General features: G+C 42.1%; 3 protein-coding genes across 3 annotated transcripts; all 3 read left to right on the top strand.

Annotated features, from left to right (window-relative positions):
* The first annotated feature begins 19350 nt into the window (after window positions 1–19350).
* On the top strand, window positions 19351–29780 carry LOC140077076 (uncharacterized). The gene is made up of 4 exons (XM_072123943.1): window positions 19351–19535; window positions 24886–26610; window positions 27215–27273; window positions 27999–29780. The coding sequence occupies exons 1-4, from the start codon at window positions 19475–19477 to the stop codon at window positions 28002–28004; spliced, it is 1851 nt and encodes a 616-aa protein (XP_071980044.1). The 5' UTR covers window positions 19351–19474; the 3' UTR covers window positions 28005–29780.
* Window positions 29781–36529: 6749 nt separating this feature from the next.
* Window positions 36530–45056, top strand: LOC140076426 (uncharacterized). Its single transcript, XM_072122957.1, has 8 exons — window positions 36530–36732; window positions 37974–39182; window positions 39502–39822; window positions 40993–41442; window positions 42356–42907; window positions 43604–43954; window positions 44751–44969; window positions 45049–45056. Exons 1-8 carry the CDS (start codon window positions 36675–36677, stop codon window positions 45054–45056), a joined length of 3168 nt encoding a protein of 1055 aa, XP_071979058.1. The 5' UTR covers window positions 36530–36674.
* A 5197-nt stretch (window positions 45057–50253) lies between these two features.
* On the top strand, window positions 50254–53955 carry LOC140076865 (uncharacterized). The gene is made up of 5 exons (XM_072123623.1): window positions 50254–50529; window positions 51290–51601; window positions 52547–52708; window positions 53356–53416; window positions 53876–53955. Exons 1-5 carry the CDS (start codon window positions 50451–50453, stop codon window positions 53877–53879), a joined length of 618 nt encoding a protein of 205 aa, XP_071979724.1. The 5' UTR covers window positions 50254–50450; the 3' UTR covers window positions 53880–53955.
* The last annotated feature ends 18134 nt before the right edge of the window (window positions 53956–72089 follow it).

A 72089-nucleotide genomic window follows, 5' to 3' on the forward strand; every position in this document is an offset into this window, starting at 1 on the left:
GCGTTCTCTGCGCTGGATTCGGGTCCGGCCGGGATTTATTAAGGTAGTTCCTCCGCCGTCCACCAGGTGGCGCTGCTGCGCTGAAAAACGCGCTGGAGTTCACCGGCTCGGGCTGAGTGAAGGTAAGTGCAAGCTCCGTGACAGATTTTTTGTTTTAAATGCGGCGGTTTTTCCGAATCAATCGGGTTTTCGTTTGGCCATGCCCCCCGATTTCCGTCGCGTGCATGCCAGCGCTGATGCGCCACAATCCGATCGCATGCGCCAAAATCCCAGGACAATTCAGGGAGAATCGGCGCAAATCGGAAATATTCGGGTAACACGTCGGGAAAACGCAAATTAGTAAATGACCCCCAGAATGTTTTTCTGCCAGGAGAACAGTATAAATACCCTTCTCATCATGAGTATAAAGTCAGGGAGGCAACAGTGTCATATTCTACATTGGCATTAGGACAGGTCCATTCCTATTAAGGGTGGATTAAGACCACCACGGGCCCTGGGCAGTATGGATATTATAGCCCCTACAAGTCTAGAATCACTTCCTACATCTGGTACTAGAATCAGCTTCTTGGAGAATGGAGGATGCGTCTCTTCTGCTACCTTCAAACTGCGGTTTCAGGACCTTCAAAGGTCCTGAATTGGCTCATAAGTACACGTGTATTGAGAGCAGGAACAGATGTATGAGGATTTTATGGGGGAAGGCCTACTCATGGTTTGGTTTACCATGGGCCCCATGGAAGGCTTGGGCCCCGGGCTACCGCCCAAACCACCTATAGTATAATCCATTACTGTTGTTGTCATGTAAACAAAATTTAACAGATTTTATGTAGGATGTTGAGCGTCCAGGGCTCTACTATGTCATCATAGAGAAGTTTAACAACGGTTTTTTATTTTCTTTTTTTGTCTACGAAAGCACCTTCCATAACATATAATTATTTTATAGTCTGTATTATTTATGAGTGTGGCAGCACCAGTTTTGAGCAGTTTTTTAACATTTTGAAGGAACAGTGCAGCCCTCATGACCACAGGTGAATGTCTTTTGGAAAGGTTTTGCATCGTGTTACATTGAGTTTGCAGGACCCAATAATGAAGCAAGGAGACCTGTCACTTATAGCAAACTGATTCCCTCCATCCAAAGTCACAAATCTGAGCCCGATCACAGCTCTGGATTTTTATTCTATTTTCTTACTATATAATAATATATATATACTATATAATATAATATATATTAGATATTGGCATTTGTTTACTTTCTAGGTTAATTTTGCAGAATTTGGGTACCACAGTGACACCAAGAGGCAAACAATGGGTATGACACCACACAGAGAAAATTACCCTGTAAATAAACTTATGTTTTATATCATTTAATTAACTTTTTTTTACCCATAGTAAATTGTATAATGGGTAGTATTCATTTTACATTTTATTAATATTTTATTTTTTATCATAATCTAAAATAATATTCTGGTAATAATACAATAATAATCTGAATTTCTCCTGTTTGTTTCTTCTGTATTGGTGTCCTCTGGACACCAATGTGGTTGAAAGCTGTTACAGAGCAGGGAGGAATAAGTTACTGTTTGAAGGGAATCTGTCACCAGGTTTTACTCCATAATACTAGTCCCCTCAGGTCGGGAAAGAAAAAATGTCCTTTCTAGAATTTGCTCTTTTATGTGAAATCTCCCCCATTTATCTATTAAAAATCTCCTCTAAAATCCAGCATTTTCATATGAGATAAGTCAATTTGCAGCATGAGATGAGTCAATTTGTGGTTGCAGCAGTAGTGTCACTATTTTGGGATCTAAAGTGCCTAGAAACGCGCTCACCCTATAATCCGCCCCTGTTTACACACTGGGGCTTATTTACTAAGAGTCCATGGATTGCATTTTTGTCGGACTTTCCGGCATTTTCGGGGATTGCCCGGCTGGGATAGATATATTTAGAAGGGGATTATGTCGTACGCGATCGGATTTTGGCACAATCGTGCCAGCTTTAATGCAACGGAAATCGGACTGCGCACGGAATTTAACTTTAAAATTGTGTCGCAAGCCAAACACTTACATGCATCGGGAAGAAAATGGTGAACTCCGGCGGACCTGAGCGGGGAGCGACACATGCAGGATATCGGGCGCACGATCTTAGTAAATTGCGGCACAGTACGATATCGTCGGAACAATGCACTTTGGGTGAACACCTCGGACAGGTAAGTAAATGTGCCCCACTGCGTCAGAACTACATATAGGAACACAATTCATTGAGGAGGCGTCTCCCGACTGCTTGTGCACAATGCAAACACGTGGTGACCCTTCCAAATCACAAGTGATGAGAAGAAACTCCTCCGCACTGCGCAGGAATTGCAAAACGCTACTAAGAAAATGTATTTACATGTGATGAAGTATTTTGTCCAAATGCATCATGTGAACACAGCCTGAAGCAGGTTATGATTCTAATGCCAGCAGCGGACCATTAGAGACACTCCTCCTGGGTCTGGCGCTGATCTCTTCTAGTAACGTGTTGGGGGCTATGGGCAGAGGCGTTAGCTTATCAACACCAATAGGGGGCGCAAGCACTGAGAGAGCCTAGGACAGCACCAACACTATGTACGGCCCTGCCCCCGGCAGCTCAGGTGACAGCTATAATATGTGATACCCGGCTATGCCACGTACATTGTGCGGTGCCTGGTAAACATTGGCGCTCCTGTGCGAACACATCTCAAGGCAAAACATAAAATCAATATTCTGTTCTGTTTATTTTGAGATACAAAACTTCACGAGACTCTAACAATATTCCCGGGCCGCACGTCACATGTGTATGGGGGAAGGTTTAGTCTTTGTAAAGTAAAACACTTTACGCGGTGATGGGACCACAGTCTTTTACTGCCCCTGCACATTCACAGCCCTGGAGGGGACACAAAGGCCCCTACGCTTAATCATACACAATATCTTGTTATTACTAGGAGGGTCCTATAGGGTGGGTGCGTGCGGACTATACACTCACCGGCCACTTTATTAGGTACACTTGTCCAACTGCTCGTTAACACTTAATTTCTAATCAGCCAATCACATGGCAGCAACTCAGTGCACTTAGGCATGTAGACGTGGTTAAGACAATCTCCTGCAGTTCAAACCGAGCATCGGTATGGGGAAGAAAGGTGATTTGAGGCCATTGAACGTGGCATGGTTGTTGGTGCCAGAAGGGCTGGTCTGAGTATTTCAGAAACTGCTGATCTACTGGGATTTTCACGCACAACCATCTCTAGGGTTCACAGAGAATGGTCCGAAAAAGAAAAAACATCCAGTGAGCGGCAGTTCTGTGGGCGGAAATGCCTTGTTGAGAATGGGCAGACTGGTTCGAGCTGATAGAAAGGCAACAGTGACTCAAATCGCCACCCGTTACAACCGAGGTAGGCAGAAGAGCATCTCTGAACACACAGTACGTCGAACTTTGAGGCAGATGGGCTACAGCAGCAGAAGACCACACCGGGTGCCACTCCTTTCAGCTAAGAACATGAAACTGAGGCTACAATATGCACAAGCTCATCGAAATTGGACAGTAGAAGGTTGGAAAAACGTTGCCTGGTCTGATGAGTCTTGATTTCTGCTGCGACATTCGGATGGTAGGGTCAGAATTTGGCGTCAACAACATGAAAGCATGGATCCATCCTGCCTTGTATCAACGGTTCAGGCTGGTGGTGGTAGTGTCATGGTGTGGGGAATATTTTCTTGGCACTCTTTGGGCCCCTTGGTACAGCGCCACAGCCTACCTGAGTATTGTTGCTGACCATGTCCATCCCTTTATGAGCACAATGTACCCTGTAACATCTGATGGCTACTTTCAGCAGGATAATGCGCCATGTCATAAAGCTGGAATCATCTCAGACTGGTTTCTTGAACATGACAATGAGGTCACTGGACTCAAATGGCCTCCACAGTCACCAGATCTCAATCCAATAGAGCATCTTTGGGATGTGGTGGAACGGGAGATTCGCATCATGGATGTGCAGCCGACAAATCTGCGGCAACTGTGTGATGCCATCATGTCAATATGGAGCAAAATCTCTGAGGAGCTTCCAGCACCTTGTTGAATCTATGCCACGAAGAATTGAGGCAGTTCTGAAGGCAAAAGGGGGTCCAACCCGTTACTAGCATGGTGTACCTAATAAAGTGGCCGGTGAGTGTAGGTGCATGATGCACCTGGAATAATCGGATTGGGGCAGCACGGTGAATCAGTGGTTAGCATTACAGCCTTGCAGCACCGGGGTCCTGGGCTCATGTCCCAGGGTCAACATCTGCAAAGAGTTTGTATGTTCTCTCTGTGTTTGAGTGGTTTTCCTCCGGGTCCTCCCGTTTCCTCCCACACTCCAAAACATACTGGTAGGTTGATTAGATTGTGAGCCCCATTAGGGACCAATTTGGAAAGCTCCTTGCAGCGCTGCATTGTCTGTGTGCACTGTATAAATAAAGGATTATTATTATTATTGGACAGAAAGCTGTGGGGGATCTGCATGTTGTTTGAACCCCTGTAAAACAATTAAAGGGTTCAAAACCTTTATAAAAGTTGTTTAACGTACGTTGTGGGTTGTAGTTTCTATAATGGGGTAATTTATGAGGTTTTACTATTATTTAGGCCTCTCAAAGTGACTTGAAATCTGAGCAGGTCCCTCAACAGTCTGATTTAGCATTTTTTATGAAAATGTGAAAAATCGCACCTAAACTTCTAATCCTCATAACCTCCTACAAAAATGAGAAAATGCATAAAAAACCCTGTCCACATAGCAGACGTTCGGTAAATGTTAGTAATTAAAGGGGTATTCCAGGAATCAGCATAATTCATATACAAGTGGGCACTCAAAATATAAGCTAATGTGTAATTAGTTGTTATTTAAAATGTTGCTCCTGTTAGCAGAAAATGCTGGTGACATACACTGCAATGAAGAACTGAAATGCTACCGGCCCTTTAATCAGTCCGTTAATTTCCTCCGCGCGGTCCGTTGCAGGACAGAAGATGGCTGCTGGTCACATGTCCACATCACATGTACTGTACCTGCCTGGGCAGGGTCATGTGACCACCACTATGTTTGGCTGTAGTCGGTTGGTTGCAGTGCATCCAGTGTGACTTGTGTTGTGATAATGGCAGTTACACATCATTACTATGGTAACAGAGCAAGAAAACCTTTTAGATCATCACCTGGAGCAGAGGATAACAGGTAGGAGGAGTTACTGAGAACTAAAGGATCATGGAACTTGTAGTTTCCAGTGGCGGCCATCTTAGTGATAACTCCACCTACTTTAGAGAGGCCATACATTATGTAAATCATAAAATCTAATTATTTAAGCTCCGTTTTGTGACTAATGACATTGAGTATTGTTGTATTCATTTATTTATATCATCATGGGTTTTTGTGTCAGACGTTTATATTCCCGGAATACCCCTTTAAGTTATACTACTATGAAAGTAGAGAATTTTCTAAAATAGAGAATTTTTCAGAATGTACGCCAAATATCCATTTTTTTCATAAGCAAACTCAAAAAACTCAAATTTTTCAACTAACACAAAGCGCAAACTGTCATGAGAAAACAGTTTCAAAGTTACCTAGGTTCCAAAGGTATAACCATTTAGAGTTTGAAAAAATGGGCCGTGTCGGGAAGGTAAAAAGTGGCCAAGTCGTTAAGGGGTTAAAGGAAACCTACTTATTATGGTACATCCGGTTATAGGTGCATCTAACCTATGTAAGGATAGACCTTTTTAGGGCTTATCCTTTACTCCACTATATCTTTTATTATCTTTAATCGGGGAATATGCAAATTTTCTATATAGGCTACTGGGGTGTGGAGTAGCCGGAGCTGAGGCTACATGGCGTGACTACTCCACCCCCCAGTAGCCTCTTTGATCCTCCTACCAGATAGCTGCAGCGTACATCTACAAGGAGCTGTGCGAACTCATCCGCGAAACTGGAGCTCTGCACATGTGCAGAACGCTGGCCAATCTCCGAAGCCTGAGCTACCACGCATGCGCAGAACTCCGGGTTTCGCAGACGAGTGCTGACGTGTGCTCCTTGTAGCTGTGCCCTGAAACTATCTGGTAGGAGGATCAAAGAGGCTACTGGGGCGTGGAGTAGCCGCGCCGTGTAACCTCAGCTCCGGCTACTCCACGCCCCAGTAGCCTCTTTAGAAAATTTGCATATTCCCTGATCAAAGATAATAAAAGATATAGTGGAGTAAAGGATTAGCCTTAAAAAGGGCTCTCCTTACATAAGTTAGATGCACCTACCAACGGACCTACCTTAATAGATAGACCCGTAGTGGTAGGTTTCCTTTAAACACAAAAACACTAAATAATAATCATAATCAGTAAAATGTTTTATTTCTATAATTCTTCCTTGCTGAAGTCGTATTTGTTACTGTTACCCTGGACATATGATTCGATGAATTTGAAAAGCGTTCATGTATTCTAAGATGTGTGAGTATAACATAATGTTATATAATTATTATTGTAGTTTATCACATTCTTCTTTCCGTGTTATTACACTTCGCCCTCAGGCTGATACGACACTCGTTTTGCTGCATTTTTGTTTCTTAGATGTTACATTTACGTCTCTATAGTTAATGACTGAATTGTGTTTTTAGTTTTGTTTCTGTTTAACTTTTTAGGGTTTTTATGTTTTTGGCACAAAAACATCACCCGAATACCATAAAACAGTTTCATAGTGTTTTACAAACTATAAGGTGATGGGAAATAGAAGCATCAATGGCAGGTTTCCTGTCCTGTAGGTTTTTCTCACAGTAGAAGTTATTAACCTTCTAAGATCAGTCAGAAGGAATCAGGCCGGACAACATATTATTGGAATGTGAAAGCCCGGCTTGTGTATAGGGTGTAGTCACCGCTATGCCATGTGTCTATCACTCACCTATTATTAGTGATCTTCTACTACGTCAAGCACGGTACAATATCCCGTCACGATTAAATGTCAGCCTGATCCTATATGACATCTCATCCCATGAAGCTGTGGTTGTATTGGCCAAAAGGATTGAATCTTTTCTTTCCATATCACCATATAGGAGGGAAATGCATTGGTCACAGTTTTCCCCACTAATAAAATACCCAGCAGCCTCCCCTCACTAATGAAATGCCCAGCAGCCTCTTCCACTGATGAAATGTCCAGCAGCCTCTTCCACTTATCACATGTCCAGCAGCCTCTCCTCACTAATGAAATGCCCAACAGCCTTCCCCCACTAATGAAATGGCCAGCAGGCCCTCCACTAATGAGCTGCCCAGCAGCCTTCCCTCACTAATGGAATGCCTAGCAGCCCCCCTCACTAATGAAATGCCCATCAGTTTCACCTCGCTAATGAAATGCTCTGTAACCTCCTCCACTAATGAAATGTCCACAAGAAGCCACCACTAATAAAATGTCCAGCAGCCTCTCCCACTAATGAAATATCCATCAGCCTTCCATCATTAATGAAATGTGCAGCAGCCTCCCCCACTAATGAAATGGCCAGAAGCCTTCCAGCACATGTCCCCACCATATAGTGTAGCCCTGCACACTGCCGCCAGTATATAAGTATGTACAGCACACTGCCCCCAGTATAACAGCTTCCTAGCGTATGCCCCCACTATACAGGGTAGCCCAGCACAACGCTCCCAGTATATAGGTAGCCCAGCACATGCCCTTAGTATATAGGAGCCCAACACACAGCGCCCAGTATATAGGTATGCCAAGCACATACCCCCAGTATATATCAAGCCCAGCACTACCCAGTATATAGGTAACCCGGAACCTGCCTCCAGTATATAGGTAGCCCAATGCTCACCTCCCACTATATAGGTTAGCCCAGCACATGGCCCCAGTACATAGGTAGCCTAGTACATCCTCTCAGTATATGGGTAGCCAAGCACACTGCCCTCAATATAAAAGTAGCCCAGCACACTGCCCCCAGTATACATGTAGCAAGATATGCCTAGCACTCTGCATCTAGTATATAGGTAGCCCAGCACATGCCCCAAGTATATATGTAGCGAGCAATAGTGGATTATAATATAGGCAGTTTGGGCGGTAGCCTGAGTCCCAAGCCTTCTAGTGGGCCCAAGGCCACCCGAATCACCCAACAAATTTTATACTTAGATGGACCTTCACTCATGAAATCCTCATACATCTGTTCCTGCTCTCAATACACATGTACACATGACCTTTGAAGTACCATTGCAGGACCTTTGAAGATCCACTAAAGGTCCTGAACCTGAAGCTTGAAAATAGCAGAAGGGACACATTCCATTCCACACATCAGTAGCCTGATTCTAGTACTAGATGTAGGAAGTGATTCCAGACTTGTAGAGGTTATAATAGTCATACAGCCCAGTGTCTATGTCAGTTTTAGTCCGCCCCTGGTATGGAGTTACAGTCCCAGAATAGGCTACATGTTAGGGCAATCTGTTTCATCCTATGTAAGGCTGCATTTACACCCCATTCACAAGGAAGACTTTGGGTCCACCATTACCCTGATGACTGGTGGTCCCAGAGGTCTGACATATGGGGTATGGGGGTGTCTTAACACATAAACCTATACTCTGTATAAATTTATACATAAACAATCACTAAAAGGGACAATACCTCAAAAAATAACCTAAGATTAAGACTATGTGCACACACTGCATCAGAGCTCCAACGGATCAGAAACGTATCCATAGAGCTCCATGACACACTGCTTGTTACTATTATAATAATGTCTTCCAACCAAATATCCTTCCACTCTCGTTAAGTTATTCAATAACTCTCTATTCATGTGTCCTGTGCAAGAATTCTTCATCATCCATTCATCTTGTTATGAATTCACTTCAACTAATTCACTGTTTACGAAAGGCGTGGGTGGACCGACCATTAACTCTATGTGAAAATCTCAGTAAGGGTATCTAATGAGCCACTAGTGACCTAATGTGATGGACCCCAACGTACCGATACGTTGTGTCCTGTGAGCTTGGGGACCCTCCTAACAGAAGAAAAGAAGACCCAAGTAGTTAGAAGCATCGGAACCCACAGACATCTCAATACATACACGGATCTTTGGAAACATGGTGGACAACTCATTGTTCCTGCCAGTAAGTAGTCCACCAGAGCTCCAGACACTATGGAGCACATTTACTTACATTCCCGCTGGAGTTCACAGAAAGTGCATTGTCCGATGATAATGCGATTCACTAAGATCGTGCACCCGATGTCCTGCATGTGTTACTTCCACGCTCAGGCCCGACAGAGTTCACCTTGGTATATGTAAGTGCTTGGGCTTGTGACACAATTACAAAGGTAAATCCCGCGCTCAGTCCGAATCACTCGGATCGTTCAACGGCACACCACCCGATTTGTGTCGCATGGAAGCCAACACAGCCGTGACAGAAACCAATCACAGTGCAGACACTTCTTAAATACATGTGCAATCCCCAAATACGGTGCTCAGTTCGGCGAAAGTGAGCAGTGTGACCCTTAGTAAATGAGCCCCTATGTAGCTTTCTGAACCGGTTAATCAATAGGGTTTATTGAGTGAGGGACATTTTAAGCTAACACTTGACACTCACAATAAGCATCTGGATTGGACCACAGAGCTATGGTAGAACATTACCCATCAAGATGAGTCACCTTTTACATCATATGTACACCTTGATATCTAAGTCTCTCTTACCGGTATCGGTGTGATTAGTATGGATATTTTATCACTAATCGCTACCCAAACTTTTTTTCTTTTTAAACTGTATTTATTGAATAATTTTCCGTTTTATGAAAAAAACAAAACCCCAAAATAGGATCATTAATACAAACATTGTGTCTGGGACCCATAGTAGAGAGGGGAAGGGAAAGCAAAGGGGGGTTCATCAGGTCATTAGGTTTCATTTAGTTCCGATTGATAATTCTAGTTCTCTCCAGCCATTAGTGAGATCCTCATCCAGCTTAAAGGTCCAGATTCATAAAGTATTGGCTGGTAAAGTGACATCTTTGCAAGATAGTTATATCCAATTCTGGGGGGAGAGAATGTCGGGGGAAGGGGGGGGATACAATATAATTATCTAAGAACATCCTTCATGGTCATCAGTGGTGGTGACCTCTTAGCAGAATCATACATTGTTCAGAAATGGTCCGAGGAATATAACAAAGAACTCAAGGTGGTGACTTGGCCTCCAGACACCTAGATCTCAATCCATCAGTAGGATGTGATGCAGAGTCAAATCCCAAAATTTTCCAATTTTGAAGGGTCTGCCTTCAGTGAAGTCCATTCTTCAATGGTGATGGCACATAGAACAAGTGGTTTGCAATGTTCTGGACAATTCTATTATTTATGGATATATAATTGCTTAGGATGTGTGACTTTACACCACTCTATCCTGACCCCTAACCAGCTGTTCTATGTACATACTACGAGGGTGCAACATAAAGTTCAGGACAGCAAAATTTCTCGCGAAATACACATTGGAATGAAAAACTAAAGATATATGTGTCCAATGCTACCAAACTCAACTCCCTACGGGTGGACGGGGTGAAGCCTTAAAATCATAAATGGGAACCCCCATTTTTTATTGCAGATTAGTATTGCCCAGAAAAATGTACATTGGTTAACTCAACGGTTCAAGTCATTTTCATTGACAGATGGTTCTGGAATCGCCCAAAATCAAAATGGGTAAAAAAAAAAAAATGTTGAAAAATATGGGAACCTCAAGAAATCAAAAAAAAAACAAAAATACAAAAATCATTGTAATTTTTCTTGGTGAATCCAAATCTGCAATAACATAAATGGGGGTTACCATTTAAAACTTTAAACTTGCAACCAGCCCCACCCATCACGTGGGGGCCTGAGTTTGGTATAATTGGATAGATTTTTGGTTTTTGAATGTGTATTTTTAGTTTTTAGTTTTTCGATCTGATGTGCATTTCAAGAGACCTTACAATGTCCTGACCCTTTTCTTACACCCTGTATAACATTCTTTATCTTTAGCATCACCCTGAGGAAGGGCGCGGTCTAGTCCGGTCACATGTAGAAACAATTTCACTTTCTGAACTAATAAATGTTTTTTTATGAAACTTTGGACTCTCGGCAGGTAAATAAAAGCTGTAATGAAAGACCCTGCGCTTCTGCGTTCTTCAGCTTTTCCTGTCACTTATGTGTGGCCCATGGATGGCCGGCAGCTGAAGTCATTACAATCTGGTGCATTTTGAATGCAGCTCTGGATGTGACTAGAGCGTGAGTAGAGATATGTTGCAACTTCTCGCTCTTCTGATTCTCAAAGGAAACTTCGTTTTATGGCGCTGATGCTACATCACGCGCCCTGTCACCCTGCTATGCAGACAGATTGCAGGGCTCGGCTCTGACCGGTGTAGCACCCAGTCCTGTCCTGTGACTTGTAGCTGCGCTTGTATCTACAGCAAACACAATAATGACTTCAGTCAATACCTGTCATTCTCTCTGTGCTATTTATAGCAACTTACAGAATGTAACCTGCCATAGAAATTAATATAGGAGGGGGGTACAAGACCCCATCCTTGTCCTATACCTTTAAGAGGTCTCAGGAAGATTGTTGTGACACTGAAACATTGTATGTGAGTGCAGCTCTGGAGTATAATACAGGATGTAACTCAGGATCAGTACAGGATAAGTAATGTCAGGTATGTACACAGTGACTGCACCAGCAGCAGAATAGTGAGTGCATCTCTGGAGTATAATACAGGATGTAACTCAGGATCAGTACAGGATAAGTAATGTCATGTATGTACACAGTGACTGCACCAGCAGCAGAATAGTGAGGGCAGCTCTGGAGTATAATACAGGATGTAACTCAGGATCAGTACAGGATAAGTAATGTCATGTATGTACACAGTGACTGCACCAGCAGCAGAATAGTGAGTGCAGATCTGGAGTATAATACAAGATGTAACTCAGGATCAGTACAGGATAAGTAATGTCATGTATGTACACAGTGACTGCACCAGCAGCAGAATAGTGAGTGCAGATCTGGAGTATAATACAAGATGTAACTCAGGATCAGTACAGGATAAGTAATGTCATGTATGTACACAGTGACTGCACCAGCAGCAGAATAGTGAGTGCAGCTCTGGAGTATAATACAGGATGTAACTCAGGATCAGTACAGGATAAGTAATGTCATGTATGTACACGGTGATTACACCAGCAGCAGAATAGTGAGTGCAGCTCTGGAGTATAATACAGGATGTAAATCAGGATCAGTACAGGATAAGTAATGTCATGTATGTACACAGTGACTGCACCAGCAGCAGAATAGTGAGTGCAGCTCTGCAGTATAATACAGGAGGTAACTCAGGATCAGTACAGGAAAAGTAATGTCATGTATGTACACAGGGACTGCACCAGCAGCAGAATAGTGAGTGCAGCTCTGGAGTATAATACAGGATGTAACTCGGGATCATTACAGGATAAGTAATGTCATGTATGTACACAGTGACTGCACCAGCAGAATAGTGAGTGCAGCTCTGGGTGTATTATATTCTTACATAAGTAATATATCAGTATTTTATGCTTATTTCATAAATTGGAAGGTAATTGGAAACGACACTGATCAAAATTTAGAGATCACTTTCAGATACCTGCAAGTTATTGGTGATAATATTTGCAATTATCTGACAAACCCTATCTAACTGGTGCCTAACTTTCAATATTTCAATGACTTTGTAAAAATGATGTGCAGATCCAAAGTGACTGCAACCCTCTGGCAGCAGATTGGTTTCTAGAATATTGCATCTTTACAACATCACCAACTCATTCAAGTACCCTAAGAAGGCTGGTCGTCCCCAAAAGACAAATGCAAGAGAGGACTGAATAACGCAGAGAATCTCCATGGGGAATTGTTTCATTACTACAGGTGGATTTGCTCGGCAGTTCAACACAGAACAGGGTAAGGATCTGTCTTGTCATACAGTGTCACAATGTTTAAGAGCATTTGGACTGAAAGCAGTGATCAAACATCTAATTAGCAAAATGATTTAAAAGGCTGGTGGATCAAACATCTAATTAGCAAAATGATTTAAAAGGCTAGACTGACCTTTGCTGAGGAGCATGATGTGTGGACAGAGGAATAGTGGTCCACAGTTCATTTTAGTGATGAAAACAAGTTTAATTTATTTGGATCTGATAGGAAACATCAAACTAAGGAAAGAGTGAACCCAAAGTGTGTAAAGAAGTCAGTGAGAGGTGTTGGAGGAAGTGTCATGGTTTGAGAAATGTTTTACAGCTTACAGCTACATGGCAGAGTGAATACAAGTACGTATCAGAACCCTCTTCACCAACACGTGGTTCCTTCCTTCCATCACTCAATCAGCTGCAATTTTCATGCACATGGTGCGTGTCACAAAGCAAAATGAGTAATGCAGTTTCTTGAAACAGAAAACATTAAAAGAATGAAATCACCACAGCCCAGAGTCCTGATATAAACCCAATAGAAAACATCTGGAAAATCCTTGGTGACAAAGTTATAGTCAAGAAACCCACAACAGTCATAGATCTATGAAAGAGACTGGAAGAAGAGGGGAGCAGATCCGTGTGAGAGACCAGTGGTGTCCTGTGGCTGGGGCTGAGGTCCTGTGCTCTCCCTACTGACTGGTGACTGCTGGGACCTGCAGAAATGTCATTATATTCCCTGTGCTCCAGTCATTGCTGTTCTCTAATTATCATCATCACTTATTTGTAAAATAAAGGTTCTTTGTTGATACTTTGGTGATTTTGTAAAACCCTGCTCTAGTGACCTGGTGACCCCTTACAAAAATTGTTGATCTTTAGAGATTGGACTATGGCTTGTGGCCATTTGCGGTAAGTAATGGGTATAAGGATATGTTATCCTATGATTTCGTAGTAATGGCCCCTCACCTAGTTATTCAGCGTTATCACTAGGTTGAGTTTCTTGTATGATGTTATTGGCTGCCCTTTAGTAACCGTATCGGTACTTCATCTAATCTTTGTGTCATGTTCCGGATAAGGACCCTCTTCTAGTAAGAACGCTCCTTTAGTGGGTTGCAATAGATGGAGTGGGATTAATGACTCTATTACTGGGGCCGTCTACAGGACTATCAAATTCCTTCTCCCTCCCTTACGAGATAAAAGTCCCGGACGAGTTTAGTTTTTTCTTTTTTTCTATAATTCCAAAAGCTATTTTCTCATTTCAGAGCTTGTTTTTTGTGTGATGTGTTTATTTTTTTTACGATGAGAAACTATAAAAGAAACGTCTTTTTCATATTTCCATGTACTATGTGGTGGCTGTTTTTTTTTTTTTTGTGGTATGAACTGAAGGTTTTTCTTTGAGTGTGCATATGATTTTTGATCATTTTTTTCAATTCAATTCTTTTTGGGAAGACGAGGTAAACAAAAAAATAATTTATAAAATTTTTTACAAATGTATTCGTATTTTTCGTTTACATTCACACGAACATATGGGGGACGCATATACGGCGTATATACACTCACCGGCCACTTTATTAGGTACACCTGTCCAACTGCTCGTTAACACTTAATTTCTAATCAGCCAATCACATGGCGGCAACAGTGCATGTAGGCATGGTCAAGACAATCTCCTGCAGTTCAAACCGAGCATCAGTATGGGGAAGAAAGGTGATTTGGGGCCTTTGAACGTGGCGTGGTTGTTGGTGCCAGAAGGGCTGGTCTGAGTATTTCAGAAACTGCTGATCTACTGGGGTTTTCACGCACAACCATCTCTAGGGTTTACAGAGAATGGTCCGAAAAAGAAAAAACATCCAGTGAGCGGCAGTTCTGTGGGCGGAAATGCCTTGTTGATGCCAGAGGTCAGAATGGGCAGACTGGTTTGAGCTGATAGAAAGGCAACAGTGACTCAAATCGCCACCCGTTACAACCAAGGTAGGCAGAAGAGCATCTCTGAACGCACAGTACGTCGAACTTTGAGGCAGATGGGCTACAGCAGCAGAAGACCACACCAGGTGCCACTAATTTCAGCTAAGAACAGGAAACTGAGGCTACAATTTGCACAAGCTCATCGAAATTGGACAGTAGAAGATTGGAAAAACCATGAACATGACAATGAGTTCACTGGACTCAAATGGCCTCCATAGTCACCAGATCTCAATCCAATAGAGCATCTTTGGGATGTGGTGGAATGGGAGATTCGCGTCATGGATGTGCAGCCGACAAATCTGCGGCAACTGTGTGATGCCATCATGTCAGTATGGACCAAAATCTCTGAGGAGCTTCCAGCACCTTGTTGAAAAGGAAGCAGTATGGTATTGTACAAGTATTGTACAGTAGAATACAATATTTTGCTGTATTGTACCAGCATTATGTAGTGATATAAGATTTCCAGACATAGATTTTCTATTTCTATACTATCGGTTTGTATCTTTATGTAAATTAGGTTCTTAGGTTTCCCACCAGGAGCGGGGCTGTCTCAGCTGGTTCACCTGTTCTCTTCTTCCTATACCTTCTTTTTACACTGGATATCAGTTATTGGGAGACATTTGTCAGGGCTTGTAGGCCACTTATTTGGTGTAGAAGCCCTGAAATAATCACAATTCCTTTTGAACCTGCAGGAATTGTGATTATTTCCCCCTTTACATTCCTTCCTGCCAAGCACCTACGCACTCACAATATACTTTTAGGCCTGATTGGTTGCAGGCTATAGCGCTGGATGTATCTGGAGCTTCCTAATGTACTCGGTGCAGTGAGAGGCGGGACTTACATCATACACCGGAGCTTATGATAAATGTCTGAGGAGAAAAGGCCACACCCCTTGTGCACCAAGAAGCTCATTTACACAAATCTAAACATAAACCCTTTGGGGGAGATTTATCATCAAGTTTCTGAGGTAAAACTGTTCTAGGTTCCCATGGAAACCAACCAGAGCTCAGCTTTAATTTTATAAACAGCTGTGGTCTGATTGGTTGCCATGGGTACCTAGAACAGTTCTGGTCTTATGATAAGAGACTTATTATAAATCTCCCCCTAATAATCTTTATAGGAGCAGTATCAGAAATATCTGAGGTAGAACTGTTCTAGTTTCCCATAGCAACCAATCAGTGTTTAGCTTTCAGTTTTCCACAGCAGTTTATAAAATGAAAGCTGAGCTCTGATTGGTTACCCTGAGGAACTAGAACAGTTTTGCTCTTAGACACTTCTGATAAATCTCCCCCATTTGAGTCTGACGCTAGTTTCTCTGTCGGATCCATATTGCAGTAGATTTTCTTCTTCTGGTAACCACATTCTTACTACTTTTCAGATTCAAGAGAAAGTGAAAAATACATTTTTTTTTCATCTAGAAAACTAAATATTTGCATTAGATAAGTCTTGCATTCAGCTTGTGACCGTTTCATTACATCCTTAATAGATAACACCACTTTTACCTATATAAGAGCAAACAGCTGTAATAATGGAGGGAGGTCACGTGATCGCCTTTTCATGCTACACAAAGGCGGCCGGGGCTTTACCACGCCAGGTATCACCATATCTGTGCTGCTAGCGACTGTACAAACACAGCTCTGCATCTCCAGGTGCTATGGACGTGTTGTGTACAGCTGCCACTATCTCATAAAGCCAAAGCTTCCATTGTGTCTGCTATATGAACCAAGTTTACCGACACTGGCCTTCCCGGGCCCATCAATGACGCCATTTACCAGCTCAGAGGTGGGGTATTTAGGTACAATGCACTCCATCTATAGGATCAAGTTCTGACACCGTGAGACCAAAGCAATGTATGTTGTGATAAATGAGGTTATTATTGTGTCGTTCCTTTATTTACTCAGTCGGGTTCTTTTCGGCTCAAACACTTGAGGTGTGATGTGTGATTTCAGCTTATCTGTATGGTCTATTGGAGCCTGAGGTGGTCTGAATTTTACTTCCTGTTGCATCAATGGATGGGCTGGTTCTGAATGGCTGCTGTGTATAAGCACTAGCTCACCTACAATTAACAATCACATATACTTATGAATAGTAAGTAAGTCTTCTGGAAAATGTAATAGGAAAGTAACCATGGTAAATATCTATAATGTGTGTGAGGTGCCACTTATTTCGTCAGTGGCCCTTCCTGCAGAGATTTGAGTACTAGATGTTCCTCAGCCAGGCACCTCCACCACTTATTTAGTCAGTGGTTCTTCCTCCGGTAGGTATTCAGAGATTTGAGTAGTAGATGTCTCTCAACCAGGACCTCCACCACTTATTTAGTCAGTGGCCCTTTCTCCGGTAGGTGTTCAGAAGTTTGAGTAGTAGATTTCTCTCAACCAGGCACCTCCACCACTTATTTAGTCAGTGGCCCTTCTTGCGGTGGGAATTCAGAGGATTGAGTAGTAGATGTCCCTCAACCAGGCACCTCCACCACTTATTTAGTCAGTGGCCCTTCCTGTAGTGGGCATTCAGAGATTTGAGAAGGAAATGTTCCTCAGCCAGGCACCTCCACCACTTATTTAGTCAGTGGTTCTTCCTCTGGTAGGTATTCAGAGATTTGAGTAGTAGATTTCTCTCAACCAGGCACCTCCACCACTTATTTAGTCAGTGGCCCTTCCTTCGGTAGGTATTCAGAGATTTCAGTAGTACATGTCCCTCAACCAGGCACCTCCACCACTTATTTAGTCAGTGGCCCTCCCTGCGGTGGGCATTCAGAGATTTGAGTAGTAGATGTTCCTCAGCCAGGCACCTCCACCACTTATTTAGTCAGTGGCCCCTCCTCTGTTGGGCATTCAGAGATTTGAGTAGTAGATGTTCCTCAGCCAGGCACCTACACCACTTATTTAGTCAGTGGTCCTTCCTCCGCTAGGTATTCAGAGATTTGAGTACTAGAGGTCTCTCAACCAGGCACCTTCACCATTTATTTAGTCAGTGACCCTTCTTGCGGTGGGCATTCAGAGATTTGAGTAGTAAAGGTCTCTCAACCAGGCACCTTCACGCCTTCTTCAGGGAGCAGATGCTTCTGCATTATCCACCTCCTGTGGCACCTCTGGTAAGCTCCCCCCCCCCCCCCCCTCCCTTGCACACAGGGGTATCTGGCAAGGTTAACACATACTTTACTTTTACCGGGGTGGAAAGGGCTAGGGACCACTGCTCTGTAAGACTGCAGAAATTAGTCAAGAACCTTATTTTGTATCTCCAGAAATCCCATAAATAGTAAAAGGAGCAGAGATTAGGAGAATACTTGCCAAGTTCATTTAATAACTACTCACGTAAAGGGGGACCTGTCATAGGATGAAAGCAAGGAGGACGATTGTCCCTCAAATAGACTCCATGCCAGACATCATCTGCAGCTACTAGAAACCGGATCACTTAATAATATCAGAGCCAGAGGATGAGCAAACTGATATTAGTTCTTTGGATTCAAGGATGGGGATATGCAAACCAAGATTATGGTCTTTTTCTAAAATTTATGGTAAAGGGCAAAATCCACAATACATGAGGAAAACATAGACCCAGATTTATTATTCAGGTGCAGAAAACAGACACAGTTTGCACATAATTACATGTGCAACCTACTTCCCTTGTATTTATGAAGTGTTTCCGCTAGTATTGTGTTGCGGCTCCACTGAGTCCACCGCGATACAATACTGTACAACAACTGAGCGTTTCAGTGTGTATTCACACCAGCCGCCAAAATTGTGCCACATGCCCATTAAACTGAGTGGGCCCGGAAAAACCTGGTGCAATCAGTTTATGTGCTATGGGTTTATGTGCAGGGTGCTCCAGATTATTGGGTTCTGTGCACAACGGTCATTATTAATCCAGTGCACTCTGCACACTAGTGGGGCAAATTGCACATAGCCCCATATAGCCCTTTAAGAGAAGGGTTCCCCTTCCTGGTTGGTCCATTCAAACTGGTATTTTGATGGTGAAAATCTAAGACAGGCTACATTGTTGGAATGCAATGGGTGATGAAGTTAGTTAACAGGTGTGGAAAGAAAGTAAACGGGGTGATGAAAATGGGTCCTCTGTCTTTGCTGATGGGGACTACCACTTTTTAAAATAGAATAATTTTTTATTTTTCAAATTCCATAAATATCCTACCAATACTAATGTATTCCATGGGATAAAGGAGCACCCTCTGAAAGTTGGTGAGATTCCTAGAAGAAAGACCTTCATTAATCGTCTTATTCAAAACAACTGTTGAGTTGACCTCCTATGTGCACCTTACAGACCCCCTACATTAAAAGTCCCCATTAAAGTAGATTTTAAAGAGCCAGTACACTAATACTCCTACGGTAAGATGACACCATGCAAAAAGTCATTTTCCTTGAAACAGAGCTTTTCTTCTTTTCTTAGCTGCCCCTCCCTGACTTCATACCTGCATATTTCACCTGTATAGAACGTCTCCATCATGTGTGAATGGCAGGTGTGATATCACGGCTGAGTCACATGGCCCCACACTCCTCATTGCTAAAGTATATTTGCACAAGAGGAAGGATCCATCTCTTCTTTATGCACAGAGAATAAAGCACACGGCTATAGGAACACACAGAACCATGACTATTGCAGGAGGATATAGCAGAATATGGATCTATGGACTTCTACTCCTCACAGCAGGTAGGACGGCAGTGGACATGTTACTGAGGGGTGTTATAGTCATGTATGGTGGAGACTAGGAGAGAGGTATGAGATGTGGTCAGTTGTGGGTCAGAACTTTCTAAAGACACTGTTCAGAAATTACAGACAAGTACAAGGACAGAAGCGCTTCTTAGTAATCACTTGACCTTTTTATCATTGTGGTAGTAGGCAAAATGCTCGCATTGGCTGATGGTGAAAGATCACAACACTGATTCATATGAACTTAGATAAGATCATCCCCAGATTCAAAAAGCGTATTCATATAAACTGAGAATGATCCTCTCCAGATCCGAAAACGCATATTCAAATGAGCCGAGGAAGGATCCTCTCTGGATCCAAAACACATATTCATATGAACTGAGGAAGGATCCCTTCTGGATCCCAAATACTTATTCATTTGAGCTGCGGAAGGATCCATTCCAAATCCAAAAACACGTATTCATACGCGTTGAGGTCATATTTGATCACCAACCACAAATCTGTAATTATATAGCTCCCTACATGAAGGTTATGCAGACTTCCTAATCCCATAGATCCTACAAAGTTAATTAGCAGTTACCGGAAGATTGAGGAAAGAAAATGGATAAAAAAAAAATAATTGATAGACTCTTCTTTTTAATATTGCTTTAGCAACCCGCTCTATTGGGTTGGGTTCTAGGCTATCACTGAGCCCAGAACCTCTATAATTGAGAGGAACATCAATTCTTCTGATTTTCAGCTATTCTTCTGCTGTGGTTTCGATTGTCATCTTGTTGCTTCACCCAGGACCACCACTTTGTTGAACAGGAGTTTTTGTGTAGATGGGTGCTGGTTTCTACTGTACGTTATAGGCAAACATCTCCACTTTGGTCTCCTCTCTCTTAGGACATTGTTCCAGAAGTTGCTTGGTTGGTTTCTCCAAAAAGAGGCTTTCTCCTGGAGAATCTTCCATGCACACCATTCTTGTTTAGTTGTTTTATAATTTTATGAACCTGAACGTCATGACCTTTAACATTTAACGTGCGAACTGAGGCAAGCAATGAAAGAAATGGGCATTTATCAGTTTCTTTGAGAGATCCATGGTCTTATCTAGGGGTGAATATGCTGGGAAGATTATCAAAAAATCTTTTTAAAAAAAGGCTATTAAAATTATGCAAATGAGCCAGAGGGTTTCCAGGCTCCATAACTGTAAATGGAGCCCGGAGCCCATAAGACTCATTTGCATAGTTTTTTTCTTAAAAACAAGGGCATTGGAAGCTTAAAGAAGAGCAGATCCTGCCAGAAGGGACACACGCCAGTATGTCAGTGTGCTTGGTTTATAACCCTTCTTCCTGGTGGTAGATGTCATGTGGTTTTTCACTCGTGAACAATCTTTCAACTTATAAAAGGTTATAGGTTTCAGATTGTATGAAAATTGGTTTTACAACCCTTCCCTGTGAGTAAAGTATTTCACCTTTGACATTGTGTTAAACCAGAGCAGCAAACCGGAAATTTTTTTAATAGTTGTTGTCACACTGGTAGATGATCTATCTTTCTACATAAAGGAAATGTAAAAGCAGCACAACTGTCCAAAATAAGTAACAAAATGCTGGGTGCAGGTCCTCCTCAAATAGATTCAAAGAAATGGCAGCGCAACGAGAGTTGAAAAGAATTGAACTTTCATTCCATCATCTTGATAGCAACATTTCGACTCCGTTATGTGAGCCTTTTGCAAGTTGCTTGAAAAAAGGATCAACAAAATGTTGCTATTAAGATGATGGAAGAAAAGTTCTCCTCTTTTCAACTCACGTTGCGCTGCCATTTCTTGGAATCTATATATCTCATATTTATTTACCTCAGATCTATCTATGTGCCTATCATTCATCTCATATCTATCTATCTCATATCTATCTATCTCATATCTATCTCATATCTATCTATCTAGAGATAAGACAGCACCTTTAAGGTAAAATAATCATATACAGGTGCAGGTTGCTGTGGCTGTATTACAAACATAAGAGGATGTAAAAGTGCTATGTAATGGTGCTATGAGAGGGGGAGGTTATTACTTGTTAGTGTAGGGTCGCATTGAATGAGGTCGCCTTGTATCTATTGTCTTTTATCTATAGATATAACTATACATATTAAAACTCTGGTGGCAATAAACTAGGGGGCAGATGTATCTTTTTCTATGTTGTTGCGTCTGGTCTATTCTCTCTTTTGCGCCTGATATCACTTGAGCTTTGCTGCTATGATGGTGCGAAACGTGCGTTGGGGTGTCGGACAGTGTGCGTTAGTTGGCAACATGGCGTCTGGTGGGTATTTGTGATATTTACTTTTGGTTTAACTTTCTAGATCACTTTGGCTTGTGATGTTGTACTTACCTTGGATAATAGTCATATGCAATAATCCATTTGCATCTGGGTCAGAGTTCCAGCATTTTTACTGATTATAGCCAGCGCATAATATATATTATCTTTTGGTCTTCTTTAAAGAGGACCTTTCACCCCCTCACACATGTAGAGATGAGCAATCTCTAGGGGCTACTACACCGATTCAGGGACATTTTATTTCTACCCCCTACGGTTTCAGAGATATCAGTCCTGGTATCTGACCATTATGATCCTCCCCACTGTCATAAAGAAGGTGCTGGAACAGAGAAATGGTAATATTGTTATACTCGGAAGAAATTGGGTAGCAAACTTTGTAGAGCGTTTTGGTATTTTTTCTACTGACAATATGTAATTTTTTTTTTTAAATGCATTCATTTAGCCAAAAAAATTAAAAAATAAAATTTCAAAATTGCACCCGATTTTGTTTTTACCCCTGTGAAACAATTAAAGAATTAACAAACTTCACAAAAGTTGTTTTATATACGTTGAGGGGTGTAGTTTCTCAAAGGCTGTAATATATACTCTAAGTGATTTGAAATCTGTGTCCCTCAAAAGTCTGATTTTGCGTATTTTATAAAAATGTGAAAAATCGCACCTAAAGTTCTAAGCCTCATAACATCCTACAAAAATGAGAGGACGCATATAAAACCATTTCAACATAAAGAAATTATTCAGTAAATGTTGGTTATCAAGTTATTTCGGTGTTATAACTGCAGGTCAGAAAAGTAGAAAACTTAAAAATTTTGAAAATAGTGAACTTTTGGAAATTTTTTGCCAAATATCGATTTTTTTCATAAATAAACACAAAAACACATCACACAAATTTTTTCAACTAACATGAAGTACAATTTTTGGGGTCATTTTTGGTGGGTTTCTTGTGCAATTTTTCGGCGCATTTATTAGATTTGTCTTTTTTAGTGGTTTTGAGTCTCTGTGCCTCGAGAAAGAAAATAGGAACTTTTTTCTTTACATATCTCTTAGATTTAGTCTATGGACCTACAACTACATGTAGTCTGGACATTGCATATGCTTTTCCTTTTTTTGTGCAAAAGTGAAGCTGGAAATGTTCTGTCACCTTTTCTCAATTTGCGACTAATTGGGCGCAAATAAATCGGTCTTACGACAATTCGAAACAAATTTAATAAGGAAAAACAACAATAAACATAAATTGCAAGACAGGAAAAGGAACAAACCAGGCACAAAATAATCTGGATATGTTAAGGCATAACAAGTTATAACCACTTATAGTGGCCCAGGGTAGATTTATAAAAATGGGGTCAAGAGGCTGAAAAGTGGCTGCATCCATAAGGGGTTAATATCCTGTGGATACACTGCCCTGCAGAAGATCTTCAGAGTTTGTTTTTGGGGCTAAAATTGCACCTAAGTCAAAAGTCGCAGTTTATGAACAAATGCTAAAAACATGAGTAAAAATGTTGCAGTGCTAGTATTAAATGCAGGAACAATTTAGACACAAAAACACAAAAACAAAGGAAAAGTCTCAAAAGCATCAACAAAAAATAGTGCTACATCAAAAAAGAAAGTAGGTACATAAAGATTTATCAAATATGAAGTCAAGGGGGGGGGATTTATCACAAAAAGGTTCAATATACAGAGGCGAGAAGGACTCTTCGACTCTTTGTGAAATATTTGACCTAGTGAGAAGATCCATCACTGTAAGAGTTTTGAATCCATGGAATAACTCACCTCAGGGGTTAAGTCTTTACTGCTAGAGCTGTGATTTGTGGAATAGATGACCTAAGGTTCTGGATCTTTACCATAGAAACTGAAAGTTATGGAATAACTTACCTAAGGATGAGCCAAGAACTGCGGAGCTAGTCAAAGAGTCAACTCCGGAGCTAGTTTTTACTATACTTACTGTAAATCAGTGGAATATCCAACCTCAGAAGTTGGTTCTTTATGGTAATAGCTGTAAATTAAAGAATAGCTGACCTCAGGTGATGGATCTTTAAAGTTAGAGCAGAAAATCTGCCAGCCTCTGGAATAGCCAATCTCTGGGGCTGTTACTGTAAAGTGCGGTGATGAATGGTGATCTCATGAGCTGATCAAGGACGGAAGAGCGGAAGGCTTCAAAAACTGCTTAGACGATTTGATACAAAAAAATACATTTCTGAAATGTAGAGAATCCTTGTCCCTCCTTCCCACACCCAACAATTTTGATCTACCATGAGAACCCTTCATGATAAACCAGGGACACTCATAGATCCGGGCACCTTGACTGGGTAATTTTATATTTGTTATCCATGGCCTCCTTCCTTCTACTTTTATAATTATGTTACCCTAGCCCCTATGTCATCTGACTTTACAGGCTGTTACACTGTATCAGTATCACCCGGCTCCTTCTGCACTTGTGCAGTGAGCAGGGAGCGTCCCGGTATCCTGGATCTATAAGTTTCACTTGTTTATCATGATGGTTTTTGATGGTAGATTTCCCTTCCCTTGATTGAACAATTTTTTTTTAGCACTTTCTCCTTGTATATACCCATCATCACCAAACGCAATTAAACCCTTATAAAAGGAATAGACTTCAATAGGTTTAGTTGTTCATGTGGGTTGTCATATGGGATGTTTCCACTTCAAAAAACAGAAGCTTCTAAATATGCACTTATCTAAGTACTTACAGTAATCACGAGAAACATTATTAGGTCCTTGAAGAAACTCCATGGTACTACAGGAGAAGAGGTATTTCTGCTCTGTAATATTCAAGTATCAGTTAATGGGAGCAAATACAGTAGTGGCAGGAAGCCAGAATCTTATTATTCAACTTAAAGGGGTTTCCCATTCTATTCATATCCATAGGCTATGAGAGAAGTGATGTTCCTCTGCCACCAGACTTAAGACAAAGAATGGACTCGAAAGAACAGTTCCATTATTTCTATACATTTTTATAAATAGGTTCTATTATCGGGATATATAGTTGCATAATCTGCTGTTATTATATAATTTGATTTTTTTTACAGTTGCGGTGGTTGAAGGTCAAAGTAGCAGCACATCATTCACATCCGTAACCGACCTTATCAAGAACTTACTCAATCAATTGGCTAATCTAATAAAACAAGTGGTCAATCAAGTGATGCCTACTTCTGCCCCAACCACTACTACTTCCACCACTACTTCTACCACTTCAAAAACATCTACCACATCAACAACATCCACCACAACTTCTACTAAAGTAACAACATCTTCTAATGGATCCACAACATCAACGACCAATTCAACTACATCAAGAAATGCTTCTACAACATCAACTACGTCTTCAACATCTTCAGCCTTGGAGTCTACTGCATCTATGGCTTCAAACGTGACTTCGCCTTCTTTGAGGAACACTTCTACAACATCTGCTGAATCAACATTGGCTTCTACTATAAAGACAAACACACCAATCTCATCAAACACTACTACAAACCAGTCAAACACTACCACAAACCTCCAAACCACTGCTTTCTCCAATGTAGCAACAGGTAGCACTCCAGTTCTCACGAATACTACAAACTTACCTGAAAACACAACTACATATGGTACATATACTACACAACTGAACAGAACTAGCCCCCAGACATTGGACATTACAAAGAATGAGACAGTGACTATAGTTGGGTTGTCTACTATTGGGATAAACAATCAATCCTTATCAACAAGTCCATCATATGGGACCAGTAAAGAAGGTATTACTTCCGGGTCCCAGAACACCAGCTCAGATGTAAATTTCCCAAGCACCACCAAAGCATATACCAATACTGAACCAAACAACTCGGCAACACTGCCTTATTCTGTTGGGATTACCAGTCAACAGTTATTGTCCTCAAGTACAGTTTCACCAAGTACTAAACTAAGCAATCAATCAACATTATCTACTAACCTGACATCACCTTCAGTGCCTGGTGTGAGCAGCTTAGCAACAATACCCATTACTTTTGCTACTGATTCCCCCAATCAGAACTCAACAGCCTTCACTGGGCTAAACTTTGTGTCTTCAACCAACTCTACCATAACATCACCATACAATGGTGGTAGCAGCAGTCAGCAGGCATCTACCAATACCTCCGCCTACAGTTCCACACCCTCTTCCAGCTATCAGAATCCTGTAACAAGCATGTCATTGTTTCCAATAACTTTGCCAAACAACCAATCTATGACAACCTCTACCACAACTCCTCATTTCAGTATTAGTAGTAATCAGTCAGTGAATGGCACGTCAACCTTGATGGCGACAACCTCCTCCAGCAGCCAGCAGCCTCCATCAACCACAGGAGCATCAATCAATGCTAACAACAGCCAGTCATCTTCTTCCCAGACCACAACATTATCTTCTGTGACAAGAAATAATAGTCAAGCGTCATCAACAACAACAGTGTCTACTAATACTGGCATAAACAATCAAACAACCACCACCACCATTATCCCATCAACATCTTCAACCAAAAGTCAGCAACAATCAACTACTACATCAAGTCCCTCAAGTGCTGTGCCACAAAGCCAACCCACAAGCAGTAGTACAAGTACACTATCCACTAGTAATGCCGATCCCACAGCACCATCAACAAGTTCTCAGACTAGTACCCAGTCAACGGTGTCAACAAGCACATCGTCCACAAGTCAGACATCTTCGACCAGCAGCTCCCCCACTACCACATCCACCAGTATTGTGACCACAACAGCAGCAGAGAAATTAACAAAAGTCACCTGTAAGTAGGCTTAATGTGTAAAAGTAGGGTTCATATTCAGTGTGTTATGAACATGTATGCTTTAGGCGAAGTTCACCTTTTTTGGGGGTTGCTTCAAAGATTCTATGATGGCAACCCAGACCCCATCAATGACGGCACCATAGACCCCACTTCTGCTGAAAGAGAAACAAAGCAAGGTTCCTGTTAAAGGTGTTGCCCACAGGGCAGGCAGGGTAGGGTAGGCCAGCAATATGTGACTGGAGGGTCACCCTACCACTATAGAGACTATACAGATACATATGCTGGGTAGAAGCCAGAAAAGGTCCAGCAAGCTCAGTTTCATTCAATGCAGTAGTTTTCCTGCCCACTAAATAGTGTTTGGAGCTATGTGGTTGTGGTACAGTGCAGCCAGTGCAACTGATCGAAGCGGGTGACAGTCTTGTGCCTCCACCCATTAGATATTAATAAACTATATAAAAGTAGAGCCAATCTAAAAGAATCAAACCAATTAATGAAGTGAGCTAAAAAACCGCCAAGATTGTACAATATGAACCATAGTATAATATTTAAATTAAAAACAATGTCAAATAATTAGAAATTTATCCTGTTTTCTGGTTCCTTACAGCATCGTCTTCTGCTGTCCACCCAAGCTGGATGATAATGGCCCTGCTATTGGTCTTCATGGTGAGTGCATTACCAATTATGCAGAGTCCTCATCTGTCTGTTTTGCAATGTACACGACTTTACTACTAGATGTTTACAGGTTATGCTATAAATTATGAGAAGGGGATTGTTTCTGTCAGCTTGAAGCTGCTGGAAAAGAGGCTTCATGTAGGACCCCTAAGGCTTTTGGGCCTACAAGCGTCTGCACTCTCTATATTCCCTCAACGCTACTCTTACATTCTTACATGTTCTGTATTCCTTTCATAAACATACATAAAACCAAATTACAGTGAAGCTTTTATGCTGGGGATATTTATGTTTGGCCACAGTGGTCTCATTGATCATGTGGAATCCAGCCGTGTCTCCAGGCCTTATAAATGGGCAGGAAAACTGAAAATAATGGGGCAGATTTATCAAGCAGTCTGAAAGTCAGAATATTTCCAGTTGCCCATGGCAACCAATCACAGCTCAGCTTTCATTTCACCAGTGCTCATGAATATTTTAAAGGGGAGCTGTGATTGGTTGCCATGGGCAATTGGAAATATTCTGACTTTCAGACTGCTTGATAAATCTGCCCCAATGTATAGACCTGATGGCCCAATACTTTTCCTATCAATCTCTTTATCTTGAATTTTGAATTGAATTTTTTTACATTGATTTTTCTCCTTGTGAAGCGCTTACTGCTTCTACATCATGTAGCTTATGAGAATTGTACTGATCATTACCCCATTTTATTTTTTCATCAGGGTTAAGATATCTTGGGAAGACACAATATGAACATCTTACAACTCTCACCTTGAAGGAGGACATCATCTTGAAATGTTTGTACTCAGCTTTCCATGGGTCACACATTGAATCAATCAGTTAGAGCCTAGATTGAATTGTCCGCTACTGACTGAAATATGATATCTGCCGTCTGATTGGTTGTTGAGGATGTATTTTTTTAACACTTTTGCGCTCACCTCTGGTTTGTTTAGGACTGATAAAACAGTGTTGCAAAGTCCTTCAAAGACAATACCACATCTTACCACAGGTTGTACTTGCTGTTGCATTATAGAGTCCGATTGTCCCTTATTTATAGAATATTGTATCATCAAAGGGGCAATTTTCGCTGCAGAAAAGCACTTAGAAAAAATTATTGTCAAGCAAAATTAAATGTGATGTCCATTATATTTTAAATAAAGTTTATTGAAACAAGCATTCTGTGAAGACCTCCTAACGTACTCTCTGTCATTGAAGAGATCACCATAAATGATCTACATATATTTAGCCCCCGTCCCAGAGATCTCCCCTATGAGGTCTAATGTAAAAGGATGGATCACAGTCATAGGGACCAATCAGTGTTTAGCTTTTATAAACCTCTGCAGTTATAAATTTGAACACTGGATTTTGATTGGTTGCTATGGAGGCCATGTTTTTTTTTTATATACCAGGACAATGAAGTGTGCTTGTTTCAATCAACTTTATTCACAATAAACCTAACAAACACAGCAAATCACATCCACAAAACAATATAATTGTGTGTATATATGTAATATATGAGCTATTTGATTCAAATCAGTGTTATATTACACCTAAATCTCATATAAAATTCACGACTGAATAATAATAATAATTATTACATGGATTATTATATTGATATGGAATTTTAACCTCTTGGAGAATATCCCAGAGTATAATATTTTATCTTTGTTCAGTCTTTAGTTCAGGGCGAGTCAAAAGTCCCAGGACACCGTTTTATTTCAAAAACAAAATGGAAAAGGACATATCTGACCCCACTCACAATGGAATATGCTAGGTTATGTCTGGAATATGGCCGCCATTGTGAAAACCGCCATATTGGATCAAGGGTAAGTTTTTCCAATGGGAAGGTCATGTGGTCTCTTGTGGCTCAAAAGATATCAACACAAAAATTCTCCATAGATTCTCCTGCAGTTTCATAGGGATTGGATCCAGCACCTTCAGCTTTGTGTTCAGCATTTGATATTGATTGTTTTTTGACCACCTTCCCATTGGAATAACTTGTCCTTGATCCAATATGGCGGCTGTCAAGATGGCAGCCATGTTCTGGACAATTGCTTTCTGGGGTATAATTCATTTAATTTTCCCTGGGATATGACTGCCCCAGTATTATTGATCGGACTATCATTACCTACACACATATAGTTGTGTCCTAGGAAAAACCCACACAACTGCAATGACCATGATTTTGTAGGTAATTGCCTTTAAGATCATATGTTTGGGGGGGGGGGGCACCAGCAGTGGGTGCGGTTTTGGTCATGTACAGCCTAATTTTGGCTTCTATGGCAGATTACTGAATGACCATTGTGAGGGATAGTGCTGCCATATTCCAGTACTGTAGGGATTCTGTGTGCTGTCATAGAGCAGCAACTCCTGTGCATGAACCACCGATTTTAGCTTTTATGACCACTTCCTGTGGAGCACTGTGGGGGCTGGTAGGTGCCCTGCTGCTTAGTCTGCCCCCCCCCTCCCCATTTAAAGGAAACCTACCACTAAGGATCTACCTATTAAGGTGCATCTAACATGTGTAAGGATAGCCCTTTTTAGGGCTAATCCTTTACTCCCCTCTATCTTTTATCATCTTAAATCAGGGTAATATGCTAATTTTCTAAATAGGCTACTGGGGCGTGGAGTAGCCAAAGCTGAGGCTACACGGTGCGGCTACTCCACGCCCCAATAGCCTCTTTGATCCTCCTACCCAGACATTTTCAGCACTTGTCCGTGAAGCAGGAGTTCTGCGCATGCGCAGTAGCTCTGGCTTTGGAGCCAAGATCGTGCAGCCGCTGGCCTGTGTTCTGCGCATGCACAGAACTCCGGCTTCGCAGGCGAGTGTGCGCAGCTCCTTATAGCTGCGCATTGAAAATGTCTGGGTAGGAGGATCAAATAGGTTACTGGGGGGTGGAGTAACCACGGCGTCTAGCCTCAGCTCCAGCTACTCCACGCCCCAGGAGCCTCTTTAGAAAATTTGCATATTACCCTGATTAAAGATTAGAAAAGATTAAGGGGAGTAAAGGATTAGCCCTAAAAAGGGCTATCCGTACATACATTAGATGCACCTACCACCGGACCTACCATAATAGGTAGATCCGTAGTGGTAGGTTTCCTTTAATATAAGGCCCAATTCACTGCCCACCCTAGACAGCAGCACGGCCCTATATGTACATAGTATGTGACTCTACATCTGCTGGTCAGTGTATGTATGACAGGATATATTCTATTGTATTACGCTTGCTTCCGCATCATTTCAGCTTTGCACATTTTTTGCAATTAGTATTTTACTTGCAGAACGAATTGTATTTCGCTAAGAAATTGCACTTGAACATTTACCTGCTGTATAAACATCAGGTTTATATAATAAATTATGATTTTTTTAACACAAACTTGCTCACTCTTTATGTGTGTGTTTGGACTGGTGGATATTGCCTTTTTTGTCTTTTTGGTGCAACTATTGTACACCTTCCTGCTTCCTGCACTGATCATTCACTCTGAAACATTTAGAGATATGTGGAAAGAGAAGACAGATGAATAAAAACATAGTAACAGGGGCGTAACAACAGTGGTAACAGCCATAGCAGTGACTATAGGGCCCGCAGTGGCAGGGGGCCCTGTCATCCAACCTGGATAAGCACCATTATATACATATTATGCTGTACATTGTACACACATATATGTGATGAATATATGCTGTATCTGTGATGTGTTTATGCTATACGGTTTATGTTGTGTATATATACTGTATTGGGGAAATTTATCATCAAGTTTTCTGAGGTAAAACTGTTCTAGTTGCCCATGGAAACCAATCAGAGCTCAGCTTTTATTTCATAAACAGCTGTGGGGAAATGAAAGCTGAGCTCTGATTGGTTGCCAATGGCAACTAGAACAGCTCTGCTCTAAGAGACATATGATGAATCTCCCCCTATGTGTGTATATATGCTGTATATTTGTATATTGCACTTTATATGTGTGTATATGCTCCATATGTGTGCGCATAAGTTTATAAATGTGTGATTGTAACACGCATGTGTGACTAACAAGTATATATATTTTTTAAGTGGAAAGGGGGCCTCATTCAGAATCCTGCTATGGGATCCTGCCCCTCCTAGTTACGCCCCTGCATAGTAATGCTGCTACGTATAGTAAGTGTGTACATTTCCTCAACAGTAATACTGCCCAATACTGTTGTATAATGTCCTCCTTGTCGTTGATTTTCCTCCATGGCTGAGCTCAGGGAAAATTTGCCCCAACTAATCACTAAAAACAGTCACTAAAAACAGCCCAAATCCACTTGAAACTCCACAACTATCATTATCAGACCAAGGTACAAGTCAGGCAATGGATCTCAGATGTCATGCTTCCTAAAGCGTCTCACGGATGACAAGAAGTCAACATGTGGGAAATCGGCTAATGATCGATCATGCAAATATTCCTCACATCTACCATACAGGTTAATGATTTGCACTTTACATATTCTCTCCGTGCTGTGACTTCAGTGAAATACAATGTACACATGCAAATCATCCAGCGCCCCAGGTCTGTTCATTACCATACAGGACTATACAGGATTTGCTTTATGCAAAGTTATACGACTATTAGTAATATTTACCTGTAATATAGAAATAGAATAACTATGGGTAGAATAATAGTGTAACTCTACTTAAAATGTAGCTCAGTATTCCTCTCTCCCATGCATTATACATTGTAGGGAGCTGAGATGTGGGGATCGATGTCAATGTGATGGTCTTTACACTGCGCTATCTTATGTAGGGTTTTATACAGCTTTTAGACACTTTTACAATATTTACGCCCAAATGGGTGTGGTCTTGTAAAAAGAGGCGGGGTGTAGGTTACCCTAAATGTGCTTTAAGACACTTATAATATCACACACTTATTTTTAATAATGTACCCCGACCCGGCAGAGCCTAATATGTTTATTTTTGTCTATTTTATATCATGTAAGGGAAGGGGAATTTTTCAATTTGTCCACTTTTCTTTTTTGGTTTTAAATTTGAAACTCTAGAGTTTGGGTTTCAAAACATGAAAATTTGCCAGAGTTTGCCAAATCGGTCCCTGTCCCCAATGGGGCTCACAATCTAATCAACCTACCAATATGTTTTGGAGTGTGGGAGGAAAACGGAGGACCTGGAGGAAACCCACACAAACGCAGAGAGAACATACAAACTCTTTGCAGATGTTGACCTGGATGGGACTTGAACCCAGATCCCTAGCGCTGCAACAGACACAGATCATAAATATGGACACCAGGAACAATTCAGGAACTGGAATTTAAGACCAAAAGCAGGGGAATGAAAAGAGAAAATGCCTGGATTTCACATGTGACTAAAGAGAATTAATTGAAGGGCAAATCAGTTACAAGAACCAAAACAATAAAGATATCTATACATATAATTCTGGTTTTTAAAGGTCTATAATACAATGATATTCAAAAAAATAAAATTATTTTGCCAAATTAAAAAAAACTTTGTCAATGTATTACCACTAACTCAGGACCTGCCTGAAGTGGTGGGATATACGTTGCCATATTTAGGCATGGTGTTTGATTCCACTGTGGTCCCCTAAAATGTATTATATAAATAGTCATTACATGTTACAGAACAACTATAAAGTATAACAACTTTTGCCTAACTCTGCACTAAGCTAAAATAAGCAATTCTCTAATTTATGCTCATGAGCTCATCTGCAGCTGTATGCCTGCTAGCAGGGCTTTTACATTGTCCCCCTGTCTCACTGTCTCTGTTTATCTTTGTTGCCATGGGAATCCATATCTGTAAGTGGAGAGGAGTAGAGGGAAGTTGGGAGGGGCTTCTAAGAAAGCTGCACACTTCCGAGCTGTAGCTGCTGGGTGCAGGAGTATATATTAGTCCAGATAATTGCTGGCAACATGAAAAAACTCCCGAACCTTGAGTGATGTCACAAGCATGTGACTGATCACATGCTTCAGGTCATCCAATTACAAGAAGGAAGTCATTGTACATTGCAATTGTGTATGTTTGAAGTCTGAATGCACAAATAAAGTTAGAGCTCAGGCCATCAATTCTATCCTGCACACCTGGCATAGTATATATACAGTATATATGCAGTTTCCAAAGAGTATAATGGCAAAGACAATTGAAAAATCGGTGAAATATATATATATATTTATCATAAATTTATGCAGGATGTAAGCGCCCCCAGAATCAGCAGGCCACTTCCTGGTAGGGATCAAAAGAAAAGTGAGGGGCAGTAAATCTAAATGAGGTATTAAGGTGGGGGGGGGGGGCAAAACCTAAGGCCCCGTTACATGATCGTTGTTTTAGGACATGCAGTAGCCTTTTTTTTTTCTTTTTTTTGTTTACAAGTAGTACACATCCCCAGATGACCACTGCTGAGAGGTCATTAGGGGTTAAGAGAAATTTGCATTCAGTGCTGCTACACCCTGAATGAAGCAGTGCACTGTTGATTCAGGTATCATTGAGTATACAATAGGTTGGTTTGTGGATAGATAATGTCTAGCTATCTGTCTAGATGTCTAGTATCAGATGAGGAAATCCCCATACAGAAGGATAGATATACTTACATAGAGCCGGTTCCTGGTATGTCCTCATTCTTAGCAAATCCTGATTTGGCCTTCATGAAATCCCAGCTAGTGGTGTGTTCCTGGTACCCCTGGTCTGATATATACAGTCCTGGCATCACTCCTGGGGACACATTCAGGGGTGCTACTAGGAGAGGCAGCTCCCCATGGCAGGCCTCTGAATGGAGCCCCCTTTAATAATTGAAGCGAGTTACAATCACACATTTATCCACTCATACACACACTAATAGAACATATACACATCACATATACACACACATACAGTGCTATATACAAACATACTGCATATATACACACATACAGCATATATACACACCATATACTGTAAACACATACAGCATATACACATCACAGATACAATGTGTACATCACATATATGTTATATACATAGCATGCTGTACAATGTGTATATAATAGTGCACATCCTACACTCTTTAGTATCAGGTCGGATAACAGGGCCCCCTGATACTGTGGGTCCCATAGCAGCTGCTATCGCTGCTACCACTGTAGTTACACCCCTGGACTCCTTGAAAGGTAGAAGGTTACATATTTTAGTTACGTATTTAAAACTCCCCGTCTCTCCGGCACCGGCCTCTTGACATATCCGGTGGGCTGCTGCACTGTGTAGATTTGTACGCCAGGTCCTTCTTGGTGTAGAATTGCACAAGCTGAACGGTCCCTAATTGTAGCAAGTGTGCCTTGTGGAGAAAACAATCTCCATGCCACCCCACTCCACCGCTGCTTGCTGGTGGTCATTTATCTGAGGCCCTGATAAATGCCCCCCATGATATTGCTGCAATTGAAATACTAAGAACCCTGGATTGATTCTACGCCAGGTCCCACTTGTGCTATGTTTCTACCACAGGCTATAGTTAATGTGCCAGGTCCAGGGTGGCCCAGCCCACTCCGACTCATGATGGGATTTGTTGCTTTTAAGCATTTTGTATCCCAAAGAATGCATAATATCGATAAAAATGTCATACACTTACCAAAATAAAAATGTTTAAAAAAATTACAACTTGCAAAAATGACCACTTATATAGCTCCATATAGAAATATTTATAAAAATGTCCTAACATGGGGGATGCATAGAGGTGATAGGAGTTATGTATACTTTACAGGAGTTATAGAAACTTAATTGAACGGTTCTTTCCATAACCTGGTGGTGATCTGCCGTAGAAATATGTTTAAAGGGAACCTACCACAACGATTCTACCTTTAAAGAGAACCCATCAGGCAAAATAACCCCCCTAAACTAAATATATTTTTATAAACTACCATTAGAGAGCATTGTCTCTATCCCTTCATTGTCCCTCTACGTGTAAACTTAAGCAATGAGGTCCTAAAGCTGTATGCAAATGATCTGTGAAATGTCCAATGAGTCATTAGCATATTCAAGCTGTCCAGCTTATTCATGAGTGGGAGGCACAGCCACACCCCCAGAGCTTGACTGACAGCTGCTCCATGTAATGGCTGCTCCATGTGTCTGCTGGTGGCCACGCCCCCTGCAGCCTGTGTGTGTGTATAGGAGAGATACAACAGCCCCAGGCTACAGCCATGTTATAGCAGAACATGTCAGGTACTTGTGTAGCTGATGTCTGTGTCTCTGTGTATTAGGAGGATGCAGCCTGTCAGCAGATGCAGCACAGACACTAGCAATGCTTTACTATACATTACACACAGACATGAGCAGGGGGAGGAGAGGGGAGGGGGAACAGGGGTGACATCACTGCCTCTGACCATGTGACCAGCCTCATTTACATAATAAAGAAAAGATGATTTTATAATGATTAATGTATGAAATAACTAGATAAAGGCTGTGATGGAATCTATGTGAGGTGCTCCAACAGGTAGTAGTGACAGGACAAGTGACACAGACCTGATGACAGGGGCCCTTTAAAGGTAGAACGGGTGGTAGGTGGATGTATGGGACATGAAGATATTGCGGCTATAATTTTAAAACTTTAATACCCCAATATGTCAATTTTATACTGGGGCGTGGAGTAGCCAGACATGAGGCTACACGTCATGGCTACGCCATGCCCCTGTAGCCTCTTTTCTCCTCCTACCCTGAGATCATCGCCCTCGCTTGAGAAGCCGGAGTTCTGCGCATGTGCAGTAGCTCCGGCTTCGGAGCAGTGAGCGCACAGCCGGATGAGGGTGCGCAGCTACTAGGAGCTGCGCAACGAAGATGTCAGGGTAAGAGGAGAAAAGAGGCTACAGGGGCTTGGAGTAGCCTCATGTAAAATGGAAAAACCTGTTTAAGGGGTTAATATTGTAAGGACAAAACTTGGACTAACCTAAAAAAACTAAACATTTCTTCCGAGAATCAGGGAAGCAAAAACCACACTGATGAAAATTTTTTTTAAAAAAAAGTTATGTTTCCTGGAATGTGTCAACCCTACTCGTGCAATAATTGAGAACTTCCTTGTATTTTCCCAACTCGTTAGACTGAAGTCAAGTTGCTGGGATGTTCTTCACCTTCCTGGATTTTCCTGAATAAAGCAGCTTGATATCTGCTATTAAATAAATATAGGCCGAACAATCAGATCTGCACACCTTCCCTCAACAAATTACTCACATGACTATATTTAGCACCTCCGTGCACACATCACCCTGGACCTGGATCACAGCACTAGAAATCATTACTCTGGTTCCATCAGCCGGAAAAATGGACCTTGTCATGTACATCAACAACCGCCCTCTAGGGACCTACATAAATACTGGGGAGGTTCGGAGATCTTCCTCCTGTTATCTGTCTGGCTGTAAACTTCTCTATGGACTCTCTTTATGTTTAACTTGATTCAGTATGGGACTGTATGCAGAGAAGAAGATGATTCTCCTTGGACTGAGTCTTCTGGTTGTTGGTAAGATCAATTATTGTGATGTCCTATGGAAAATTGCATGTATAATCCCTATAATGTAAATGAAGATGGCAGATGGTCTTCTCTCTGGATAGTTTGGGTATGGGTGGAATAAGAGTAAAGTCAATGCCGCTTCTGGTTTGTCTTCTAGTTTCTTCTGTCCAATGATATTCTGGGAATTCTATGCCAAAAAATATGTATTTTGCAATGCTTTATTTAAAGAACCTACCTGAAAATTTTGCACCTTGATTTCAGTCAATCTAAGAAGGTCGTAAATTAGATAAATACAACTTCAGATAAACACATAAGTGTAACAAGCAGAGTAAGTAGTAGCGTGTAGGTTCTGGTAACCTAATACTCAAGGTTTATGGATTATCAGCAAGTGTGACCACCTGCATGAAAAGCAGAAGTCCTGGCAGTTTGCTGGTCTGGAGCAGTTTTCCGATTTAAATCAATGGGATGCTGTTAAGGTTCAACTAATCAACAAAGGAGCAAAGATTCATGGGTACAGTATAGAGTTTGTGCTTTGTGTGTCTGGCCATAGTCATAAGCCATGGGTTGGATTCTTCACGCAACAGCAAATCATCCCAACACAGTATGGGCACTAATGCCTCAAGGGGATGTGGACACATCAAACATAATCCACTTTCATTAATAGTACTCCAGCATTAATACCTAATGACTAATATCTCAGGCCTGAAGAAGACACTAGTCCAGTGCAGAAATGATAAAATAATTGTACGGGGAATTTGTAAAGAAAGTGGAGCACATTTCACAGTGTCCATTATACGTTCCCGAGTATTTACTGCCGCTTTCCTGGTGGTTGTTTTGCCATATCTGGTGCTATATTGAGGTTGGGGTAAGAAGAGCAGATTGATGATCATGCAGGTTACATTATGTAGCATTGCATTTACAGATCTTATGAATCCAGCATGCATCTCTTCCGTGTGCTGTCTCCTGGTCACCTTTAAAGAGATTCTACAGAGCCAGAAAGTAAACTGTAGGGAGACTGCTGATAAGAGGAGCAAAACCAGTGAAGGTGGACAGGATGCCGCCATTTCTAGGGTTGATATATTAGAGGGGGATGTAGATCTATTTCTTCCATTGGTTTCTTGAGTCCAGACTTTACCGACAAGTTGCAAAATATCTACATACCACATATATCCTATAGCTTCAACTGGAGGTTCCATTTTCCATTACTGTATGTTCCCTTTACTCTTAATCATTTTATTATTTTTTTGCAGTAACAGCAACAGCACCTATAGCAAAACCTTTGTGTCCTACAGCGCCCCCTGTTACCACCACTCAACTAGTTACCAATTCCTCAATAAAAGCTTCTACATCCGGTAACCGAATTAGCCCCGATGAGATCAGATCTACAGTGGTCCCTACCATTACTAGTAGCGATAATGAAGAGTCCAGTAATAGAGGATCTACTCCAGAAACCACATCTATTACAAAAACTAATATGACAGGCTTCTCTCCTCTTACCAATACCACACAGAAGGAGAGAAATACAACAGCCAACAACCAGACACCCAGTATCACAACTGAGCCAAATACAGACTTCCCCACCATTACTGCTCCCACACTGGAGGAGATCACTGACTTCTCCGCCATTACTAGTACGACAACGGAGGAGAGTACTACATCATTCAACACCCAGACTGACAGCTTCTCAACAGAGCAAGAGCAGGCTACAGACTTTTCCACCATTATTGGTTCCCCACCGGAAGAGAGCACTACATCATTCAGATCCCAGCCTGCCACCTTCTTGACCAATCAAGAGCAAACTACAGACTTCTCCACCATTACTGGTTCCCCATCGGAGGAGAGCACTACATCATTCAACACCCAGACTGCCAGCTTCTCAACAGTGCAAGAGCAAACTAAAGACTTCTCCACCATTACTAGTACCACACCGGAGGAGAGTACTACATCATTCAACACCCAGACTGCCAGCTTCTCAACAGAGCAAGAGCAATATACAGACCTCTCCACCATTACTGGTTCCACACCGGAGGAGAGCACTACATCATTCAACACCCAGACTGCCAGCTTCTCAACAGAGCAAGAGCAAACTACAGACTTCTCCACCATTACTAGTAACACACCGGAGGAGAGTACTACATCATTCAACACCGAGACTGACAGCTTCACAATAGTGCAAGAGCAAACTACAGACCTCTCCACCATTACTGGTTCCACACGAGAGGAGAGTACGACATCATTCAGCACCCAGACTGCCAGCTTCTCAACAGAGCAAGAGCAACCTAGAGACTTCACCACCATTAATGGTCCCCCACTGGAGGAGAGCACTACGTCGTTCAATACGAAGAATACAAGATTCTCAACAGAGCAAGAGCAAACTACAGACTTCTCCACCATTACTAGTAACACACCAGAGGAGAGAAATAATACATATACTACCTGGGAAGTAACAACATCCAGCTGTGAGTATATTGAATGTATTAGGTCACTATTGAACAGTATATATGGATATAATCTATAAAAATAATCTGTTTTCAGAACTAAGTCCATTGTCACAGAATTATGACCCCTTGGTAAAATAGATGGGGTAAACTTTGCAATGAAGTCCCCGTCCAGATCTCATAAAAATAAGAGGTTTTTAAAAAAGATATTTGACCCATGTTTTGGTGAAATAAAAACCTTTAATTATTGGTAATTGCCCCATTCTATTATAAATACTGAAGTTAATCTAATGCCATTTCCTTCTATTCACAATCATTGTATTCTTTTTTTTGTTTACAGCAATAACCACAGAGCCAACAACAAGGACATTATGTAGGACGAAGTCTACAACCAGCCTTACACCCGGTCATCCATCCAGTCCTACACTGTCCACTGCTGCCACCACTCGTGACCACCTTTCTACCAGTTCCTCAATGAACAATTCCACACCTAGTATCATAATTACCAACACCACTCAGCAGGAGAACACTACAACATTCACCATCGCAACTGAGCAGGAACGTACTACAGACTTCTCCCCTATTACCACTACCACACCAGAGGAGAACACCACAACATTCATTACCAGCATCTCATCTACAGAAGTAACAACAACCAGGTGTAAGTATAGCAAACCTCTTATATTCCGGACACTATACACAAATATAATCTATGTAAAAGGTCAGTATTTAGAATTGTTCATTGTTTCCTTTTTGTATAGGTAGAGTTCAAATTTGCATTGAAGCCTTTATCCAGATTTTATGATAATCCCTCCCCCCTACCCAATATAAGTGAACCAAGACAGATCAACAGATCTCATAATGAAGTAACCATCCAATATGGAAGAGGTTCCTTTGACACCCCCCCCCCCCCCCCACACACACACACACACACTGGTAGATTTTTGTAGGAAAAGGGTGATATACCCATAAAATAGAAGTTATCAAACTCAACTAATATGAACAGGATAGTGTCGGGGGCCTAGGGCTCCTGAGGGACCCACATAAGGCTGTACATAAGGAATCCATTTAAAAATCCCATAGGGGGTGAGAATAAAAATATAAAATAACAATGAGGGTGCTGATTATTTTAGGGAACAGAAAACTGTTTTAGTTTCTGAATTTTTAATGTCGCCAGGTGAGTTCAGTGCAAAGGGGCCCACTGAGGCTCTGTCGCCCAGGGGCCTCCTGAAACCTGGGGCTGACCCTAGGATCATTCAAGAATCTAATATGTATGGGTTGTCTAGACTGCAGACAATTTTTGCAGGACTAAGGCATATATTGGGGAGGATATGAGGTTCTGGTCATGATAAGGTTAAACAGGCCAGATTCTTTGTCTTATCTCTTTCTCTCTTTGTGAATAAACATACACAAATGAATAAGAGGACCATATACATTTATGAGGTTGAAGCTGTGAGAACAATAAAGAAGATGACCAATTTGTCTGGATATGGACAAATTTTTTGTGTACCGTAGTGGTTTGCCAGAAAGATTAAATGGAGTCGTAGGAAAGACTTGACAGGTTCTCGTTGTCTTCTTTGCCAGTTGCAGGGGAGATTGTTATAATGCAATATGGCACAGGACTGGCGCAAGTAAGTAAATGTAAGCAGCTACATAGCTGACGATATTCAGAACAAGAAGATTGACACAGCGAATGGCCGATTTATTCTTTTTGTTAATTTTGGGGTGATATTAGTGTTTCATTAACCACAGAGTCATATATGATCCATTCTACTGAGAGAGATCTAATTTTATTTCTTTATATTCATAATTTTTTATTCATTTTTAACAGCGACAACCACAGCTCCAACAACGGGATACAAAACAAAAAAATGTAGGAAGAAGTCTACAGCCAGACCTACCCCCGGTCATCCATCCAGTCCTACACTGACCCCTGCTGCTACTCCTCATGATCACCTTTCTGCTAGTTCCTCAATGAACAATTCTACACCTAGTAACATAATTACTAAGACCACACGGGAGGAAAGGACCACAACACTCAATACTCAGACTGTCAGCATTGCAACTGAGCAAGAACAAACTACAGACTACCCCCCCATCACTGGTACCACACCCACGGAGAGCAGAACTATACTCAACACTCAGACCGACAGTATTACAAGTGAGCAAGAACATACTACAGACCTCTCCCCTGTTACCGGTACCACACTGGAGGAGAGCACCACTACATTCCCTGTTAATCCCAGAACTACCACATCCAATGAAGTAACAACCAGCAGCTGTGAGTATGTAACGTCTTATTCAGAGACCCTCATAACATGGGTGAAGGTCATGTTAGCTCTTGAGGTTCCCTCACAGATTCTAAGCTAATTCTTCTTCTGCCCGTTATGGGGCAGCCATTATGGTTGGGTGTATCTCGCCCTTCCACCAATGGCAGATCTTTGGAATAAAACTGGGATGTACCCATTAAATACAAGTTGGCTTAACCAATATCAAGAGGATCACCCAACAATCTAATGTGTATGGGTTGTCGAGACTGCAGATAATTTTTACAGGACAATGTCAAGTTGGATATGAGGACAGGTCATGTCTGAGATTTTTGTCTTATCACGTTCTCCCTTTCTAATTAAAGATTTGCAGGTTGGATATGTGGGAGAAATAAATGGCTAACCTCTTGTGAGTAGGGAATATTTTTGTGCAAGTGTTCAGAAGTAGAGATGAGGGGACCCGATGTTATGTTTGGGTTTGGCATTCAGGTTCTATCCCTAACCTGGAAATATTGCCGGTTAGGCATCTGAAAAGCCAATCTGGCAAAGTGACACCCATAGCAACTAGCAATAGCTATGATTGTTCAGGGGAACACCCAAGAGTGGTGTTTCAGTTAGACAGACAAATAATGGATAAGTAGTAAAAGAACAGACTTTATTGGTCGGGACGGTTATGGTGGTGAGTGGCCCAGGATTGGCACTATTATGGTTTAGAAGGAGGTACAAACTTTGGAAATTAACATGGTGAAAGATTGATAAATTCCTTTTGTCCATGTTGGGATTTTATTAGTGTTTTATTTAACTATGAAGTCATACAAAAAACTAGAGTAACTTGGAAAGAAAGAAAGAAAATTGTATTAGTGACCCATAATATAATACATATTGTATTAGATTTGAAAGCAGTGCCTGTTTTCCGTGTTTTTACAGCAACAACATCAGTGCCAACAACAATATGTAGGAAGAAGTCTACAACCAGCCCTACACCCACTTATCCATCCAGTCCTACACTGACCACTGCTGATCACCTTGTTACCACAACATTCAACACTCAGGCCAACAGCATCGCAACTGAGCAAGAAAATACAACAAACTACTCCTCTATTACCAGCACCATAGTGGAGGAGAACGCTACAATATTCAACACTCAGACCATCGGCATCACAACTGAGAAAGAACATACTACAGACTACTCCTCTATTACTGGCACCTCAATAGAGGAGAACGCTACAACATTTAACACTCAGACCACCGGCATCACAACTGAGCCAGAACATACAACAGACTACTCCTCTATTACCAGCACCTTAGCGGAGGAGAATGCTACAATATTCAACACTCACACCATCGGCATCAGAACTGAGCAAGAGCATACTACAGACTACTCCTCTATTACCGGTACCACACCAGAGGAGAACACCACAACATTCATTGCTCATCCCCCCAGCATCATTACCCCCAAGGCAGTCCCAACAACCAACTGTGAGTATATTGCATGTGTAATGTTCTGATTACAATTGAACACTATGGGGGTATTTATCAGGACTTATGTGCCACAAAAATGGCACTGAAGCCCTAAAATAATCGCAAATGCTAGTGTATTGCTGGCACTTAGCAGTTATTTTCCCCATATGGCCACCTGAGCACCAGGGGGGCATGGAGGGTATGGCTGAAAAATTAGCCCCTTTATCTAGAAATACTTGGGAGAAAAGGTGGATATACACATTAAGTAGAAGTTGTCTAACCTAAAACATTTCAACAGGACCAGAACAAATATTAAAAGTGAATGGGTTTTCCAAAACGCAGACAATTTGGAAATGAGGGTCATGTTGAAATCCATCAGACTGGATTATTTGTGTAATTTCTTTCTCCCTTTAGGAATAAACAGGTACACCTGGCTGAGACAACCATATAAGTTTTGGGAAGGTTGGAGCCAACCTCTTGGCATCTTACATATTGGGAGGGTGATGGGAATGACATGGTGGAGGGCTGTCGTTCATGTAGATGTTTTGTTAGCATTTTGTTTAATACAAGTTATTGTTTTTGGGGAAAAAATAAACTTTTGTAGAAACTTTTGTTTGGGGGGAAATATAAAACCTAAATAAGCCCATAGTGCAATAAACACTGAAACTCATAAGTTCCTTCTATTCTCAACAAATTTAATACTTTATTTTACAGCAACAATCACAGCGCCAACAACAAGAACAAAATGTAAGAAGAAGTCTACAGCCGTCCCTCCCACCGCTCATCCATCCAGTCCTACACAGATCACTATTACCTCTCATGGTCCCCTTACTATCAATTCTTCCATAGCAGCTTCTACACCAAGTTACTTTAGTGAAAGCCCCAAAGAGCTCAGATCCACAGTAATCCCTACTGTTACCAGCAATTTCAATGGAGAGTCAAGCAGTAGAACATCTCCTCCGGAAACCACACCTGATATAGAAACCAATATCACTGTTACAGATATCTCCTATGTGACTAGCGAGGCACCAGAGGTCACAGCCACAGAAGTACCAGAAACCACCTGTGAGTGTTGTGAACATCTAATAGTAGAGTCACTATTGGTCTGTATATACTGGCAATCTAACGTGTATGAGTTGTACAGACTGCAGACAAGGATTGCGGGAATTTTAGGAGAAAGTGGGTTGGCCATGAGGACGGAGGGATGGAGGGATCTTCCTGGAGTTTCAAGTATATCCTATCTCTTTCGTCCTTTGTGAATAGACATACATATAGGCTGAGGTAATCATATACATTTTGGGAGTTTGTGACTTTGAGAACGATAAAGCAGATGGCCAACCTCTTCTGAGTAGGGACAACTTTCATGTAAGCATACCGTAGTGATTTTTTAGTAAGACTGAAATAATAGAGTGGTAGTAAAAGGATAGACTTGATTGTTTCTAGTGGTCATATATGTGGTCTGCAGCAGAGGGCGTTATGGTGGGGTATGGCGCAGGATTGGCGCGATCATGACTAATATAAAAGTCACTATTAGGACAATATTGACATTGAAATAACATGGGAACTAATGTGAATTCTAAATGTAGTAAGTAGATGTATTCAGATTAATAGCTGGTGATATTCGGTACCATTTCAGGTGGGTGAAGGGATTGACATGGTGGAAGGCTGATGAATTCTTTTGGTCCATGTTGGGGTTATGTTGGTGTTTCATTAACCACATACTTTATAATGGCACCCTTGGTTGGGTGAAATGCAAAATTCTAATTATTCCTAATTAATGCTCAATAATACAATAGATACTGATGTTGATCTGTGTTAAGTTCCCATTTATTCACAATCATTTTAATACTTTATTTTACAGCATCAACACCGGAAACAAATTGTAAGAAGCCTACATCTGGCCCTCCCACCGCCCATCCATCCAGTCCTACACCAGCCACTATTACCACCACCAATGCTCTTCTTACTATCAATTCTTCCATAGAAGCTTCTACACCTAGTAACAAACCAAGTGAAAACCCCAATCAGACAGGATCCACAATAACCTCTACTGTTACCAGAACTGATGATGAAGAGTCAAGTAGTAGAACATCTCCTCCAGAAACCACATCTGTTACAGAAACTAATATCGCTGTGACAGCCTTCTCTCCTGTTACTAGCGAGATAGAGGGAAATACTACATCCATAACTCATCCTACCATCACTGCAACATCAGAAGTGACAAAAACCAATTGTAAGTATTGAGAAATATATACAAATATGTTCACAAAGTTGACCATTCTTGTAAGTACAGGCAGTCCCCGGGTTACATACAAGATAGGTTGTGTAGGTTTGTTCTTAAGTTGAGTTTGTATGTAAGTTGGAACCGTATACTTTATTATTGTAGCCCCAGTCAAAATTTTTTTGGTCTCGGTGACAATTGAATTTTAAAAATGTTGGATTGTCATAAGAACCAGGATTAACTATAAATCTTAGAGGTATAGAGACCTAGAGAAATCCAGAGGTCAGTTTGTAACTAGGGGTCGTATGTAAGTCAGGTGTCCTTAAGTAGGGGACCGCCTGTAATCATATTGCTCAGACAGTTTCCTGACGGAGAAGTTGGCTCAGATAACCCACCGCTGCAGGTGATAGGACGGGATTAGACTGAATGGTATGAGCTTCTTTCACACTACATGACTAGTAAGAACAATGCAGCAGGCAGAGATAAGATGCTACCAAGCGGTGCAATAATAAGATTAAAACATTCTAAAAATCTGTACTGGGTGACATGATGCATTTGAGGTTCATCTTATGTTGGGCTTGAAGGAGTTCAGCAGGCCGGATTTTTTGTCTTCTTTAGATTGAGGAAACAGTTTAATGGAAAATAATATTTCTTAATTTTTTTAAGTATTGTTCTATATTACAATACAAACTGGAAAAAATACTGGTTAAGTTGCTCATTTTATCATCCATCATTTTTTTACAGCAATAACCACAGCACCAACAAGAGCATGTAGGAAGAAATCAACAACAGGACCGATCACCAGTTATCCATCCAGTGATCGACTGACTACTGCTGCCGATTCTTCCACAGAAGCTTCTACACCTAATTACAATTTTACTGAAAGCCCCCATGAGGTTGGATCCACAGTAATCCCTACTGTTACCAGCAACATCAATGGAGAGTCAAGCAGTAGAACATCTCCTCCGGAAACCACACCTGATATAGAAACTAATATCACCGTTACAGATATCACATATGTTACTAGCGAGACACCAGAGGTCACAGTGACAGAAGTACCAGAAACCACCTGTGAGTATTGTGAATATCTAATAGTAGAGTCACTATTGGTCTCTATATACTGACAATCTAACGTGTATGAGTTGTACAGACTGCAGACAAGGATTGCGGGAATTTCAGGAAATAGTGGGTTGGCCACAAGGAAGGATCTTCCTGGAGTTTTAACTATGTCCTATCTCTTTGGTCCTTTGTGAATAGACATATGTATCGGCTGAGGTGATCATTTACATTTTAGGAGGTTGTAGCTGTGAAAACGATAAAGTAGATGGCCAACCACTTCTGAGTAGGGACAACTTTCATGTAAGCATACCGTAGTGATTTTTAAGTGACAAATATTTGAGTGGTTTTAAAAGGATAGACTTGATTTTTCTCTAGTGGCCTTATTTGTGGCCTGCAGCAGAAAGTGTTATGGTGGGGCATGGTACAGGGTTGGAGTGATCATGACTAATAAAGAAGGTACAAATGTTAAAAAAGTAACTATTAGGATGGAAATGACATAAAAATAATGTGGGCACTAATGTGAGTCTACAGGTAGACTTGATAGCTGTTGATGTTTAGTAACATTTCAGATGGGGGAGGGGATTGACATAGTCGAAGGCTGATGAATTCTTGGTCCATGTTGGGGTTATGTTGGTGTTTCATTAACCATGTAGATATACATATCATCTTGGGATAAAAACAAGAGTTTTGTAGAAAAAAAAATGCAAAACACTCATTATTCCTAATTGATGCTTAAAAAATACAATAGATACTGATGTTGATCTGTGTTAAGTTTCTTCTATTCACATTTTAATACTTGATTTTACAGCATCAACCCCAAGAACAAACTGTAGGATGAAGCCTACATCTGGCCCTCCCACCGCCCATCCATCCAGTCCTACACAGACCACTATTACCACCACCCCTGCTCCTCATACTACCAATTCTTCCATAGAAGCTTCTACACCTAATAACAAACCAAGTGAAAACCCCAATCAGACAGGATCTACAATAACCTCTACTGTTACCAGAACTGATGATGAAGAGTCAAGTAGTAGAACATCTCCTCCAGAAACCACATCTGTTACAGAAACTAATATCGCTGAGACAGACTTCTCTCCTGTTACTGGCGAGATACCAGAGGAGAGAAATACTACATCCATAACTCATCCTACCATCACCATAACAGAAAAAATAACAGAAATCCACTGTAAGTATTGAAAAATATATACATATATAATATGAAATGGACCACTCAAGCTAGTTGCTCAGGCAGTTTCCTGTAGGAGAAGTTGTCTTAGATAACCCACTGATGCAGGTGCAGGCAATAACTGGAGCATAGGGCACATGAATAGTAAGAACCAATTCAGTAGGTAGAGATAAGTTTCTGGCAAGCATTAATAAGATAAAAAATATTTCCAAAAATCTATACTGTGTGACCCGATGAATGGCAGTCAAATTTGAGGTTGATCTTATGTTGGGCATGAAGTTGGTCTTGATGAAGTTCAGCAGGCCTTCTTTGTCCCTTTGGGTTGAGGAAAAAATTTGAACGAAAATAACATTTCTTCATTTTTCTTAAATATATATGCAAACTGGATAAAATCTGAGTTAAGTTCTAGGTTTAAGCCATTTTATATATTTTTTACAGCAACAACGACGGCTTCAACAAGAACAATATGTAGGAAGAAATCAACAACTGGACCTACCACCGGTTACCTATCCAATTCTACACTGTCTACCGGTTCCAATACTCCTGCTCCTCTTACTACCAATTTTTCCATAGAAGCTTCTACAAGTACTTACAATTATAGTGAAAGCCCCAAGGAGATCGGTTCTACAGTAATCCCTACTATTACCAACAACGTCAATGAGAAGTCAAGTAGTAGAACATCTCCTCCGGAAACCACACCTGATATAGAAACTAATATCACTGTTGCAGATATCACATATGTTACTAGCGAGACACCAGAGGTCACAGTGACAGAAATAACAGAAAGGAGCTGTGAGTATTCTCAATTTCTAATAACAGAGTCACTATTTATCTCAATATATATATATTCTGTATTGAGATATCTGCTATTTGTCCCAAAATTCTTACTAATTCTTAAGATGGTAGTATGTTGGAGTAGTAATTCTCTTTCCAAATTCGGGGAGAATAATAGGAATCCAAGAATCTGGGGAACATGTGACTATACCAAATTGATGGATGATAGTGAAACCCTTCACTTTCAACAGGGTACATTGATCGTGTAATTTGTTTGGATTGTCCTGACTGTCACTTAATGACAGGGGAAGAAAAATCTTTATCAAGTGTCTAAATCTCTGAATCCATGACTGAGGGACCTATGACTGCCCGTACCCCACTGACCCGTCTAATTTTTTGTGATGAAATTCCCTTTGTTATTCCAGTGGGATTTGGGTTGAAGCTCCATCGTTCTTCATGCCGACCAGCCTGGTCTCCTTGTATCAGAAATGAATTTGTGACCAGTATATCCCTTCCGTTCTGACTACTATAAAAGTAGGGACCTTTTAATTGGAAGGGCATAAGACAGGCAAATCAAGTAAAAGCAACTTTGTACTTCTACCTAAATACTTGAACAATGTACAATATATTCCTCAGTAGATCTGCCTTCTTTTTTCAACCATTTCATTTATTTTCTTTTACAGCAGCAACCACAGAGCCAACCATTAGACATACAGCAAGATGTAGAAGGAAGTCTACTCAGGGTCCCACCACCGGTCCTCAATTCAGTCCTACAGTGACAACTATTACTACCAGTTCCTCAATAAAGGTTACAACAACTAGTAGAACCACAGCACCGACAACAAAACAACTTTGTAGAAAACACTCTACAACCAGCTCTACCACTGAGAAAATGAATTCTACACTCAAGACTCAACCTTCTAGCATCACAATGAAAAAAAAAACCAAGCCTCGATGTTTCACAACATCAAGAGTAACAGAAACCAGTTGTGAGTTTTATGAAGTAATACATTTAAAGGTTACTAATGAGCGTTATAATATAATGGGGGTCATTTACTAAGGGCCCGAATCGCTATTTTTCGTCGGGTTTCCCGAATATTACCGATTTGCACCATTTTTCTCTGAATTGCCCCGGGTTTTTGGTGCACGCGATCGGATTGTGGTGCATCGGCGCCGACATGCATGTGACGGAAATCGGGGCGGCATGGCCCAGCGAATTCGGAAAAACCACGGAAAAAAAAAATGTGTCGCTTACCTGCACCCAGGATAGGATGGTGAACTCCGGCGGACCTCGGTGCAGCAGCGACACCTAGTGGACATTGGGCGCACTACCTTAGTGAATCGCCGGAAGACACGAATCCTCGACGGAGAATGCACCGCTGGATCGCGACAGGACCGGGTAAGTAAATGTGTCCCAATATGTTCAATATATAATTCGTTGTATAAGATGTCCTCCTAACATACTATAGGCAGTGTTACCAATGAATGTAAGGCAGTTTCTATGATAATTTTCTCTCAGAATGAGGATAGACCCCAAACTAATAATGATAGTTGTTGCTTGCACCTCATGGCAGAAACTGGAAGAAAGGGTAACTAGACACAATAGATGGATGTTGGCTAGGGCAACCAAACGTATAGTGGTTCCTCATCTTCTGAAAGACCTTAAAGAGTTCCAAAATGGTTCAGATCCATCAAGGTCTGTTAGCACAGTGTGTAATGAAATCAGTGTAAAAGGACAACATACCTAGGGCAATAGATTTTAGTAACATAAGATGATGTAAATGCATTTCAGCAGTGCAATCATGGAATGTTGTCTTCTTCAGGCCAGGTAAGCTTGAGTCAGTATAATGGAGCCTGGATGGTTGTTCTATATCGTGAGATAGATATTATCAGACCAATATTACTAGTAATATTTTAGGAGGAGGATTGGCTTGACATGGTGGAAAGCTGATAAATTCTTTGTGACCATGTTCATAGTGTTTCATTAACAACCAAGCCATACATGTCATTTGTGGGTAACTAAACCTAATTTTTGGCCAATACAACAAAATATTGTGCCTACGATCAAAGAATAGTTTCTTTGCATCTCAATAATTGCATTATTTCTCTCTACAGCAACTAAAACAGCGCCATGTAGGAAGAAGTCTACACCTAACCCTTCAACCGGTCATCCATCTGGTCCTACACTAACCACTGTTACCACTAGTTCCTCAATAAGGAATACAACAACATGCAGAACCACAAAGCCAACAATAAAACCTTTGTGTAAGAAACATACAACAACCAGCTCTAGTCATGAGGAAAAACATACTGCATTCATGACTCAACCCACCAGCAGCATGACGACAAAAGTAACTAAGCCTCGATGCTTCACAACAAGAGTAACTGAAACTAACTGTAAGTTTCATGAACTAGGTCAATATTGAGCATTTTTATATGATATATCCTGCATGAAATTCATGAATACTGAAGTCTTTTGAAGTTGAATATGGATGGGTATGTTCTGGAGAAGGTGTTGGGGAGAAGGTGGCCATTACCTTTTAGAGTGATGTAGGCTACGCCTACCAATTCTGATAGGACCAGACAACCTTGTAATTTTTAAAGGTTTTCCAGACTTTCTCCTGCTGGTTGACATCTGGCACCTAAAAAGAATCAAGTTGGCCTAATTTTTGTTCTCAAGGCACATAAACCACCAACAGAGGAGTCTGGGGCAAAATTATTTCACTCTTTGAGTTCAAAGCAGATGGATTCTTGGCGGATAACTGTTGCTTAAATCAGTTTTGGATGTATTAACAGTGGGCCCATCATGGCCATGATTGTCTATCAATTGTCCATTTAATGGTAGAGTTTTATTAACCACAAAACCATGTCCTTTCTGGATAAACCCAAGTGTTTTATAGCCAAATAAATGGCAAATTTCTTAATTCTGATTACAGAAAGGCAGTTAGGCATCAACTCTATTAAGGGCATTTATTCTATTCAGAGGTGTTTGTCACGATCGGTGCACACAGATATTCACGTAAACGGGAGATGGATTGTGAACAAATGCTTTATTTGGTATCTCTGGGACACAACGCGTTTCGGAGTCCAATATGACTCCTTTATCAAGTGGTATGCGTGAAGTTCCTTCATTTCCCAAACTTTTTTTTTTCTACAGCAACAACCAAAGCACCAAAAATGAGATCTACTACAAGAACAAAATGTAGAAGGAAGTCTACACCCAGCGCTATCACCGGTCATCAATCCAGACCTACACTGACCACTATTGCTGCCAGTTCCTTAATAAAGGTTATAACAACAAGTAAAACCACAGCACCGACTACCAAGGTCTCATGTAGGAGACACTTTACAACCAGCTCTACCACTGAGGAGCGAAATACTACATTCAACGCTCAACCTACCAGTATCACAACGACAAAAGTAACAAAACCTCCATGCTTCACCACTACACGAATTACAGAAACCAGCAGTGAGTTTCATTAATTTATAAAACAGGGGTTAATATTGAGCACTTTAATCCAATATACCCCATGATAAAATATGTCACTGTGATGGAACGCCCAACAGATCCCATGAAAAGCTGAGTAAAATGGGGTTTGTTACCTCTACTTAGTGGCTGAACTAGGCAGAAACAGTGACCAATACACATTGGGGCTAATTTACTTACCCAGTCCAGTCGTGATCCTGCGGCGCGTTCTCCAACGAGGATTTGGGTTCGGCCAGGATTCACTAAGGTCGTGCACCCAATATCCAGTAGGTGTCCGCCGGAAGTTCACCTGCTTCTCTCCGGTGCATGTAAGTGCGTGATCTTCCATCACTTTTAGTTTTTTAAATTCTGCGGTTATTCCGAATACGTCGGGTTGTCTGATGGCCACGCCCCCGTTTTCAGTTGCGTGAAAGCCGGTGCAATTGTGCCAAAATCTGATCGCGTGCACCAAAATCCTGGCGGAATTCGGCGCAAGACCAAAAAATTCGGGAAACCCGCCGAAAGTGCGGCCGCGGAGCCCTTAGTAAATGAGCCCCACTAAGTAGATGTTAACTGAACCCACAAATTTTGAAAGTAATTTGTGTGGGTTGTCCTGAATAGTTGACATCTTTAAAGAAGAATCAGGTTGGTTGCTTGTTGTTTTCCGCAGTAGACACTCCCCTTAATAATTGTGTCTAATGATCACAAAACCCTACTTTTCCATCCAAGTTTTTCTGGGAAGAAAATCCATTTTTTTCTCATGGGCTTTGGGCCGTCATTCTACATGCCCCCAGTGTGATTTCTTATAAGATGAATAAGATGAATATATCCTGAAAATCTGTGTGACATGACAAACATCAGTCAATGTCAAAATGTTTAGTGGAATTTAAGCAGATTAAGTTGAGGAATGGATGTTGGGGGTGTCTTATTTCTTTCTTATTTTTAAAGCAACAACCACAAGGCCAGACACAGAATGTGTGTGCAGGAAGAAGTCTCAAGCTGGCTCTACCACTGGTCATACATCCAATCCTACACCGATCCCTGCGATCAACTTTACATTCAAGGCTCATCCCATCTGCATCAACAAGACGAAAATAATAAATACTATGTGTGAGTATACTGAATGGTGAATTATAAGACAATGATGGGTTAGAAAACTGGAAATGTTAAGGGAGATCTCCAGGCACATTTCATTGGCCTATTCTCGGGATTGGTCATTGGTTCAGGCTATCGTGATGGAGTTAAAGGGAACCTACCATGAGGAATCTGCTATCAGAAGTAGACCTGATGGTAGATTCCTCCCTGCCTCTGCCCTAATCTGTAATTTAATAATCCCGGAATATAACTTGTTAAAAACGTTATTTTAGTAATACGTAAATTAACTGCAGAGGCTACTGGGGCGTGTACTAGCTAAGGCTACTCCACGCCCCACTAGACTCAGGCCCCAGTTAATTTGCATATTACTAAAATAAAGTTTTTAACAAGTTATATTCCGGGATTATTAAATTACAGATTAGGGCAGAGGCAGCAGGAGAAATCTACCATCAGATCTACTTCTCATAGTAGATTCCTCATGGTAGGTTTTCTTTACCTCACCTGAGTTTTCTATCCACTGTTCTCCATTAAAGAAGGGGATTCTGTTAGATATGAGCTCAGGGGGATGAAATAGAGTATAAAATATATGGAGAAAACTGCAAAATGAGTGTATAAAAATGGTAAAACATTCCATATTCATCAACACTTCTGGTTCTTCATAGCATCGTCCTCCATCGTCCACCCAAGTTGGCCTGTGTTGATTTTGGTCTTCATCTCTCAATGGTGAGTTCTCTCCGACTTCTTGTAGACCAAGTTGTTTGTGTCTGTCCAGTAGCATGTAGTATTCTAGAATTGTAGTACAGGGTTATGTTTGCAATGTGTTTTTAATAGGGTTCTCACTGCTGAGATCCGTACATGAAGATGATCTATAATTATCATTAAGCCCCGTAAAAAAAACCTGGAAAACCCCTTTAAAATATTGTTGCCTTTCTGACACTGACCACCCCCACTCGTCTCTACTTTGTCTAATGGCCGCTCAGCCAATCACTGGTTGATGCTGCTCACCAAAGCGATTGAGATTGGCTGAGGAGTCACTTCCTGTGCCGAAAAGGAAACAGGAAGTACAGAGCACCTTAGGCTACAGAGAAGGTGGCCATTACAGAATTGTAGAGGATGACTCCTTTAGGCTTGAAAGTGGGTTTATTTATATGTTTTATACAATGTTTTGTTTTTTTTATCAAGGTGAACATCTCTTAAGAAGAAAAGGGCATCATCCGACTTCCACTGTGAAGAGGACATCATCTTGTGTCTGCTCTCTGCTGGGATCACACATCTGGAGCATGCGTACCCTTCCCCTTTTGCAGCATGTGACTACTTTATGATGGGCGCAGGCCGGGTTATAAATTAGGGGCAGGACTCGGGGCTATGAGGTAGCGAAAAATCTCCATTTGCGCAAAACTTAATGCACAAATGAAAAAAACTGAAAAGATGTTTATACATTCTCTCCAACAAATCATTGATGAGGGCGTACAATGAATTATCTAGCCTTATACCAAAAACTGCGCCACACTTGATTATGGTTTGAGGTGGAGCTTTTTTTGGAAGAAAGCAGCAGTGTTTTTCAACATCCAGACAACCCCTTTAATGTAGCTGAGCTGCAATTCCAGGCACAACCCATGAGCAGTGGCGGCGCTGTTTCTCGCAGAAAGCAGCCATGTTTTTTACTTTGTTATAAAGGATAACTGCTTGAAGCTTGTTCTATGAGAAATGAAATGAATCATGAGAACAATTCGAAACCAAAATTGCACGTTTTTCTAAAAGCAGCTCACTGAAACAAGACTAGAGGCCAATCAGAGATCAGTTTAGTTGTGAAAATGAAAGCTGGATTCTGATTCGTTCCTGTGGGTTCCTGTGTGCGTGTTCCAAAAAAACTTTATTTACAATGAATTTAACAATCCATGCCATGAAAGCAGAGCAGGTTCACTAATAAAAGCATAAATCTGGGAATATGTATATATCCATATATGATATAGAGATGATCAGTGTTATATTATACCGTACTGAACCCATCATATACTCTACCATTTTTGCAGTTCCTAACTAAGAGTGACACCTGCTGGTCAGTGTCTGTACGACCAGATCCATTCTATATTTGATTTTACAGGCAGAATGAATGGTATTTAGCTTAGATATCACATTTGAACATTTACTAATGTCGTATTTATAGATATTATACCATAAATTAAGAATGTTTGATGTTTCAATGACAACTGGACTTGTTATTGTACTTTTATTTCAGTGATGTCACAGTACAGGGATAATACACACAGTGATGTGACAGTACAGAGATAATGCACACAGTGATGTCACAGTACAGGGATAATGCACACAGTGATGTCACAGTACAGGAATAATACACACAGTGATGTCACAGTACAGGGATAATGCACACAGTGATGTCACAGTACAGGGATAATACACACAGTGATGTCACAGTACAGGGATAATACACACAGTGATGTCACAGCACAGTGATAATACATACAGCGATGTCACAGTACAGGGATAATACACACAGTGATATCACAGTACAGGGATAATACACACAGTGATGTCACAGTACAGGGATAATACACACAGTGAAGTCACAGTACATGGATAATACACACAGTGATGTCACAGTACAGGGATCATACACACAGTGATGTCACAGTACAGGGATAATACACAAAGTGATGTCACAGTACAGGGATAATACACACAGTGATGTCACAGTACAGGGATAATACACACAGTGATGTCACAGTACAGGGATGATACACACAGTGATGTCACAGTACAGGGATAATACACACAGTGATGTCACAGTACAGGGATAATACACACAGTGATGTCACAGTACAGGGATAATACACACAGTGATGTCACAGTACAGGGATAATACACACAGTGATGTCACAGTACAGAGATAATACACACAGTGATGTCACAGTACAGGGATAGTACACACAGTGATGTCAAAGTACAGGGATAATACACACAGTAATGTCAAAGTACAGGGATACTATACACAGTGATACCACACTACAGGAATAATACACACAGTGATGTCACAGTACAGGGATAATACACACAGCGATATCACAGAACAGGGATAATACACACAGTGATGTCACAGTACAGGGATAATACACACAGTGATGTCACAGAACAGGGATAATACACACAGTAATGTCACAGCACAGGGATAATACACACAGTGATGTCACAGTACAGGGATAATACACACATCGATGTCACAGCACAGAGATAATACACACAGTGATGTCATAGGAAAGGGATAATACACACAGTGATGTCACAGTACAGACATAATACACACAGTGATGTCACAGTACAGGGAATACACACAGTGATGTCACAGTACAGGGAATACACACAGTGACGTCACAGTACAGACATAATACACACAGTGATGTCACAGTACAGACATAATAAACACAGTACCAATATGAGGAGAGAAAAAGAACTGGACCGCACATCCACACATGATACAATGATCTACTGCCGCTAGACTACATTATATAACCAACTCGAGGTTCTTAGTTACATTTTGATCAAATAGTATAAGCCCACCAACCACTTCACGGTGACCTCTTTATGGTGGATCCCTACGCTATTATGTGCGGCATCACATGGCGTCCACCACCGCTGCAGCACAGCACCGGCAGGGACCAAGACCCGGTTGCCCCCCAGCACCCGTACTGGCAGGCATAGCCCCTACGGCTCCAGGCCCGGGTCCCCACCGGCACTGCACAACAGAAGCAGCGGACGCCATGCAACACCGCACCATGTGAACAGGAAAAAGGCTCACCATGTGTGAACAGTAGATCATTGTGTGAGGTGTGGATGTGCCGTCCAGTTCTTTTTCTCTCCCCATGTTGGTTTAGAACATTCTATCCCTTCATTTATTTATTTTTCCTGGTACCAGCCCCATTCGACCCAGGTGTTTTTAAATTAGCAGGAGACTGCATATAGGGGCCGCCTACTTCCTCTCAGCTGGTGTCTGAGACCACATGGAACAATGAGTATTCAACACCTGTTCACACATGCATACCTCCCAACCGTCCCGTTTTCAGCGTGACAGTCCCGTTTTTTGGGCTCTGTCACGCTGCAACGGGCAGCGGAGAGGATGTCCCGGGCCCCGCCCACTTTTCCCGCTTTGTCCCGCCTCCTCCAGACCCCGTAGTTTAGAGCTGCAGAGCAGCTGAGGCATGGGGGCCGGGAGGAGGCGGAACCAGCCCCTGCTACCTCCTCCCATGATGTCTGCACCAATCATGTGAAGAGCAAGCTCCCCCCCCCGGCTGGCCATGCCCCCTCCGCGAGTCATTCAGACTCCAGCCCGGGAGAAGCTCAATGACTGCAGGTAAGAACCTGAGGGGACAGCGGGGGCTGGAGGTTAGAGGAGGAGGACAGGGGGATAGAGGACAGGGGGGGCTGTGGCACAGGAGCAGGACTTGGGGCTACAGGGAGAGGAGCCAGGAGGAGGATAGAGAACAGGGGGGGTTGGAGGCTACAGGAGGATATAAGACAGGGGGGGCTGGAGGCTACAGGAGAACAGGGGGGGGCTGGAGGCTACAGGAGAACAGGGGGGCTGGAGGCTACAGGAGGAGAGCAGGGGGGGCTGGAGGCTACAGGAGGAGAACAGGGGGGGCTGGAGGCTACAGGAGCAGAACAGGGGGGGCTGGAGGCTACAGGAGGAGGGCAGGAGGGGGGCTGGAGGCTACAGGAGGAGAACAGGGGGGCTGGAGGCTACAGAAGGATAGAAGACAGGGGGGGCTGGAGGCTACAGGAGGAGAACGGGGGGCTGGAGGCTACAGGAGGAGAACAGGGGGGCTGGAGGCTACAGGAGCAGAACATAGGGGGCTGGAGGCTACAGGAGGAGGACAGGGGGGCTGGAGGCTACAGGAGGAGGACAGGGGGCTGGAGGCTACAGGAGGAGGACAGGGGGGCTGGAGGCTACAGGAGGAGGACAGAGGGGGCTGGAGGCTACAGGAGGAGGACAGGGGGGCTGGAGGCTACAGGAGGAGGACAGGAGTGGCTGGAGGCTACAGGAGGAGGACAGGGGGCTGGAGGCTACAGGAGGACAGGGGGGGCTGGAGGCTACAGGAGCAGAACGGGGGGGCTGGAGGCTACAGGAGCAGAACGGGGGGGCTGGAGGCTACAGGAGCAGAACAGGGGGAGCTGGAGGCTACAGGAGGATAGAAGACAGGGGGGGCTGGAGGCTACAGGAGGAGGCTGGGGCACTGAAGGAGAATAGAGGAGGAGGCTGCTGGGGTACAGGAGGAGGCTGCTGTAGGACAGGAGGAGGCTGCTTGGGGATGCTGGAGGACAGGAGGAGGCTGCTGAAGGACCGGAGGAGGCTACGGGACAGGAGGAGGCTGCTGGAGGACAGGAGGCGGCTAGAAGGCAGGTGGAGGCTGGGGACAGGAGGAGGATGCTGAAGGACAGGTGGAGGTTGGGGACAGGAGGATGATTGAGGAGTCTGGGGGACAGGAGGAGGAGGCTGGAGGACACAGGAGGAGGATAGAGAACAGGAAGAGGATAGAGAACAGGAGGAGGCTGGAGGATAGGAGGAGGAGGCTGGAGGACAGGAGGAGAAGGCTGGAGGACTTGAGGAAGCTGAAGGACAGGAGCTACAGGAGGAGGCTGGAAGACAGGAGGCTACAGGAGGAGGCTGGAGTACAGGAGGCTACAGGAGGAGGCTGGAGGACAGGAGGTTACAGGGGGAGGCTGGAGGACAGGAGGCTACAGGAGGAGGCTGGAGGCTACAGGAGGAGGCTGGAGGACAGGGGGCTACAGGAGGAGGCTAGGGGGGAGGAGGCTGGAGGACAGGAGGCTACAGGAGGAGGCTGGAGGACAGGAGGAGGATGCTGAAGGACAGGTGGAGACTGGGGACAGGAGGATGATTGAGGAGTCTGGGGGACAGGAGGAGGAGGCTGGAGGACACAGGAGGAGGATAGAGAACAGGAAGAGGATAGAGAACAGGAGGAGGCTGGAGGATAGGAGGAGGAGGCTGGAGGACAGGAGGAGAAGGCTGGAGGACTTGAGGAAGCTGAAGGACAGGAGGCTACAGGAGGAGGCTGGAGTACAGGAGGCTACAGGAGGAGGCTGGAGGACAGGAGGTTACAGGGGGAGGCTGGAGGACAGGAGGCTACAGGAGGAGGCTGGAGGCTACAGGAGGAGGCTGGAGGACAGGAGGCTACAGGAGGAGGCTGGAGGACAGGGGGCTACAGGAGGAGGCTAGGGGGGAGGAGGCTGGAGGACAGGAGGCTACATGAGGAGGCTGGAGGACAGGAGGAGGCTGCAGGACAGGAGGCTACAGGAGGAGGCTGGAGGACAGGAGGCCACAGGAGGAGGCTGGAGGACAGGAGGAGGCTGGAGGACAGGGGGCTACAGGAGGAGGCTGGAGGACAGGAGGAGACTGGAGGACAGGAGGCTGGAGGACAGGAGGAGGACAGGAGGATACATTATGAGGAGGATAGAGAACAGGGACCACACCATATGAGGAGGGTTGGGGGTAGGGAAGTTTGGGGAGATAAATAAAAGTGGAAAACAAAATGTAAAGGGAGGATAAAATTAAAGAGGAGTTTTATATGTTGCAGATTTGCATTAGGGGGAATTATACGGGTGCATGGGGGTGGCCAAAGTAAGAGGCATCGTACAATGTGGGGACCGTCAAGGTTGATATTATACTATGCTTGTGGGTGGGACGATGGGCGTGGTTTTGAAAAAGGGGCAGGGGCTTTTGTCCCTCTGTCTCTCGTCCAAAAGTTGGGCGGTATGCACATGGTGAGCCTTTTTTCCTGTTCACATGGTGCGGTGTTGCACGGCGTCCGCCGCTTCTGGGGTGCGGTGCCGGTGGGGGCCCAAGGCCCGGAGCCATAGGGGCTATGCCTGCCAGTATAGGTACTGGGGGGCAACCGGGTCTTGGTCCCTGCCGGTGCTGTGCTGCAGCGGTGGTGGACGCCATGTGATGCCGCACATAATAGCGTAGGGACCCACCAAAAAGAGGTCACCGTGAAGTGGTTGGTGGGCTTATACAATTTGATCAAAATATAACAGTTGTCACAGTACAGGGATAATACACACAGTGATGTCACAGTACAGGGATAGTACACACAGTGATGTCACAGCACAGAGATAATACGCACAGTGATGTCAAAGTACAGAGATAATACACACTGTGATGTCACAGTACAGGGATAATACACACAGTGATGTCACAGTACAGGGATAATACACACAGTGATGTCACAGTACAGGGATAATACACACTGTGATGTCACAGTACAGGGATAATACACACAGTGATGTCACAGTACAGGGATAATACACACTGTGATGTCACAGTACAGGGATAATACGCACAGTGATGTCACAGTACAGAGATAATACACACTGTGATGTCACAGTACAGGGATAATACACACAGTGATGTCACAGTACAGGGATAATACACACAGTGATGTCACAGTACAGAGATAATACACACAGTGATGTCTCAGTACAGGGATAAAACACATAGTGATGTCACAGTACAGGGATAATACACACAGTGATGTCACAGTACAGGGATAATACACACAGTGATGTCACAGTACAGGGATAATACACACTGTGATGTCACAGTACAGGGATAATACACACTGTGATGTCACAGTACAGGGATAATACGCACAGTGATGTCACAGTACAGAGATAATACACACAGTGATGTCACAGTACAGGGATAATACACACAGTGATGTCACAGTACAGGGATAATACACACAGTGATGTCACAGTACAGAGATAATACACACAGTGATGTCTCAGTACAGGGATAAAACACACAGTGATGTCTCAGTACAGGGATAAAACACATAGGGGCACATTAACTTACCCGGCCCATTCGCGATCCAGCGGCGCGTTCTCTGCACAGGATTCGGGTCCGGCTGGGATTTAAGATGGTAGTTCCTCCGCCGTCCACCAGGTGGCGCTGCAGCGCCGAAAATAATCTTAACGCCCCGGAATGCACCATCCCATAGAAGGTGAAGGTGAGCGCTCCCCAAGCGACACATTTCCGGTTTTTAAATGCGGCGGTTTTTCCGAATACGTCGGGTTTTCGTTCGGCCACGCCCCCCCGATTTCTGTCGCGCGCATGCCGGCCCCGATGCGCCACAATCCGATCGCGTGCGCCAAAAACCCGGGGCAATTCATGTACAAGCGGCGCAAATCGGAAATATTCGGGTAACACGTCGGGAAAACGCGAATCGGGCCCTTAGTAAATGACCCCCATAGTGATGTCACAGTACAGAGATAATACACACAGTGATGTCACAGTACAGGGATAATACACACAGTGATGTCACAGTACAGGGATAATACACACAGTGATGTCACAGGACAGGGATAATACACACAGTGATGTCACAGGACAGGGATAATACACACTGTGATGTCACAGTACAGGGATAGTACACACAGCAATGTCACAGTACCGAGATAATACACAGTGATGTCACAGTACAGGGATAATACACACAGTGATGTCACAGCACAGAGATAATACGCACAGTGATGTCAAAGTACAGAGATAATACACACTGTGATGTCACAGTACAGGGATAATACACACTGTGATGTCACAGTACAGGGATAATACACACAGTGATGTCACAGTACAGGGATAATACACACTGTGATGTCACAGTACAGGGATAATACGCACAGTGATGTCACAGTACAGAGATAATACACACTGTGATGTCACAGTACAGGGATAATACACACAGTGATGTCACAGTACAGGGATAATACACACAGTGATGTCACAGTACAGAGATAATACACACAGTGATGTCTCAGTACAGGGATAAAACACATAGTGATGTCACAGTACAGGGATAATACACACAGTGATGTCACAGTACAGGGATAATACACACAGTGATGTCACAGTACAGGGATAATACACACTGTGATGTCACAGTACAGGGATAATACACACTGTGATGTCACAGTACAGGGATAATACGCACAGTGATGTCACAGTACAGAGATAATACACACAGTGATGTCACAGTACAGGGATAATACACACAGTGATGTCACAGTACAGGGATAATACACACTGTGATGTCACAGTACAGGGATAATACGCACAGTGATGTCACAGTACAGAGATAATACACACAGTGATGTCACAGTACAGGGATAATACACACAGTGATGTCACAGTACAGAGATAATACACACAGTGATGTCTCAGTACAGGGATAAAACACACAGTGATGTCACAGTACAGGGATAAAACACATAGTGATGTCACAGTACAGAGATAATACACACAGTGATGTCACAGTACAGGGATAATACACACAGTGATGTCACAGTACAGGGATAATACACACAGTGATGTCACAGGACAGGGATAATACACACAGTGATGTCACAGGACAGGGATAATACACACTGTGATGTCACAGTACAGGGATAGTACACACAGCAATGTCACAGTACCGAGATAATACACAGTGATGTCACAGTACAGGGATAATACACACAGTGATGTCACAGTACAGGGATAATATACACAGCGATGTCACAGTACAGGGATAATACACACAGTGATGTCACAGTACAGGGATAATACACACAGTGATGTCACAGTACAGGGATAATACACACAGTGATGTTACAGTACAGGGATAATACACACAGTGATGTCACAGTACAGAGATAATACACACAGTGATGTCACAGTACAGGGATAATACACACAGTGAGGTTAGATATATAAAATACAGTAATCTTAATAAAAGTAATGATGTGACTGGCAGGGCCGGTTTTAGACAAAGTGGGGCCTGGGCAAAACTAAAAGTGGGGCCCCAAAATAAAACTATTTTATGACCAATCACAGTCATAAGTATGGTAATACAAACTGTAATTTTGGAGAATTTTAGTGGTTAGCACTACAGCCTTGCAGTGCTGGTCAAAGAGTTTGTATGTTCTCTCTGTGTCTGCGTGGGTTTCCTCCATGTCCTCCAGTTTCTTACCACGCTCCAAAAAATTACTGGTAGGTTGATTAGACTGTGAGGCCCATTGGGGAGAGGGACCGATATTTTCTGAAAGCAGACACTTGCCCCATTTTCAAAATTGCATCAAAGAGTTTATAGACATAGACGCCTTCATGCAATTTTGATTCAAACTGAAACATTTTATAAAATATACTTAAAATTCGAATTTGCTGGCAAAAAATTTGTTCCAAACAGAAAATATTTCCCTTCACATCTCCTAAATGTAATAGATGGACATTTGTAGAGTTCACTAATGTGCCCTATTGATATGTTCACATAAATAAATCCACATAATATCACTAACTGTAATAACTAGAGATCTGCTTTTCAGCTAGAAATTCACAACCTGCAAAATATAGCAATAAAACAGAATAAAAAGTAAAGGCGCCATAAAACCTATAGAATTTTGAAAGCAGACAACCAGGCGAGGAATTTGGCAATTACCATCAAAATTTCCTCTAAAATATGTACAAACCCAGATACTTATATAAAGAAAATCTACTTTCCTAAAACAGTAAGATGTGAGGAGACCATACATACCCCACACCGATATACTGTATTCACCAAAATATGCAGCAAAGGAAACTTCAGAAAATTGCACTGATCTATCATTGTCTGTTCCTTACACAATGGTCACCCAAATACGTAACTATATACCCATAAACCTCTCTAATGAGATAATAGAAGTCACTATTAGATGTCGCCAGTGTATTATCCGCACAATAACAGAACCCTCCGCGCTTCATAAGAATGAGAGTGAGAACCTTCTAACATCGGTGTAAGTAATGGAGGATGATGTGAAATAAAAACTTTATTCCAGGACATATGTGTGGTTTTGGTGTTACATATAACTTTATGGACATGTTCTGGTCGCGGTGTAGTCACATTAGGCGAAGAGGATGGAATGTTCATTGTATCAGTCAATTTTCCCAACAAAAAAAACTATCACAAAATAAAATGCAATAAGAGAGAAAGTGTGAGAGGGCTTAAAAACATGAACATTAGTTGATATTATTCCTTCTCAAAATGTAGTAACATATAAAGTGAATATTTCCATTATCTGTGAGGTGCAGCAGCTCCTGTGTGCAGCAAATTCTCCCTGTAGCTGCCGGTTAAGAATCTGGAGGGGGCTACATTTCAGGGGGCTGGATCTCTGGCTCTGTGACACATAGAAACTCACTTATTATTTATTAAGAAAGAAGAGGGTCTCCTGTTTTATATGAATCTAATTTTGTGTCTCTAAGTTTTAGGAAAACAGAGATATTAACTGTTAAAATGCCGTCGGGAGTGATTTTTATATATAAAAATGGCACCTGATATTCTCACTTTGAACCTGAATATCTTTGGATCCCTGGCACCTAGAAACAAAATTCAAGATGCATTTGAAAGAAAGCAATTGCCCCCTTTGCCTACCCTTAGCGCCGGCCTTGCTGACTGGTGAAAAAAGCTTGTGAGGAATCGCTGAGTGTTGTACATCCTGCACACAGGGCAAGTTTTATGCACAAACTTACATTGTGTATGTAATGTGACAGCACATAATAATGCCTGTCCAGCAGGGGGAGACACAGCTCTAACCACAGAAAGAAGAGAACGAGTAACTAGACATATAAGGGAGAAAGAAGTGAGGAGAGGAAAATATAGGAGAGTGTCAGGACAAAGAAAGAGGGAGAGAGAAAGGAAGGAAGAACGAAAGAACGTAGGATGAAAGAAAGAAAAGAGAGAAAGAGAGAGAAAGAAAGAAAGAAAGAAAGAAAGAGAGAAGGAAAAGAGAGAAGAAAGAAAACGATAAATACAGATAGGAAGAAAGAAACACAAAAAGAATGAAAGAAGAGAGAAAGGAAGAAAGAAAGACAAAAAAGAGAGAGAGGAAGAAAAACAGAGGAAATGAAAGAGAAAGAGAAGAGAGAAAAATTGGTTAATGATTTGAAACTGGGTGAATATCTTAGAATTTTCGCTCCTATTGAATGGAACAGAAAATCCTTTATGAGGAAAATGATAATAAAAAAAGTCACCAATAAGTGACGATCTGAGTGTCCCTTCTGCTGCACTACACAGAATGCACCATAGGGGGCAGCACAATCCTCATATTATTCTTATCATGATAAATCAATATATTCACGCGAAAAAGGGATAAAGCTCACTCACCCTGGCATCTATAAATATATAGTAGAAAGTGGCAGGAGAGGACAGGGGGAGAGCGCTAATAGTGTGACATCTTCAAGGATAAATTTAGACATAGAGGTGGAGATTGTGCTCACCGTGTGTTGGGCTTTGGAAAGCTTCAAAATAAATTGGTTCTGGTGCTGCCTCCAGATGGAAATCTCCTGTGTAACGTCGCCACACTATACAGGATATGTGGAAGTGGTTTGTGGTTGTGGTTTAATTGAATGGCGCACTCAGAAGTGGATACTAGAATAGCTTTATTATTCTATAAACGGTCTTAAAAACACAACACGTTTCGGGGAAAAGTACCCCTTTCTCAAGTGAACAAAGACTTAATGAAGTAAGAAGGAGTAGAAAAAAGGGTGCGTATAAAAACATAACATAGACAATGGGGCACATTTATTTACCCGGTCCAGTCACGATCCAGCGGCGCGTTCTCCGACGAGGATTCGGGTCTGCCGGGATTCACTAAGGATGTGCGCCCGATACCCAGCAGATGACACTGCTGCGCCGAGGTCCGCCGGAGTTCACCTTCTCAGTCCCGGTTCATGTAAGTGCTGATCTTGCGACACAAATTCTTTTATAAATTCTGCGATTATTCCGAATCCGGGTTGTCCGACAGCCATGCCCCTGATTTCTGTTGTGTGAAAGCCGGCGTCGATACGCGGAAATCCGATAATTCTGCGATTATTCCGAATCCGGGTTGTCCGACGGCCACGCCCCTGATTTCTGTCGTGTGAAAGCCGGCGTCGATACGCGGAAATCCGATCGCGTGCGCCAAAATCCCGGGGCAATTCGGCGCAAATCGGAAATCGGTGGGAAACACGACGAAAGTGCGCGATTCGGACCCTTAGTAAATGAGCCCCAATATGTCTATATATAATCTGTTTATATGCACCAAACAGTTATATAATCTGTCTATGGATTTATTCGTCCCCCCCTTTTGTTGGACTAATTGTTACTCCTTATCTATCTATGTGTTTCCCTTACTCTATGGGTTGAAACTTTTTTCTACTCCTTGTTACTCCATTTGAGTCTTTGTTCACTTGAGAAAGGGGTCGTTTTCCCTGAAACGCGTTGTGTTTCTAAGAACGAATAGAGAATAATAAAACTATTCTAGTATCCACTTCTGAATGCGCCATTCAATTGGACCACAACCACACACCACATCTATAAACATATGTAGTGAATGCAGTAATGTGCAGTGATCATCATTATCAGCTGTGTGATATACCGTATATACCGTAGTTGTATACACTTTGCTTTTTGAAAATTTTCTAAAGGAAATCTACCATTACAATCCACATGATAAAGCAGGGACACTTAAGCTACATTCACATGACACTGTGCCCGCCTTACCGTAGCACAGCGGGCACACAGCGGCGCCCCTCTCCATAGAGAAACATGGTGCACAGTGCCATATTATGGGGAGGAATCGGACTTGTCCTTTCTTTTCCACGGCTACGGAAAGGTACGGTGCCGTGCATGTGCGGCATCATACCGATCCCGTATGGTGCAATGCGCCCATTGCTGTATATGGGGGATGTATATACTGCCGTGTGAATGTAGCCTTACCCATAGATCCAGGTACTGGGGTAATGCTGGTGATGATTTAGAGAGACCACTATTTTGTTAGCTGGGGGTGCACTGTGATGACCATCCCTAAGTATACAGTCAGGGAGGCTGTGTTACAAGTTCTAGTCCGCACTGTGGAGAGCCTGTGGGGTTCAGTCAATCGTATTAGAAGTTCTCTATGTTATAGTTTTCCAAAGAACTCACTAGAGGGGGATTCACACCATCACAAAGCCATTATTCTCCCACTGTTACCGTTTTGCACAAATTTGCTCAAAATGTGATGAAAGGGTTAAAATCTGCTACACCCAAAATAAAACAGTGCAATGTTTGACTCCATTGGGTTGATTCAGGTAACTGACCTTCAAGGGCACAATGACTGTACTCCAGCCTTAATCGTATGTAGATAGAGTATCAGCTTCAAAAATCCCCAAACTCTTGAGAGATCCGTAATTTGTACAGAGCCAGTTATAAGGGACTTTATGATAATAGGGTTATTAATCCATGTAGGGCAGCACTTCCTCATGTAACAGTATATACACATTTGAAGCTAGTCTAAAAAGTACAGGTCCAATCCTTTATTTCTATGGGCTCTGCATCAAATCACCTTGTTCAGGGTCATAACAACAGGGGTAGCAGCCATAGCAGCCTCTATGGGGCCCACAGTGTCAGGGGGCCGAGCCCCCCGACCAGCCAAACTGGAGATAGGAGGATGTGTCTTGTTATATACACACAGGTAGTCACCAGGTTACATACAAGATAGTTTCCTTGGGTTTGTACTTAATTTGAATTTGTATGTAAGTCGGAACTGTATATTTTATCATTGTAGCTCTAGACAAAAATTTTATTGTCCCAGAGACAATTGGATTTTCAAAATCGTTTGCTGTAATGGAAACAAAGATTATCTATAAATCTTCATTACAGACATTTTACAGCTGATCATTGCTGATCACAGTGGGCAGAGGGGTCTGTCTGTAACTAGGGGTTGTCTGTAAGTTAAGTGTCCTTAAGTAGGGGACCTCCTGTATTTTGCATATTATACAATGCACATCTTCTACAGTAAATGGCTGAGCCAGCAGCTCATGAGAAACGTTTGGGGAGGGGACTGTGGATTCTGTGTATATGCGATAGGAGTGTATATGGTATGCGTATTCTGTATTTGTGTGTGTTAATGCTGTATATTTATGTGGTATGTACATACTGTATGTATGTATATGCAGTATGTGTGTGTGTATATATTTATAAGGGGAATGAGGGCCTGCTATAGGGCCCGGCCTTTCCTAGTTACGCCTAGTTGTTCCAATTCTGTTGGTTTCATGTCAAGTCTGTTCCAAGTCATACCTAACATTTGTTATCATGGTGGCTTCTACTGCCTCGATCCTTGGTTTCTTTGCCTCTCAGTTGCTCCGGTGCTTTAACCATGGTCCTATCTACTGGTTTCAGACTTGCTCTGGGACAATGTTCCTTACATCTCTTGGTTCTGACCTATTGGCTATTGGCACATTGGCACATTGGCACATTCCCGGTGAGGTGATGCACAGTCCATGTACCACCCTAAATGAGCCCAATAGAATGCTATGGGGCCGTGAGTTAGCCGTGGTTTGTGTGGCTAACTCATGGCCAAAGCCCACAGTCATGTGCATGAGACCTAAAGTCTAAAGATCTGTATAAAATGTAAAGGGCTTTAAATCAGGAAATAACTCAGACTCTTCAACCAAGGACATTGATGAACTGGCCATGGCCACTTTCTTCTGAATGACACATTATTCTGTTGAAACCTGAACTCTTGTTAGATGCCTGTCACCTTTCACCGAAAACACAGAACTTATTTATAGTCTGTAACCATGGCGTTAAGTAGATTAATATAGGAGCTGTAGACACAAAACGGAAGGATCGGAGAAGGTTTTCATAGCCCTTAAAGAGAAAAACTTAACTCAACGCCTAAAAATAACTCACGTCAACATAGACTTTATATATCTTCTCTAAGTCAGTTTGTAAAACTTGCATGTCCTCCATCTTCACTGTTATTTCGCAAAAGCAAATGGGAAAGTATTTCTCAGATATCCATAAGGGGGGCAGAAAAAGGGAAAGTCGTGAAAATCCTCATAAATAAATATATTAATTGGAATAAAGGGATAAAATCTCACTACAACTGCCATCTATAAATACAGGCAGTCCCCGGGTTAAATGCAAGATAGGTTCTGTAGGTTTGTTCTTAAGTTGAATTTGTTTTTGGTCTCTGTAACAATTGGATTTTAAAAATGTTGCATTGTCATAAGAACCAGGATTAACACTAAATCTTAACTACAGACATATTTAATAAAAGTTATAGCTGATTATTGTAGCCTGAGACTAAAGTAAAGTAAAGTACCAACATCCAGAGGTCTGTTTGTAACTAGGGGTCATCTGTAAGTTGGGTGTTCTTAAGTAGGGGACTGCCTGTATATGTAATAAATGCAGTAATGTGCAGATTTACATTATACCAAAAGGAGGACCTTTTACCCTCTCCACCATCTTCAATTCATTGCATCCTCTAATACCAGTCCTGTGGTGCCACAAATCACACCACAGATTTTCTGTCTGCACTCAAGTAATGGAAAACTTTAACCATGTAGGTTTGGTACCTCAATCTGCCATGGTGTAGAATTCGAACAAGTCTGGATGGATCCTTGGTGACCAATGGAGTCCATTATGAACATGTTGCAGATATGAATAGAACCTTAAGAATATCCACAACCACTAAACCAACACACAATGGTGAAGCTTTAGGAACAAGGCTCCTAAGTGGTGAAATGGCATTACAAAAAGACCTTGAGGGTATCTCCACAGCTTTAAATGGAACAACCAATAAGGCCTGAAACTGCAAGCAGACATATCAGAAAAGAACATCCTAAAAAAAAGAAGCAAACTAAAAAATATCAGATAAACCTCCAGTGGTAACACCTACACCATGTTTAATGGTATGTTTTAAATCCCAATGCCCTTACATCATGTACCATGTAGTTTCCAAAATAGTTCCCAAGTTAATTTTTGCTTTTTGGCCAAAGAATGAAGGCACAAACACCACAAATCTTCAAGTTGAAGTCCAAAGTCCTAGCAACGTGAAGGAGGGTTTATCTCCTGAATAAAAATAGATTTCTGGAAATCATTATCGATATTTACCTAGGAGAGATTATTTGTGCTTATGCTGTAACTGAGAAATGTGTGTTGCAGAAAAGGTCTTCAGATACTTGTCCTCCAAGACCCATAATTCTAACATAGAAAGCCCCAAAGTGGGTTAATTATAAAATAAATTATGCACTTTTTATATCAAAATTATCTGGACATTACGGAAGGTTATGGGTTCATATCTTCCCCATCCAATGGTAAGAAAGAGACGTTCGCAGCATGCCATAAAGCATATTGCTTCCTTTGAATTGTTTTGTATAGGACAGCACTCTTGATGTTATACTGGTTCCTTGGTTGAAGGCCATCAATTACTAGCACATCTAATCAACACAGTTGGAAATTCCCAAAAAGTTTTACGCTTGGACAACACTATTTCAGATTATACTCTCTACAAAGTCAAGTGAATTGTTGTGGATCCCACCACCACCTGTGTTCACCAATTGTCATGAATGGATCTCAGTGGACTTCCAGATCAAAACTGTAACCCAGACAGACCCATTCATATCTAATCTTCAGGCTTTATGAAGTATATTTACACAATTTCTTTCAGACGTGACAGTTATATATACAGGCATAGAGATTTCTAAGGGTGGGCCCCAGTTGGGCGCGACAGCTGTTCTCTTTGTCCAATGAATATGTCAATTTTCACTTTCAGACAACTTAAATTCTAAACATTGATAAAACATATCCCCTGGCCAGGCAATATTACTTATTTTAGTAGATATCAGTATCATTCTGCAAAGAGAGAACTTGAATAGCCATGGGTAGCACAAGTAAAAAAGAACGCTGTGCCAACTCAAACTTAACATGCTGGACGCGAGAGGCTTAGAAAAACTCGACATCATTCAGACCTGTAGTAGGTGAATTATGGCAGATGCTCAGGGCAAACATGGACTTGTTTACTCTTTGGTTTACAATTCCAGATTTTATTATGTGAGAATTAGTAGTCACTGGAGTCCTTAACAGCTCAGGAAGAAGAGGCAGGAATGGGAAGTGGTCAGAACATACAGAAATTATAAATTATATTTTCATCATAAAAGTCATTGTGTGATGGTTCTAAAAACACAATAACATCACACGTGTGGAACAAGGTCCCAAGTTAAAAAAAAACACACTGCCAAGAAGCCAAAACACTACATTACACGTAACCAAGAAGATGCCAAGATTCCAAACACTACATCACACCTAGCTCCAATGTGTCAATACCCTAAAATACTAGTGTATCCCACGTAATCCACATTGTGCCAAGATCCCAAAACAGTCCATCGCATGTAATGCCATGGTGCCAAGATCCCAAACAGTACATTACATGTTACCAAGGAGATGCCAAGATCTTAAACACTACATCTCATGTAACGGCATGGTGCCAAGATCCCAAAACACTCCATCACATGTAATGCCATGGTGCCAAGATCCCAAAACAGTCCATCACATGTAATGCCATGGTGCCAAGATCCCAAAACACTCCATCACATGTAATGCCATGGTGCCAAGATCCCAAAACAGTCCACCATACGTAATGCCATGGTGCCAAGATCCCAAAACAGTCCACCATATGTAATGCCATGGTGCCAAGATCCCAAAACAGTCCATCACATGTAATGCCATGGTGCCAAGATCCCAAAACACTCCATCACATGTAATGCCATTGTGCCAAGATCTTAAAACACTACATCATATGTAATGCCATGGTGCCAAGATCCCAAAACACTACATTACATGTAATGCCATGGTGCCAAGATCCCAAAACAGTCCACCATATGTAATGCCATGGTGCCAAGATCCCAAAACACTCCATCACATGTAATGCCATGGTGCCAAGATCCCAAAACAGTCCATCACATGTAATGCCATGGTGCCAAGATCCCAAAACACTCCATCACATGTAATGCCATTGTGCCAAGATCTTAAAACACTACATCATATGTAATGCCATGGTGCCAAGATCCCAAAACACTACATTACACCTCATTCCAATGTGCCAAGAGCCTAAAATACTGCTTTATCACATGTAACTCACAAAGTGCCAAGATCCCAAAATACTACATCTCTTGTAATGCAATGGTGCCAAAACCCTAAAATACTACATCACATGTAACCTATAGCTATCATCTTTTATGGAGGCAAAGAAGAGACAAAAGCATCGCACGTCACAGAAATTTTATTGCCCTAAGCCTTGCCTTTTGCCCTGTCCTTTACTCCACCCACACACGGTATAACTCCCCCTTAGTGCCTCCCACAGCTCCCCCCATACGGTGCTCCTAGCTCCTCCTTGTATTATGCCTAGGACTCTCTAACATTGCGGACCTTCATATTATGCCCAGCTATATTTCATATTGTTACCAACCACATCATACTGTGCTCCCAGCTCCCCCTCAAAATTTACCTAGCCCAACCATACTGTGCTCCCCTTAATGTAGTTCCCAGCTCCC

This window comes from Engystomops pustulosus, chromosome 9 (assembly GCF_040894005.1).
Source record: "Engystomops pustulosus chromosome 9, aEngPut4.maternal, whole genome shotgun sequence".
Classification (NCBI taxonomy): Eukaryota; Metazoa; Chordata; class Amphibia; order Anura; family Leptodactylidae; genus Engystomops; species Engystomops pustulosus.

Bases quoted from the DNA above. Each gene is read 5' to 3' on its own strand.
- LOC140077076 (XM_072123943.1), top strand. From the start codon at position 19,475: ATGACTATTGCAGGAGGATATAGCAGAATATGGATCTATGGACTTCTA. The intron at 19,536-24,885 runs GTAGGACGGCAG...TTTTTTTTACAG, and splicing joins ACTTCTACTCCTCACAGCAG to TTGCGGTGGTTGAAGGTCAA. The intron at 26,611-27,214 runs GTAAGTAGGCTT...GGTTCCTTACAG, and splicing joins GAAATTAACAAAAGTCACCT to CATCGTCTTCTGCTGTCCAC.
- LOC140076426 (XM_072122957.1), top strand. From the start codon at position 36,675: ATGGGACTGTATGCAGAGAAGAAGATGATTCTCCTTGGACTGAGTCTT. The intron at 36,733-37,973 runs GTAAGATCAATT...ATTTTTTTGCAG, and splicing joins ACTGAGTCTTCTGGTTGTTG to TAACAGCAACAGCACCTATA. The intron at 41,443-42,355 runs GTGAGTATGTAA...GTGTTTTTACAG, and splicing joins TGAAGTAACAACCAGCAGCT to CAACAACATCAGTGCCAACA.
- LOC140076865 (XM_072123623.1), top strand. From the start codon at position 50,451: ATGACTCAACCCACCAGCAGCATGACGACAAAAGTAACTAAGCCTCGA. The intron at 50,530-51,289 runs GTAAGTTTCATG...TTTTTTCTACAG, and splicing joins AAGAGTAACTGAAACTAACT to CAACAACCAAAGCACCAAAA. The intron at 51,602-52,546 runs GTGAGTTTCATT...TTATTTTTAAAG, and splicing joins ACGAATTACAGAAACCAGCA to CAACAACCACAAGGCCAGAC.